The following is a 72,089-nucleotide window of genomic DNA, read 5'->3' on the forward strand; positions in this document are numbered from 1 at the left end:
CCTTTGATGGTTTGCTTCTGGATGATGCAGTCCTGTATTTGACAAAATGCTGGTAGGCATATAGAATGGATATAATTAACATTTTAATGAGATAAATGCCTATGTGAACAAGTTCTGCTTGGTAACAGTGGAGGAGAGATGGTAGGTTTGATAAACAGGTGCCTACCAAAGCATTTCTCCGTGTCATTGTTCCCAATGTAAAATACTTCAAGTTTAGCTGAGTACAGGAAAACATCAGCATACCTGAGCCTACGGGTTTTGTCCAAAGGGTCTCGTCATGCTTGAATCATTGAGGCAAATGTTTCTGGCACAGAGTGCCCTTTTTCTTCCTCTGCCTGCTTATGGAAGGATAGCAACCTGAGAATGATGTGAGCTTGTGCTGGCTCATCCCATTCCCACCCCTTTGGCACCCTGTTTGAAAAATGATGTAAAACCCTTTTGCTGCCCGAGGAAAAGGCTGTATTTAGTGATACAAGACATTACATTTGGTTTTTATGTGATGAATGCACAGTAAATACCTATGAATTGTCAGGCTGAGGAGACTGTGCATTGCTCTAAAATAAATGGAGGAAAAAATTCAAAATGTTTATTAGTGTATATATATATTTTTACCTACAACAGATACGTGCAAACCCAGTTAACGCTAACGTATGCAGTGAAGGGAAAATAAAATACCTCTGTGTGTGGACAGAGGGAACTAGAGGGGTTTCTTGAAAGTATTGCAAATCTTCTAAAAGATCTTATCTCCACAATGACTTATTTCATCCTTTGTTGTTCTTTGATTCCCTCCCTCCTCAGAAGATATTTTTTTGGGAAATGAACAAATCAGATAATTAATAAGAGTTGGGAGGATTAAACAGTCTGATAATCCAAAGCAAGAGGAGCTTTCTCGTTCTGTCTAATCTTTTGAGGGTAGAAAAGGTCTTCAAGCAAAGTCCGTAGCTCTGAGCACTTTCAAATCTTACTAGGAGCCGAACATATTCATATTGCTGACCCACATACAGATATTTGTTCTCAAATTCAGAGTTTTCCACTTCTTACTAAGATTCCTCCTTCCAGTTAAATGAACAACAAATCTATCTGCAGATTATTTTTTTAATTTATGATTATTTAAGGCACAGCAACAGCCCCGGTTGGATTGTTATGAATGATTGATCCTGTCTTCAAGGGCTCTAATCCATGGAGTAGGTGTGGAAGATATCTAGAAAAATTCAGTTGGAACATTAGCTATAATTGTATAACTATTTTAACCGTACAGTATGTGAACGTGTTTCCTGTAATGACTATACTAAAATGTGCCCTAATGGCATTGGGCTGTCAAATCAGTCTCTAAATAAAATAACAAACAATTCTTGTTAACTAAGCACAAGAGTGGACGTGGCAAGAGTAAAGTATGTTACTCTTTTTTTCCAAAAGGAGTAGAATGAATGTTAGTTGTATGGTCATTCTCACACCCTGCATTGGTGTTGCACTCAGTTTCCTAATAGGCCATCGGTAAAGGAAGATGACATTTCCTTAGCCTTACGCGGAAACAATAACCGTTAAGTTACACCGGACTTTATGAATGGATCTCCAAAAACTTACAAGCTTTCTGTGAGGATGCAAAGGAGTCTACGCAGCAAGAACAGTCCGGTGTCTGTTTGGGGCTCCAGAACTGTTGGTACAGAACTCTTGGCAACTCCTTCCCCCAAGGTACGTCCTCAGTATGTTCTACATATGTGCGCTAAAGAGTTAATTTCCACACCCAAGATTAAGACCAAACAATGAAAGAAAAACACAGTAAGAAGTGTCTGAGAGGAAAAAAAAAAAGACTGCATTAAATCTCAGCTTCTGCAAAGTCTAAGAAAATGAGCTTTGTTTCATGAAAATTTGAGTTTATAATGAATAGCGGAGCACTTATTTGCCAGCTGAATGGCTGCTAAATATAGCCATTCCATCAGAAGTGTCTCAGATAGTGGATCTCTAGATAAATGAACAACCTGCCTCTGCCCTGAAGATGCCTTTATCTTTAAAATTCTATTCTTTAAAAGATTCTTTTTATTCTTTAAAATAACTCCTAACAGAGCTCACTGGCAGGCCAGGCAAGGCCAAATGAAAGTCCCTTCTGGGATGGCTCTCACAGCTTAGACTTTTTACTGCAAATTGTTGTTCTAGCCGTGCTGGTTTCATTCTCTTTCAGCCATGAATTGCTGTAGAACTGGAAAGATAGAGCTTAGGACTTGAAATTACAAATGTTTGCCCCCTTCCTAAAGTCACCAAGTCTGGTATTAAAGATCAGAGCAAACTTTTGTAATGATTCATGAGATACAACTGCCCTCCCTCTCTCTCGAGCTCCCTGGTTGCCCGATTCCTTATACACATCAATGTGGTCTTTTATTGCCGTTGAATAATAAATGGTATTTTGTTTGCCTACCTGACACTTTTATTAACTTAACTTTTGTGTGTATGTGCACATGTTTCTCCAGGCATGATTTCTCCCCAACACCCCCCAAATAAAAGGGGGGGGGGGAGAGAAAGCACAGCATTATTTGAAGAGAATTTGTCCCTAATCTGTTGCAGCTGTAGGGGACCATTTGGCCAATTAAAGAGAACAGGCTTTGGCTCCTTCCCAAATGAGGTGACCACATGTTACACTTGGATTGGTCACCTCGGGGGAACGGTGGGTCACAGGGGCATCTGGTTGTCATTTCCTCTGCGGTCAGCATGAGGCAAGCATACAGCAGCAAGGGGGGGGGGGGGGGGGAAGTACATTTTCTTTCTCTCATGTCTTGTCCCGCAGCATCAAAAGGTCTAGCAGCATCCAGCCAGAGTAGGACAGTTTCCTGCAATGTGGTGCAGCCTGGGATTTGGGAATGAAAGCTGCACGTTTGATTTGCTTAGTTTTGAGGTGTCGTTAACGTATTTCTGTCTCTCTGCCACAATAGTGTAAATGTGAAGGTTCAATTAATGTAAAAGAATTATGGTAGATTTATGCTGGTTTAACTGACCTGAGAGTTTCTCTCACAGGTAGGAAACGTGCCCCCTCTACAAGGCAACAGCCCCTCCCGCTACAGACAAGCGAAAAGGTCAAGAGCTGTTAGGTAATAGAGGTTTGATATAAATGTAAGAAGACATTGTGATCTTCAGTGTCTCAAATGAGTGATGTAATCTTATGCTCAGCAAATAGTGTAGATCATGAATTATGAACAATTTTACTAGCTGATCCGTAGCCTAATTGACTCCCAAACTGCACATACACCTAGGGCTGAAGGGAAATACAGGCTGCCAGAGCCATCACAGTAAGGTTGTCTTCAAAAAATCAGAAACATCTGGTTTCAACTAAACTCAGGCACTAATAAACTACTACTCATCATGAAGCGGGAAATGCTTCAATGAACTAGCCAGGTCAGTGAACTCATTTTCCTCTGAATGTGGCTGGCCCCCAGTTTTCAAACTGTTATGGTTAACATAGTCTGGTTATTTAGCTTAGTTAATGAGGTAGTGTCAATGGTGAAAAGGTTTTCTTGGTCCGAAACTTTCATCTTTTCAGTACAATGAATTTAGAGTTGTAACATTTCCATTCCAGGGTACTGAGCATCGCGGTAGTTAAGGATTCACGAACAAGTTTCTGCATGGCAGCTGAGTTGATAAATGTGTTTTCTTAGCCAGGGTGAGCGAGGCTGTTGCGGTTAAAGGGGCTGTGAGGCCCACTCAAAATTGTTTGAGAGAAGGCAAGTGCACATGGAGCCGCTGATGAACCATGGCAACCTCCTTGTAAGCCTCAGCCTTGATCAGAGGCTAGAGAGGAAGCAATGGGTTGTTCCCCACATGGTGGAACGCAGCAGATCGTGCCATGGCCTGGGGGCACAGACCAGTATCAGACCTGGCAAAAGCTTTGTGTGGAGAGAATTCAAAACTGAGGGACAAGTTAAGTTATGGGGAGCATGCTTTCAAAGCAGGGATGCTGGTCAGAAATAGTTACTCTAGTCCAAATATCAACTTCCTAATTTTCTTCGTAGAGGAAGAAGAAAGACCAAGTTTTAATTTCTCTCTGGCTTTATCAACTCCTTTCTTTGTCTTCCCCCCGACAGAATTTTGTTTTATTTTTCTGGAAGCTGCCCTTGTCTGAAGCCTAACACCCAGGGCCAGCCTGCCATCTCCATAGCGATGCAATGCTGCTTCAGCTTCATCCATCCGTCCATCCCGCTCCGTTACGTGTTCTAGTTTTCTCACACACTTAACTTTCCAAACTGTGCTGTGTACGACACATTTGCCTGAAGAATCCTGATTTTAGTTCTGTTTGCTTTTTGAAAGATTTGCTATTTTTCTTTAAAATTTGTTCTAAACATTGTGAAACACCTGTACAGCAAAACTGAAAGTTATATACAGTTACTAGTTAATACTTAATTATCAAATGGCTCTGAATCTGAAAGGAACAAGGAGGGAAATTTAGCTTTAGCTTTTGTCAATAACTTCTGCTTTTTCATTTGGACCCCAAATCCCTTATCGGATATCAATAAAATAACAGCTACTGCATAAAATCCTATGTGGACACTTTTCAACAAGACCTAGACAGCTGAGTTGTCAGGGGTTTTAAAATATGGTAGCTGCCTTCTCCCCCCCTCTCCCCCTCCCCAAAGCTGAAGCTATGGAAATATCAGATGCTTTCCTTTAAAGGCATTCAGATTTTGAGATTATGTTAAGACTGAGAAGAAGCTTCAGAAACTCTGATTAGGTTTCAAACAGATTCAACACACAACTTGATCAAACCCTCTAGAAAGCAGATCACTTAGGAAAGGTATGACTGAATGGCAAATTTTGCTCTTTTATAAAGCTTAATCTGAGATTTTCACCCAAACCTGCAGAAGTGCTTGGTGAACTTTACCAAACACCTTGGTCACCCTCTAAAGCAACAAGACATCTAGCAAACCTTGAAGTTGTCTTGTGCTTTGAAAAGGATGATCTCGGTCATTACAGGAATGAGGTTCTTGGTAAGACAGTTACTGGACCAGCTCTGTGCTCAGTGCCCAGCAGCGTAGCTCTTGATTGCTGGAATGTAGCCAAAGGTTCTTGTTGTTTTAATGGTTTACTGCAATGTTTTCAACCAATTGCGCATCCATAATTTTTGCTCCATGACCTAGACGCCTGTATAGCAAATATAAATTTACTGATTGTGAGGGGTTTGAGGACTGTAAATAGAAAACTGTTCTGAAGGAGGATGTAGGCTGTGTCTATGTTGTTGAGTGGTGAAGTACAAGGAGGGGCCAGGGTTTCGTTGTCCACAAGCTGTTCCGGTTCCAGGACCATTCATACACATTGTGTCCTTACCATCGGTGGAGTTCCTGCCAGTGTCTGGTCCTAGGCACACACCTTACATACGTAGAGAGTTGTCTATGGGTAAACCTTGGGGTGATGTGGCAAGTGGAGCGCTCCAGATAGTGCCCTTACAGGTGATTTCAACTTTGGTTCCACCAGGAAGGAAGCTGATATAAATTTACCGTTGGCAGGCTTGAATGCAGACTGCTTGACACCCAGGTATAGACAACAGCAAATTTGCAGCTGGAGAAATCAGCCCTATGCACCAAATCACTAAGAGAGCCATACCCCTAGCTGCTCCTGACAAGTCTCAACAGGTCAGTCTCTGAAGCAATTTAGGAGACTTGGAAGATTAGGGTGGGAATTCTGAAGCTGGCCGTGAATCATTACACCAGCTGCTTATTGTAACTTGCATAAAAAGCATTGACATTTTCATTTACAAATAGTCAGGATAAGTGCTGTATTTTGAGTCAAATGGGACACTTTTTAAAAATTCAAGAGGATACCCTCAACTATACTGTATTGCAATCATCACACTTGCCATGACGATGTCCTTTTAAAATCTGAAGCTCTGTCTACAGCACTGTAAATAGGTTCTTACATAACGAAATAATTATCTCCTCTGATATATATTTAATTCTCCAATGACTGCAGTTTGTTAGCAAAGGTAGAGGCCATTTTATAATTGTGGTTAAATACACTTAGTACAGTATTCTTCCAGTTTGGGAGCTGAGACAAACTAGGAGAACTCAGTGTATAGGTGCCATCCTTTTGATACCTGAAAAAGAAACCTGTCTTAATATTAATTTGGCTCTAGAAAATGTAAATGGCTTCTGTGGAGATCTGATTATTTACATCCACAGCGGACTGGGCCCTAGGTATGTGATCGAAGATGGTAATTATGCACCATATACTCCGGTATAATTTTGTCTTTAACCTATCTCTGAGTCCTTTGAAGTTGGTGACGTGGCTGAGGCACTAGTTAATTGTACCTAGTCAGTTTGGCAGTGTAATCTTGATTAAAACCAAGATGGGATTTCACCTAGAACTCTGGAACAGGAGTTCATAAATCCTATTTAACTTCACAAAGGAAAAAAAAAGACCCAACACAAAACCAACCTAAAGCTTCCTGAGTAACTATTAGAAGAAATGGCAAACTCAGCATAAGTATTTTATTTCATTTTTTTCCCTGCACATGCTTTTGATCTAAAGAGGGGGTGGAAGTTAGCCCCCAGTATTTCTAAAACATAGTAATTTATGAATGCACTGTTTGTCTAGAATGGATGGTCTAATAAAAACAAGTGACAAAATACTGATCCTTTGCAGATCAGATTCAGATTTTTCTTGCATAGCCTACAATTTTCCTACTGTATTTTGTGGTTAGCAGTGCCAGTTCCAATGAATTCTCAAATTAGAAAATTAGAAAGGACTGGAGCTAAAACTTTCTGCTTTAAGATATGGACTTCTGAATCTTTAAATTTTAGGATCATTTATTAGATGCCTTTAATCCATTTGCAATTTAACAATATTGTCAAAATAAATGGCAGATAATAAATAATTGAGGGCATGTGTTTTAGTTTTCCAAACGTTGCATTTGTTATATCTCAAATACTGTTCCTGAAGTCCAGATAGCTGCTTTTCAATCTCTTTACTGGTTAATATCAGAACTGAAGATAAACAAACTATGGCCTTTTAACCTGTAGAGTTTGATTGACATCATGTTAAACTAACATACTTCTACCCTAAGAAAACATAAAGGCAGCTTTTTCCAAGGTAGAAGGAAAACTGCAGGGCTTTTTGGCTAAGGTCATGTTCATCCCCCTTTCCTTCCTTGTAGAAACCCTGATTTGTAACGTCTTCCAGAAGCACGGAGAAATGGCAGTTTTGTTTTGCATTATTAAAGAACTGCATAGTTTGACTCAGATTAAATAGAAACACTACTAAACGTGACTGGCAGAAGTAGGTGTATTTGAAACCACTGGAGTGAAGGTAGCTTGCACGGGGAGGACGCAGGGTTTTAGCTGTGTAGATTAATCGTAGAGAACAGTTGACTCATCTTCTGTCTCCTTTTTATTGCCTCAGATCAGGTGAGTGTTATACCATGCAAACTGAAGTATTTGTTACCTGTCTTTCAAAGTTCAGGTAAGGCCCAATTCTGACATTCATCACAACAATGTCTTTGTTTTTTATGAAAATAGACTTGAATCCTTAAAATTAACTTTCCTCTTAAATTTCTCTTGAGAGCAGCAGTGTGGTGCTAAAGTCCCCGCTGAAATCGGCATCTGGCAGGGTTAGCCCTTCAGGTCCTTATCCCACGCTCATTTATATACATGAATTTAACTTTTTGCAGGGAAAGACTTTTATTGAAAATTCTTATGTTTTTAAAATTGCCACAGATATGTTTATAGGATGTTAGACTCTTGTGCGTAAGAAAAGATTACAATTTAGCCATATGGAAAACTTATTAGAATAAAATAAAAATATTACCAAAAAAGTTATAATAGCTCTATAGTCATTGTGCACAATTAGGTGGAATTTATGAGGTACCTTGTAGAGACTTCTACAACTTACATGGAAACAAAGGAAACGATATTATTGCTACAGTAGTTCTATGATTTTAGGAAAATTTCTGCATCCATTAGTATGGAGTAAAATACCGTTCTTGGTCCAATTGATCACATCTCTGTAAATGAAAATCCCTGATCCAATACCTCAGGAGGTAATTATGACCTAACTCTGAGTTTCCAGCCTGGTGCCTGCTCTATGGTGGACCAAACTGGGGCCTGAGTGATGGCAGACACTGAGGAGGAGAACTTGTTTTGCCAGGGTCTGTTCAGGTTCATCTCCAATGCCTAAGAAGCCCTAAGACAGAAAAGTAAGTACGTGGGACGTAGGGCTTTTTTTCAGACACTAAATACATGGAAACAAGGAAAACAAAACCACAAAAACCGAAACGTTACCATGAAGCTATGTTGACAAAATTGGTAGGTAGTTCAGGAAAGTGAAATTGTTTTAGTGATCTGGAGTGCTTTTGTCCTCTCTTTGAAGAAAAATAAGTTCTATCTTGTATTAATATTATTGATTCAGTAAGTGATGTTGTGATATTTTATCCCACGAAACTACAAACTGTGATGGAAGTTTGCAATATGGCTGAAAGCTGACTCAGTTCAAATATGTATCTTAAGCTTGTTTAAGTAGATGAGCAAATGAGAAATCTGTAACATGGGTGTAATATTTATAGTTTGTTTGCACAAGAGCTCTAGTGAGCATGCACTGTTTGTTTGGACAAGTGCTACTGGATTTCAGAACTGGCCCCCAGGTCAGTGTCAACACTTCACAACCACGGATGGAAAATGTTTCAGGAATTTTCTACCCAGGACCGCGAATCAGGTTTTCCCATATTTGCCTCAGAGTTGATAGATGTAACCCAGTAAAACAAAGATGTCACTGTTGTCATACTTTTCATGTTTTGTACTTGAAATATAATGGCAATAACTTCCCAACATGTCTGTCTGTCACTGCTTTCGCAAAGTAAGGTGCATCCGTCTTCCCTACATTCCATATGAAAATGAATAAGCAGTCCTAAACTCACAAGTTAATAGGATCAGCAACAAAGATCGGCACTTAGGGACATGGTTTAGTGGGCATGGTGGTGTTGGGTTGACAGTTGGACTCGATGATCTTAGAGATCTTTTCCAACCTTAATGATTCTATGATTCTGTGATTCTATGATAAAGTCTCACAATCTTTTTGAATATTTTCTCTAAGTGGTTTTGACAAGGGATAGAAGAGGAATGCTGATATTAACGACATCTCTAGTGAGCTGTGCATGAAATCAATGTTTTTTTGGGTCTTTGTTTTATGGCTTTTAAAAACTGAGATGTAAAGAAACTCTTAAGGGCATTTAAGAAATAGGTGAATTGTATGCCGGTCCTTTTGTTGGATTCAGGCCTGTGACCTCCCTTTTTCGATATGTATATTCATGATGTTTAAGACAAGCTAACAGAGAGCAATCATGGGGTAAAGAACCATTTAGCTAGGAGACACATGAACAATATCGGAAGTAATTCAGAAAATAAAGGACTTTTAAAATCTAGAAACTACCCATAAAGATATTTGAAATTAGTTTAGAGAAGGGTATCTGAGATGATAGTGTGGGAATAAACCAGAAGGAAATAAGAAAATGGGTTTGGTGACATCAGTGGACGGTTTCCAGTCCTGCTTGGCTTTCATGTGCAGGACACGGGCCTTGGATTATTTCGGCAAGAATTGGGTGTGCATGCCTATAAGGAATGATAAAGTCATTTAGCTTGCACTAAAATGTGAGGAAGTTTGTCTCAAGTTTTGATTTCACCATAAACTTCCATTCTGGCTGTGATCAAGGCATTCAGAGCAGATTTCTGGAGATACATGAACGTAACAGGCACCTAAGATATGCAATCAAAAAAACCAAAACACAAAAATGGACCGTAAGAAAGATCTACTGTTTTCTAATGCTACTTATTGTGATTATATTCAAATGATACTTAACATCAATTACACAATTAATCCCTGACCTTGTAAATTCAGATTATTTCCAGAAATAGGTAAGGTCTGTCTTTGTTATGTAGAACCTGAATTTCACAGCTGTTGATGTTCTGAAATGTGCAGCTGTATAAAATCAAGAGAATGAGGTAAAACAGGGTATATCTGTGCTTTTGCTAGTGAAAAGATTAGGAGGCTGGGGATGTATGCTGTGTGAACTCAGCAAATTGATCGATGATGTATTTACAAATGCAAAGCCACATGCTTAAAATCTACCAGAGAAAAATACTTCTACTGATTTGGGGTGGGTGGTGGGGTGGGTTCTGGGGCGGTGTGTTTTTTTTTTTAAAGTCTGTTTGAGTATCTAGAGCAACATATTTAATTTCAGCATATTTTAGATTCAGTAATTCTCTTTTTTAATGGACACGTTCTCCCCTCAGGATGACATTTTCCTTTTATTGCATATTCCCTCTTATTTTCCGTGGGAGAAAGGAGCAGGAAAACGCCTAATGATCTGTATAGAAAGATGCACTTTGACTTCCATAGAGCCTGTAACAGCCTTTCTGGAAGGATTACTGCTTTTTTCTAGAGTAACAGTGCAAATTGCAAGGCCCTGAAAAAACCACTACCATCACACCTTGGAACTAACTGCAAGGAAACATAATCAGATGTGAATTTGTTTTGAGTTTCTCTGAAGGTTTTCCACCTCTCTGGGTATCCCAAAAATTGTGCTAGGCAAGGGATTTAGAACGGCAGCTGTAGTAACAAGGCTGCCGGCATAACCCACTGTACCACCTCTTCCAATTCCTTCTGGTTTGCGTGGTACCAGCACTGGATTACGAGAGCCCTCGTCTAAGCAAGGCTTTCCCTGACTGACATGCCTTTAAACTTTCTCCCAAACTCCCTGTGATAGAAACGTCCTGGTTTCCCTACCCGTATCTCACTACTTTTGCCATCAGAAAGTTGCTTTTTGCTTTTGTTTTCCCTGAAGATGAATCTTTATTTTCTGCATCTTAAGCCCTCAGCTCTGTGTACTTTGAAACAAAGACCGACTGTTCGTACCTCTGTGCACCAGACTTTCACATGCTTGATGACTTACATTCGCTGCCATTCTTCTTAGGCAAAATGAGCCTGTTTGCTCAATCTGTACTCAAATTTTCTTTGGGGTGTTGTTATATAACTCTGCTTTCTGTTATTGCACCCACTGAACTTGTATACGAATCATACACTTTTTTTCTGGAGATTTAGGTAGAAGAAACATCTTTGCAAAACTCCCAAGTCTTTAAATTATGAACGGAATCATCCCTTCTTCATTCAAACACATCATTTACAGATTTTACTGGGGGAAACTGAATGTCCTTGGGATGCTGTGTTGTACAGATCTGTTACAAACCCGTTAACACGGACATTTCATGTGATCTAATTTTAATTTACATAACCTTTTAAAATTGGTTTATTAAGGCTTAGGCGTTGTAACGCACGTGTGGAACAGGGTGCATCCCTGCTTAAAGCGCCAGAGTCGCTTGGCCACTAAAGAGAGCGCAACGTTTGATCTCGCACTGTGAGGATTTGTTGTGGATTTACGTTGTTTTATTTGGAAGCACAACCTGGATGTAAGAAACTGAAAAGCGTTCCAGGAAAGAGTTAATTTCTTAATAGAAATTATGTTTCCCAACTCCATGCTAGAAAGGATTAAGTAAGAACTTGCTAATTGGAGAAGGTGGGAGGGCCGTGGATTTGCAGGCAGAGCGGGTGATAATATAACTGGTAGAGATTACAGACTAATTATGTGAAACCAGCAACTGACTGCCAGGTGCGCAAGACACACAGCAGGGTGGAGCGAAGGGGTAGCTGGTGGGGAGTAAGCAAGGAAGAACTTTTAGGTGCGCTTTAAAGCACCGAGTGAACGTAGCTCTGATTAGTACTTTGGTCGAGAGGGTTTGTGTGTGTGAGAGGGAAGGACAAACTAGTAGTGAAAGAAGGTGGTTGTGATTTTACAGATTTCTTTTCAAGCGTGACTTCAAGCTTCTGTGTTACATTTGACCGTTGCCTAATCTTGTGTGCCCCGTTAATACTCAGCAGATGCCTGTATATCAGTATGAACGAACAAGAATTCCACTTTGTGGCATTGGCGAAATATCCTTGAAAAGAACGTAACAGTGGTTTTCTGCTGTATAAAGGTCAGGTTTCATTCCAATTTAGGCTGCCTTTTGAACAAATCCTCGGTATTAGCTACAGCTTTAGATGGTATGGGGATTGGTGGGAACAATTTGTTATTCTCAAGTACAGGCACTGAAGAGTAATTTAGTCATTACATATTTTAATACAAATTACAGCTTCCTGAGGAGCAACTATAAATAAGCCTCTGCTGCCGCGTGCGTAACAGGCAGATGAGTGTTGCGCTCTCTCAGAGCAGCCCCATAATTGAGAACCAGATGCTCCGAAGTTCTAGGCCTGATTCTGGTCTTCATGTGCGTGCTTGAGTGATTGCCTGCATCAGTGAGTTGTAATTAATTAGCTAGTGACTGGGAATGTGCAGAAGGTATAAAAGCATTGCAGAAAGTATTTAAGGAGGTGTATCATTGCTCTACTTTCTTCCCATCAGATGTAGGTAGGGTGACCTGTTGAAACGTACCTAGGTAAATATATGTTTCACAAAAAAGGGGTGTTAATACTTGGATGTCTGTTCTATTTTCGTATTAAGTGAAGTGTGAATGTTACAGTTTTCAATATTATACTGTAATGAAATTATATCTTTTACTTATTTCATAGGTAGGTAATGGTGATATGTTTAAAGCCTTAACCATCAGCTAGGGCTTTATGCTGATTTCAGCTGTTAGTGTGGATGCACTGATGGGGCTATTTTATTTTATGTCACTGTAATCTTTATGAACAACATGAATGCTACCAGCTATAGATGATGATGGCGTTGTAACAATAGAATGAAACTATAGTGCTTTCATAGTGGCACAAAGAAACGTAAACTGTGCATATCTATGGTTTTAAATGGATGACTCTGTGTGCTAGGAACAGGACCAATACAATCATATGCGCTTAACCACTGATTATTTCTAGGGTATGTTGTAGACATATCATATACTTCTAGAGATGTTAGGGACGGTAACTTCTTCATTTAATGGGGCTGTTTCTTGCATTTCTAGCAGTTATCAGGGCACTGAGTGAAATATGAATGCTGTAATTATGGTATATTTTAGGAAATATTAATTTTAGTATTATAACATTAATATTCCTTGGTAAGTTATTAATCACTTGACTACTGGGTGTTTCTTTAAAACAGGAGATGTACAAGGAAATGAATGTCGCTTCCATCTTCCTTTGGGCAAACAGACCACAGCCGTTCACCAAACCAAGCATAATGCAGGAACATCTGGTGGCTGAATGTCCTACGTGCGAGTAAATAACTCGATGGATAATGTCCCTGCCTAACTACTGGATAACAGCTAAGTAACCTGCCATCCAGCAAATACCTGGGACTTGGTTACCCCATGTAACATCTGGTGTGAATTTTAGACAAGAGAACCATCTCACGTGTTTAGGCTCATCTGCAAGAAGAGTAATGAGTTTTGCCATGTGCGTTCGGAGCTTGCTAAGGGTTTCAGAGACAGGGCAAGTTGATAAAGAAGTCTCAGCAGCTCTCCAGGTCTGCTGTAACACAAGCAGAAACACACAGCCTGGGAATGGCACCCCCCCAAATACGGTGATCAGGGTATCGACTTGCAGCTGCTAAAAGCATTTTTGCCTCAAAGAGAAAGAGTTGGCTGCAGGTGTTGCCCATATCCCAGGCTTGTGGTGCAGGTGTGAGTGAAGTGAAGCCTTTCTGCTCTGGTGCACCAGTGCTCTGTGACGTTTCCCCGCTTTCCTAGTGGCATTTCCATTATGGATGTGTAACCACGATTGCTTGGTTGCAATCTCTGAAGTTTAACTATTGAGATTTCTTGTTCCTCTGGGATATGCGTTGTGGACCTAACAAGAAACCTAAGATTTTATCTTGGAATGGGAGAGAGGTCAGGAAGAGAAGAGGAGGGCTGGGTGCAACTTGACTTTGCTGGTGGCATGGAGGTAGCAAGAGAGAAGTCTTCCCTCTTCTTAGCAGTTGAGAAAATTATATTAAAGACTTCACTTCTCGGGGAGAAAACTGTTGTTAAAGTTGTAATAATTTAGAATTAAAACTAGTCTAAACCTGGGCCATCAAGACTAATTAAACCATCTTTATTTATACAGCACAGTCTGCTGTCTTTGAAAACATAGGTGCCATCTGCCTGTTTGCCAAGGCAGAGGACCAGCACTGCTTTTTTGGAAATACTGGGGGTTTTTTTGCTTCCTCTTATTTTACCTTACAATAAAGTCACATTTTTTTAGAAATGAGGCATTGCCTGTACAAGTGGAACACCTTGGAGCAAAGATTTCAGCTCCCATTTGTGACTTTGCATCACTGTCTTTTCCCTCCCCTGTGGGGAAGATCCTAAAGCAACACTTCAAATTGTTGTAAAATGACAATGTGTCCCAGAAAACTCACCCTGCTTTTCCAAGCACTAGTTTCTTTGTGAAAAAGGCAGTCAAGACTCTATAACCTTGGGAAGATGTCACAACAAATGGGATCTTTGTGCCCATCCTTGACCTTTCTGCTGATTATTGTGAGTATAAATATGAATATAATGAAATATATTGCTGTACATTAAGATATTAAGAGAATCCAGAAATCCATACATCATGCTAAATCTTAATCATACAACTTAATATGACTTGAAACTTATTAAGGAAACAAGATGGTATATTCTTCCTTTTCCTTTAGTTTTGCAGAGCATATGCTAAGTCTATGAAACAAAGTCGATATGTGGGTTTTTTTGATTCGTTGTTTGGGGTTGTGTCGTGGTTTAACCCTAGCCATCAACTAAACACCACACAGCCACTTGCTCCCGCCCCTCCTCCCCCCCCACCCCCGCAGTGGGATGGGGGAGAGAATCGGGGAAAAAGGTAAAACTCATGGGTTGAGATAAAAACAATTTAATAGGACAGAAAAGGAAGAAAATAATAATAATAATAATAATAATAATAATAATAATAATGATGATAAAAGAATAATCAAAACAAGTGATGCACAATGCAATTGCTCACCACCTGCTGACTGATACCCAGACAGTTCCCGAGCTGCGGCCACGCGCCCCTGGCCAACTCTCCTCAGTTTCTGTACTGAGCGTGACGTCCCATGGTATGGAATGTCCCTCTGGCCAGTTGGGGTCAGCTGTCCTGGCTGTGCCCCCTCCCAGCTTCTTGTGCACCCCCAGCCTTCTCAGTCGGTAGAGCATGGGAAGCTGAGAAGTCCTTGACTAGTGTAAGCACTGCTCAGCAACAACTAAAACATCGGTGTGTTATCAACATTGTTCTCATCCTAAATCCAAACCACAGCACTGTACCAGCTACTAGGAAGGAAATTAACTCTATCCCTGCCAAAACCAGGACAGGTTGCTAGTGGTGTTTTGGGGGGGATGAGTAATGTTTGGGTCATCAGTTCTTGAGTGCACAGGAATACTGGTACATGAGATTAGAACACTTAATAGAAAATAATTATGAATAGAAAATAATACTGCATTGTTATAAAACTTAAATTAAAAGATTGCAATGTTATCAAACTAAGTCTGCCTAACACTTATATAGTATACAATTTAAATGGATTGTGAGTCCAAAGCCTGTGAATTCAGAAAAAAAAATGTAAGTTTACCATTTTCAGTCCTCTACATCTCTGGTTTCTGTCCTGTGTGCACAGTACTCTTATGAGGTTTTGATTTTTTGTTTTGTTTGTTTTTTCCTGTTGAATCTTATCCAGAATTCTTGAATGTGTTAATGAGTCATGGAGTACAGACCTTTTCTTTCAAATGAGTTCTATTTTGTGGGCTGGTGAATTCCCAGCAGAGCATATCTTCTTGATTCATTTGAAAATGAAACTTAGCTTCTTTTATAAATCAAATCAGTTTCATAAAAAGATATACACCACTGAGAATTATAGATAAGACCAGAACTCGAGATTATTTTTTTTCAAGTTAAAACTCCACTCAAAACTTTCTTGAAGTTGTGAGGGGGGAAAAAAAATTAGCATTTTCTATTTGATTACATTTTCTATTTGAGTCTGTTATTCTGAAATTATTTTTAACTAACCTTATCCTCAGTAGCTAGGTATTACTTTTATTTTTTTTTTCCTTCTTTTTGGAGCTGAATACTGTTCTTCTGGTCATTTGTGGTGGTTTTTTTTTTTGTTAAATTCTTGTGATACTAGTCCTATGTCAGTTAATCTTCATATTGTCTGTAAGGAAAAATGTTTCTCTATAAATCTTGCATGCATCCCTACCTTAAAAATATAAAATGAGCTCTATTTGTAGATTAATTGGTACCCTTTCTCATACAAATGACAAAAGAAACCTGAAGTATATTAGTAATGTGATTGCAGTACTACTTCAAGCACAATTACCTTGTCTTAAACTGAAGATAAACAGAACTGCAGAATTCTCTCTAGCAATAAAGTCTACTCCTTCATGAGGAATTAGGAAGAAATTGAAGGAATGTCTGTGAAAATGTGTTCTTGTGTGTCTTTGCATGCTTTTTTGCCTCGGGTGATGGCATGTGGAAATAACAGGTTGAAAAATGGAGTGAATTTTTTCCAGAAGTATTTTACTACAGTTTCGACTGCTTGTGGCTGTGGTAGTTCGGTCTCTGTTACGGACATGTTACCACAATTATCTCTGGCAGCCTGTTAACAAGTCAAGACCGAATCTTGAGGCTTGAGACAAGAGGCATCAAATCTGGTTATCAGACTTTAATTGTGTATTAGTTTTTTCTGCTTGGATGTATACAAGACTGATGTCAATCAGCACATCCACCAAACTGCCTCTTGGACATCAATTTTTCAGAGACTTTGTACCAGCCATTTTAACAAATGGCTGACAATAGATTTACTAAAATGTAAGTTATAAACCTCTATCAGAGTCAATGGATTAAAACTCAACTGCGGGACATCTATGTGAAGCTGAAGCTGTCAGGTGCTAAATAATGTATATTTAAACTTAGTGTTTGAGTCATTCTGCCACATAAACAGCATGGGCCTGCTTGGGTTTCACGTTAGAATTTTGTTGGTGTTTATATCGGCAAATAGAAATTCTAATGGAGCATAATGAGAAATTAATCTGTACTGATAGGTGGAGTTCAAATACAGTTTAAAAATACTAGCTGAGCTACAAAAATGTGAAATAATCCCTTTGTGTAAGGATGTGTCTCTTGAACTAATCCAGCGAATCTCCCCAACAGTAGTCTTATCCAAGGGGTCAGTGAGCTTCTAACAGCTGTGTGTCACACTATTTTTCTTTCCTAAATCAGAAGCTCTGCAGGATCGGGTAGATATTGCCTATCTCAAGACAAAAAGCTGATGGTCAGCCATTATGCAAGGTCTTGAGCCCTGCAATATGCAGGGCTCAGTGGGAGTGAGACTCCGGAGTCTCTTGCCTCTGTCTGCTTTGCTGTTGGAGGTAACTGGCTCTCGGTCTACAATAAACTGGGGGTTACTAGATCACACAGATCAGGTTCTGATTTTGGACCCGGCTGATCTTTGCTGCTTTAAAAACCCGTCACAGCTGAGGTTAGGCATTTGTGCCAGGGTCTGCAACTGGAGGTGGCAAGAGGGAATTCTTCTCATGCAGCATTAGTACTTTGGGCTGTAAGCTGGTCATTTTGGAGGTTTTTGTTAAAGAAGGACTTCAAAGAGTTTGAGAAGCATTTTCATTGCATGATCTGAATCATAATATACAGATACTGTGACTACTTAAGTAGACTGCTGTTGTGGTATTGTTATGTACTACTTTTCACGTTCCAAAAATTGTTTTGTTCAATTAACTGCTTATTTTTAGCATAAAGAGCCCCCTTTGACTCAAAGTGACTCGTCAGAAAAACTAGTGTTGGGGGGGTATTTTAAGTTTTTTAAAGTGTAAGAGGAGATACCTGTCACTTCAATTGGAGAAGACAGTGTGCTCCTGCTGCCCTACTCTTCTCATCAGTACAGCTTTGAGTGTTAACAGCCCTTTTTTTTGGCAGTGGTAAGATTTCTTGGGAGGAAGGTGTGGGGGGACATTGAGGAGAAACCTCTATTTGGCATGATTCATAAAGAAACACTGGGAGGCGTTTGCTGTATCAGGAGAGTTCAGCTTCTGAGAGCAAAAGTCTGCCTGTGCAGAGCTCACTGCAAAATCAGGGTTAGGTGCAGAACCTGAAGGGCTTTTCTCCCCAAACTTTCATCTTCGTCCCTGCCTACTGTAGGTACAACCTTTGGAGCTGATGGGAATCTGAATAGTTGAAGAAGTGCTAATAACTCTGGAAGATGTTAGGCATAAAAGCAACAGGGACCACTGGATGTGAGAGGGGTGGTTTTTGAAACGCATTGGGAGCAAACCACTTAAGGCATATGAGGAAAGAGAGAGAACTATCAGAGAGAGGAGTCGCAACATCTGCGAGTCCTCTGACGACAAGTGTGTAAATTCCTTTTGAGTCTCTTGAATCCCTGCACCAGAAGAAAGCTGCTGAAGCTTTTTTTTGGGAAGGGAAAGCTCTTTGGACCTGGTATCCTATCTAATTACCCATTGGACTCCTCAAATACCTAGGAGGAAGGAAAGGACTTGACATCTAAAGAAGCTAAAATTTAAATGTGTTTAGATTGGAGATGCAATGACCTACCCAACAGTTTGAAAAAGTACCAGGGGCCTGATCCAAAATCCATTAAGTTTAAAAGAAGTCTTTAATGGGCTCTGGATTATGCCTTAAAAGAGTAGACCTACCTTGGCCTGCCCATTCCCTTTTTCTCTCAATTTCCTGATTTGGAAAACTTAACACTTTACTTTGCCCCTGCCATTTGAAGTAAGAGTGAATTCCTTTATAATAAAAACACTGGAGAGGACCATAAAGATTTAGGTGAATTAAGAGGTGTTGTATTCATAAAGTTACTTCCAGTAGCCAGCGGCTGGGTGGTCGTCCTCTGGCTTGTAAAAGTAAGTTTCTGCCTAGTGCCACCATATTCTCACACTTGTAGATGGAAGACTGGGCAGTAAATGAGGGTATTTGTTGTTTTTACATCTACTTGCTATCTTTGTAGAGATGGTTTTCTCTTTGAATTTTTTTTTTCCCCCTGCAGTCAGACGTTGCCAACCACTTTTGGCTATGGCATCATCCTTTCAGTCTGGCATATCATTTTTTGTTAAGAAAACTTTTTATGGCTTTGGAATTATTTTCTCTCTTGATGAACAATAACATTGTTTGAGGACAAATATATCTGTCTCTGTATTCCTCCTGCCTTTGAATGGAAGTCTGTGGAGAAACACTGATTTACAGGCTGAGAGACTGGGAGCGTTTCTACTGTATATGATATAATTGAACAGGAGGTGTACTCCCATCTTCCCAAATATGAAAGGCTGATTCATTTTCAAAGCGTAGCCTTCTCTGTCTTTGTTGCAGATGGTACCCTTTGTCTGATATTGTGTCTTGTTGACTCTCCTCCCGCTTGATGTGAAAAAGTTTCTATACTGAGCCGGTTTGCAAGGATTGCATTGTCAAAATCCTATGGTTCACTCCATCTTTTTAAGATGTAGACATTGTAGTTCTGAAGAGGAGAATGAATATTCTACACGTAGGTGATTTTTTGGCAGGATCCAAATGCAAAAAGGTCAGATATAACAATCATGATTATTCTAGCACAGTTCCATGTATTCCTAGAAATAGTCTTATATCATGGCCTTTATTCTTCAACCTTGTGGGTTTTTTGGTTTTGGGTGGTTTTGGGTTTTTTTTAAATTAGGTTATATGATTGGAGGGAAACAAACAAAAAACAACAACCCAATCCCGAATGCTTTTGTTGTTAGTGGTAACGATGAGCCAGTGCTATTGGCGAATAGTGGTACCTCTCTGACTGGAGCTTCCTGTTAGTAAAATACACATCAGTTCTCTCCTATCCTGGAAGATTCGGCTTCTGGAGACACTCAGACATATGAGATTTGTTTGTGTTTGTTTCGTTTGCTTTCATAAAGCAGTTTGGAGTTGTAAACCCAAGTGTAATCAATGTTGCATGACTTTTCTTTGAATGGCATAATTACATTCAGATGCCAAGTGTGAAGTGCTTTGACAGTCTCGCAACAACTTTTATTCAAAGCTTTGAAGCAAAAGAAAGAAATGAAAAATCAACTATTGTCTTTTGGTGAGAATAATAACATTTGAGACTCCATCAAGCTTATCCACCAAATGCTATGTGGAATGCTGTTTATATGCAATAGGCTGCTTACGATGAGCCATTTGAAATAGTAGCTCACGAGACCGTTCCCTGATGCACACCGCTGTACCTGGAGAACTTGCCAGTAAAATGGACCGTAAGAGCAATCCGAAACCTACATTCTTAGTCAAATTTCTGATAAATACCTTGCTAAATCCTAAGTGTTTCATTCATCTTTTTAAAGTGTGATACACTGATCTGCTTATCTGTTTAGCCTCACTGGCGGTATTCTCTCTAGAGGTTAAAACATATAAGGCAAGATACATCCATTCACTTTAATAGAGTTATCTCAGGAAGAATGAGACCTGCAGAATCATTAATTAAACATGATCTTACTGGGGAAGGTCTCATGAGGAAGATGTATGCATGACTCCGTGTTGGTAAACTCTATTTCAAATACAGTTTTTCAAGTTTGACTATTTCCAGTGTCAGGTAAAACTTCTCAACAAAAGAGCCCATGTATCTAGAAAACATAATTTTTAATAGCCATATAACCAATCCCTTTCACCCGCTTCTGCCATCTGTAATATGCAATAATGGAAAGATGACAGATGCATAATCGTATCATGTTGTCATAGGACTAGAAACCAGGAACTATTTTGCCATCAAAGCTCTGTGGAGGATAGAAATTGTTTAAGATAAAATTTCTGTTTAATCGCACTATTGTGTGATTTCAAATTTGATTTTCCTCCCACTTCAGAAGAAAATCACAACAATTCTAAGGTCTTCTCAAAGACATTCCAAGAAAATTTTGTTTAGCAAAAAAATATTCCAGTCAAAATGAAAATATTTCTATGTCAAGTGCAAAATAAATCCCAGTGCTTTACTTGAAGTATCCAAATCTTCCATGTTGATGTTTTTTTCTGATGAAGCTACATTTCTGTGAAGTATATTTGCAGTCAGAAGAGGTTTCATCTTCCTTTTTTCCTCACCTTCTATGCTTATACCCTTGTTTCTTTCTTATATAGATGTCCACCTTCTGTTTCTTCATAATTTCAAACACCTCTGCCTTTTCTTTGATGTGGTTTTTTTCCCATCTGTAAGATATTTCTCACAAACTTAATTAAGTAGACCTCTACCTTCAGACTGGATGAATGGGAGATACCAGAAGCTACTGGAATAGAAGCATAATAAAACAGAGGCACGGAGTTTTTGGCTGTCCTCAAAAGCGGAAGAGCAGCCATGCACTCCATGGACCTGAACAGCAGGGTCAATTTTCAGTTCTGCCTCTATCCAGTTTTAATTAATATATTCCAATATAACTGGTAAGCTGAAGGCCTCCTTTTGTTCAAAACCAGTAGTAACTAGTAAAACACCCAGATCAAAGTGAGTAACTTTATAAATTCCCTTTCTCCACAACTCGGTGGATGGTGGATCCCTTAAAACTTGGGAAACACAAAGGTACCATCCGTTAATCAATATAGTTCTGAGAGTTTGCTTTTACAAGGTGAGCAGAGGGTGGTATGTTTTGTACTGCATTCAAGGTATCCTTTAGGATACCCACCTGGAAAGCGTAACAAGAGTTTGATGTGTACATGAACACAAAGTTATGAATGGTTTATAGGGTAAAAATCATTAATTTTGGCCAAGAACACAAACGTCTGCCATCTATTCCATGAGCAAATTTTGGCAGTAGCTCCACCACTGGATAGATGGATCAATAGACCCTGTCTGTTCCTGTCCACGGGGCCACGTATATTTGTAGGAGTTAGGTCTGGTTGCCTTCTCCTCTTTGTATTCCACCAAAACCAGAGAAGTGATATGTGGTATCTTGTTTGCTCGTCACGAAGTACACTCCCTAGATTCTTTTTCAGATACATTCTGTTCTTTAACAGTACTGGACAGTGTGAATTTCTTGTGGTCACCTCTCTGCTGCAATTACATCAGCCCGAGCCGAGGAAGTGGTTTCCAAGCAGAACTGCGGTATGCAATCCGGCACTTCTGATCAATCTTTTATCAGGGCAGGTGCTTCTTATGCAAAGTGGAAAAAGGTGGTCAAAATGGAGAAAGGTAAAAGAAATACCCTAAAATAGCTGAGGAGCTAAACATCAGCTGGGCTGATGGGCTCTGATGTGGGGCTTAGGCTCCGAATTATCAGCCAAAGATTCGAACCTCTCGCTTTGCAAGGGAGTGACCTAAATTTGGGATAATGACTTTTTGGGGGATGACTCTCGTACTTTGTCTGGGGAAAATCCTCCAGAGGTCTTGGTTTCACTCTCACATAGGACGTGAATCGTATGGAAAATCTACCAGAGCTTTGTGGGAGCGGTTCTTTCCTACTCAGCTGTGACGCTGAGAATGAGCCCTTTCCTTTGGGATCAGATGCTAGGTCTGGGTTCTGAATGACGATAGTCGTACAGACTGTATGTAGCCTGTACATATGTGAATCTCTAAAAGGGTTCGTATATAAGTGGAGTAGAACATCTGAACTGAGATCAGTCATGCAGATCTAAGGGAAGAATTTGGCCTCGAGTGTGAATTAGTCTCAAAGACAAAATTCATAGCAGCCTACTTGTTAATGAATTACAACGTCTTTATTTTTAAACATTTTAAGTCTGCTTAAGTTCCCACGAGGAATTCATTATGCTTTGCACTTGGGAGAAAATGGAGAAAATGTAAGTGGTACTTTGGAGGGTGGGGAGTCTGGTTCCAGTACAGATTAAGTTGGTGCAATTTTACACGTGTAATGTAACTAAAGGTACTGATAAATAGAACATGCATCGTAGGTAGCTGCGTGCTCTAATCTGTGATACGATGCGTATTCACGAATGTGAATAGAATTAAAAGCTGGTGCTCTAAGTGTCAATCAGCACAGCTTATACACAGATAGATCATTAGAGGAAATGCATTTCCTGAAATGGCAGCGCACGTGCAGTGTGGACCTGCTGCATCTGTGGCTGCAGATTATATGATTTCCCATTTCTTCACTTCATTTAGAGCTTCCTTTTATGGCCAGAGACCTGGAAAGTCCTTGAGAAGATATTAAGAAGATAGATATTTCTCTAATTAATTTCTCTTGAATGTGTGTGGGATTTTTCAGGTTTCTCTTTCTTTTTTGTTCTTAATGTGAACTGCAAAACAACAGAGGCATAATTAATTGAATTTGGAAGACGTGTGTACAAACTTTTGAAATAAATGTTAAAAATATGCACGTTTTTCAGTATCAGTAGAAATTTAGGAGAATGTCTAGGCATCCAAGGTTTGCTGAAAATACTCTGGAAAATTATAATTTCAGTGTGGTAATGTTCTACCATGTGATAGCAGTTATTTCAATGAGATTGAGGGCCATAGTCAGTGAAGGGGCACATCATTACCAAAGCCCATATCACAGGCCCTCTGGATTATTAGGGCCTTGACGGGAAGAGGTGTGGACTGGAAGCCACTTGAAGCTTGATGTGGACAACGTGCCCGGCTTAGTCAATAGCTACACTTCTGAGGGGGGAGGTACGCTAATTCGCCGTACACTGGGAAATAGAGAGACCGGAGTGCATGTGCAGCTGGTACCTCGGCTGTATGAGGCTGGCAGAAAAGCATTCCTCTGGTTATGGGGGCGGAGGGAGTTTGGCTCACACATCTAAAATGAGCTTGATTTTCATTTGAGCTTTGTAGCTCACCTTTAAGAGAAAGCAGAACACGAGCGGCTGTCCAGTGAGTGATTCTGTGCCAGCTGATGTGGAATGTGAAGTCTTTTATGTAATTAAAAGCAGTGATTTAAAACATCTGCCCATATCCCTGTTTTTCCTATTTGACTATTGTTCCATAGTGGATACTACTTAACTTGATGGAGACTTTTTACCACAAAGTATCATATTTCCGGAGTTATCTTTTCCTTCATTTTTAGAAGTAACTATGTCTTATCTTGTGAATGATGGTTTATATCTCTGATAATTTTGGGAGGCTTTCTATAAGACTCTTTTCCCCATTGTGGCTATTTAAAACTTCTTGCATTTGTGTTTTAGGTTATTTTGGTTAATTTTTTTCTATGGGGAAAAGAAAAGAAGTATTAGATGCCATAAAAGAAAAAAACCTCAAGGATAAAAGATGTGAGGAAGTGCACGCAAGCAATAAGTTTGCTGAAAAATAAGTAATTTGTAAATGCACTAACACAGATGACTATGAACAGAGCAATAGATTTACCTGTAGAAGTAAAGCACGTGTGGCTTACAAGCATAATTTTTGGTTGGTTTGTTTTTTTTTTTCTTCTATGAACGACTGCAATTCCGATATGCTATATGACTGTCTTGGCTGTTAAAAGAAAAAAAAAAAATAAATTGCTAATCCTGCTGTAGGATACATGCTCCATTGGTATGACTGTGCGGATCTGCTCTCTGTTTATACTGGCTGAGGGTCTGACCACTTTTGTTTGCTCAGTCAAAGAATGAGGGCTAATGCCAGAAGTTTGGGGAAACTGTTCACTCTCCCTCAAGAAGCAAAGGACTGTGTTAACTTCTGACCATAAGGACAGTCTGGAAAATTAAGCTAGGCATAGGTTCAGGTAAATTCAACTTAATATAGTAAGGACTTCTATATATTGAGGGTTTGCAGCTTTTTTGATGAGCAATTGTGTGTATTTCATTTTGACCATGAGCTTAGTGTTATGCAGACCTTGTGCTGGTGCATCATTTAAGTCCAACCCAACCCCTGTTCTGTATATTGGGATCTAATATGGGGATCTCTTGTAAGGTGTCTAAACCCAAGTGTTCTCTCTGTCAAATGTTGTTACTAAATAACAACATTTTCAATTAACCTAATGCTAACCTTGATCATGTCCAGCCTTGCTGTTGCTCATAGCATAAACTGCACCACCTTAATTTGCTCATTTTTCAGGGAAATAGGAGCTTCGAATCAATCAAACTTGCATAAAATGCTTTGAGATGGTTGATTCTTGTTGAAAATTATCCAGTCTGGCAAATTAAAAGGAGGAGGAAAACAGTCAACTTTGGTTTTTATTGCTTTTTTTAATTTTAGGGAATTATTTTTTAAAATTTCTTTAGAATTGTTTTGTTAGAAGCTACACATTTGGAGTTAATATCTAATTATTTTATAGGACCAATGAGTTATGAAAATATTTATATGGTTAATCAGACAGATATATTATTAATGGATAATGGTTAAAAATATAGTAAGTAACTTTATACTTATTTATGGCTTATAATCTTTAGAGGGTTATAGGTCTTTAACTACCCAGTAAAACTATAGAGAATTTACTGATCGCTGTTTTATTGGTGTTATAGCTTAACCACTTCTTTGAAGTTTCATTACTGACCATTGAGCCTGTTAGGGATGACAATGTCTATTTTACGTTTTGGTTATTACTTTTAAGAAATCTGTGAGATGAAAGCAATATATAAAGGTATTTTAGGTAACAGATTGAGAAATTGAAATAAACCAGAACAATGGTAACTGAAATTGTGAGATGTTGATTGATAACCAAATAACTTTGTACTATAATAACAGATTAACAGAAGATACCCCTATTGTGTCAGTGTTAGCAGTCACAGAAGGATGGTAAATAGGAAAGCTGTGAAAAATGACTCCTGGATTTTTCAAATAAGAGAGAAGAAAAATCTAGTGTATATCTAAAAGAAGTCATGTCAGTGTGAGATTATTCCCCTGATTCTTTGGGATTCAGAAATCTCCAAATATATGAATACTGTGCTGTTACTAACTTGGGAGTAAATATATTTTATAGTATTCTGTCTAGTATCATGAAAAGTGAGGAAAGAATGAATGCTGAGGGTTAAACTTCTTTCAGTCCTAGGTATAATTTCTGGCTGGGTTTACCACCAAACGGGTGTAAATTATTGAAGTCGTTGTGATCACAGAGCAGCGTAAACAGGAAAAGACTTGCATTTAAGTAGTGGGTATAGCCGCTAATAATCCCAATTAGAGTTAGAGTAATTAGGACTACCCTCATAATTAGTTGGACATGTTCTTGCATATCTTGCTAGGTTAGACCAGTTGTCCCAAAAACTTGCAAATTCAAATTTAGTACATTGACTTCTTCGTTAAGCAGAAGCAGCTCGTGCTGTGCAGGGCCTTGGGCTCGGCGGGCAGAGCCCCGGGGCCAGGGTCGGATGGCCCTGAACCCGTCGTGCTGTGGGGCTGGAGGAGCTTCAGTTGCCCAGTGCATAAAATGGAGGTAGAGGTCCCTGAGGTGGAATGAGAAAAAGCCACCTATATGTGCAAAGTACTATGAGAAACGTTTCTCCTTCCTCCCACTCGTCCTAAATCCAGCTCTAAGGTGTTTTGTTAAATAAAATTGCAGGGGTCAGGAAGGACTGTTTTCTCTTGAAAGGTCACCTAGGATTTTACTGTTTGTTCAGTTCGAAGTGTCTTATGAAATTAACTCTGTTCTGTCTGAGAACAAAATTATGAATATGAAGCCTTCCATAAAACATGGTTTTCAGCTCAGAACAACGGCACAAAAATTTACTCGATATAATTGTGTGGACTGTCGTCTTCAATTACTTTCAATAAAACTGAATATTTGCAGCTCATGTTATACCCACACAGTCCCAACCTGCTGGGCCAGATTTGGTCTGTAAAATGGTCTGTGCCTTCCCTTAGGTCAACAAACTTCTCTTAATACTATTTTTTGCCCAATACCTTTACTCTAGCTTTTAAACTCTAGCTCAGAAAATAGGCAGCCATAGATATATGTAATTTTTCTAAGTACTAAACCACACTGAGCTTTCTAAGTACTAAACCACACGTTTCATCTGAACTCATCAAGTAGGTACAATGTTTATGTGAGTTTGCAACAAATTCCATGTGTAAAGTCTTTCATTTACTGAAAATCCTTCATTTACTGAAGCCAATAGCATATGTGCCAAAACTTTGCGGTATGTTAGATGTGCAGATTGGTTTCAGTGCATTAGGAATTTGCTATTGTGTCCATTTGCCAGGTGGAGGCATAGTTTCATTAATGAATAGTAGTGAGGGAGAGGGGCGGGAAGCCAAGTTACTCAAAGGCTTTGTTCTTTTTCATTAATAAGCTAGTTTACACCTAGGCTATTAAACAGTTGAAGGCTTTTTTTGCTCTGAAGGCTGTAGCTAACATGAAAAGGACCTAAATTTGGAATAACACAAGCTAAGCCAAGTAACTTTTTTATTCCACCTTCAAGTAATAGATTCTATTGCTCCATAAACTCAAACGATTATTGTTGCTCATTTTTTTCCTCCTGCTTCTTCCTGCCATTCATTCTTTTTCTTCCTCTTAATATCCTTGGAATATGGAAAGCATTTGGATTTAGTAGAGCTGCTTTTGTTCTCAGTCTTAAAACACAACTTCTCTCTCTGCCACCCATATGCTAACTGGATCAGTTTGTGGGTTTTTTAACCTTTTCCAAACACAGACAGAGAAATCCTGCCTGTTTCCCTTTATTTTTGGTAGGCGGCGGACATGTATAGGTAATCTCAAATTACTGAATATAATTCCTGTATTGATACTGGATTCTCTGGATTAACCATTGTGTGGTAGGTTGAGGGAAACAAATTCAGATTCTGCCTTGGTTCTGTTGTCTTACTGACCCCGGGGCAAAGAGGAGGGCCAGGGAAAAAGCCCCTCGTTACCTCTGCTATCCTCTCCTCCAGTCTTATTTCAGAAACTCATCGAAGGATGTTGGTATGTACTAGGGAAACTTTTTATGCCTCATTCTGGGTAAGCCTTTTCCTGAGTAATTTGGCCAGTGGTTTTTGTTTCTACGAAAAATGGAAATTTGTCAAAAGTAGAATGTTTTGCGGAGAATGTTGATGATGTGTGTGTTACCCGCTCATCTGTGCGGCAGTTTGACAGGTTGTCTTATTGACCCAAGGAAGATTTGCACTCTGGATTTTTTGTAGTTAAAGGCTTCCACACTCTTTATTGTGGTCTTGGAGCCCCAGGTCTGCAGGGGAGAGGCTTGAAGCTCTGACTATGTCAGCTTTAAAGTTTAGCTCCCTGCTGCACATCCAGGATCTCTGAACAGCTGCGTGTAGAAGACTGATTCAATAGCCCCGAAGGCGCCTTAGGTTGAGTTGACCAGAATAAATAGCATTACATAGGAAATAAAACTAGAATTAGGTCTCCTCTTTCACAGTCCTATCTCATATCATGAGGAAAAAGTTTGTTATCCAAGCTTTATATAACATTAAATTTAGCAGATCAAAGCAAACGTGTGAAAAGTTTCATATGGGACTGTTAGAACTTTTTTTTATTTTAAACTCAAATGGAGCTGGCGTGCATTCAGGTTTTTATGGGGTTGAGGGACAAGAGTTTGGTTTTTTTTCCTTTTTCACAGGTAAAGTTCAATACAAGCTGGAAACAAATTCAGTCATCTTCCCCTTATGAGGGTGAACAAAGCATCACTGATGTTGCACACAATACAGGTAGAGTGACTGAAGAACAAGCATGTTCTGCAAAAATTTAGCTTAATCCCAGCTCACCATATAACTAAATTGCTGAGATTAAGAGTTCAGTTAACCCTAGGTGTTTTCCCAGGGCCTGCTGTCCTCAGGACGGCCTCCCCATGCATTGACTGTGGAGGGAGCCTAGGGCAGCTGTCCTGGGAACAGGCACGCCAGTGCCAAATGCTTAGATTAGGTGGATCTAGTTCATCTGTGTCTAAAAACCGCAAAGCAGAGAGGGGACCAATGCTAAATGATTGGGAAAGGAGGGTACATCCACACTGACAAACCTCTGTTGGCAAAGAAGGTTGTTTCTCTCTCCGGCAATGTATTAAAAATGGGTTCATGCTTGCTTGGTTATATTCAGTGCAAAACAGTAGGTGTGGAAAAAAACCTGAAATATTGGAGACCGTAAATTAACAATCCAAATACTACTTTTTAATTATCAGAACAAAATTAAACAGCAAACATCACAGGAGGCAGTAATAGGCATCAGTATTTTTCCTTTAATTTTCCTAAAGTCTAATTTAGTATTGATATGCTTAGTATCATACTACTGATATTTTTTTTCCCTTTCTAGTGTCTTTAATTTTTAAAATGTGGATAACCTTTCACACGCTGAACTAAAGTCTATTAATTGCTGAAGCATTGTAATTGTCCTGCCCTTATGTCAGCTGGTGTGACAATAATGCTTCAAGTTCAGACAGTCAAATGGGAGTCTGGAAAAAAAAAAAAAATGGAGATTGTTCAGAACTCTTGTGATCCTCATTCTTAGTGTATATTTTAAGTTTGGAAAACATAATAGACAAATATTGGTAACTATGTATATTAAAATAATGTATCTTGCACTAGGAACAGGATATATACTAGGTCTAACAGTTTTATTTCTACTTCTTTCTCGTTCCCAAGTTTGTTTTTTCTCAGCAGCTATTTCTGCTCAATCAGGACTGTACTTTTCAGTTTGTGGTATTGATGGCTGGATGTATGGTCTCTGTGTTTTGGGGGAAAAATACCAAAATTTGGCAGTTGTTGGCGCAGAGACATTTAAGTTACAGGCACTTAAGAGCAAAGAAAACGAAATAACTTGCATCCACTGACCAACACGGTCTTTTAATAATAAGAACAATATACTACAGCGGTGATCAAATGAAAAAGGTATTAAGAAGGTGTAGCACTGTGAGACAGAAGCAAAGGTAATTAATTGTCACTCGGGTGCTTCACTTCCGAGCAAATCTCTTCCCGTGCAGCTCTTGCAGCCTTAGTGTAATAACAAGTGCCTGTTGAAACAACTGTATGGTGTCCTGAACGAACCTTTTGAGCTCTGACTGACCTGGGCAGGAAAAACTAGAAGTATGGAGACATTTAGGAGGTTAACAACCATATATTGTCATGAAATCCCTCTGAAAACAACAGTTTGGGCAAACAGCAAAGAAACGTGGGGGATGTTTTGTGGGTGTGCGTGTTAAGTTCTGACGGCTTTCCCTGCTAAAAGAGCTTCAAAACTTTTTGATTTTTGGAAGTATATCACCAAAACACAAATTTTGCCTAAACAGCAGAGACAGCCCAAACTGTCACGTTGACAGTCCTGGGGACAGCAGTAATAGTCAAAGCATGCAAAGGAGCAGGTCCCATGAGTAAGGTCTGTTGGCAATCACTGTTTATATCCCAGCGTTTATCTAGTGGAAGTGTCATGGGCCAGCCCGAGGTAACTTTCCTTGAGCTGTGTTAGTCCTGCTGTGCAGAGACGTCTCAGAGGAGGCAACAAGCCTGGCAGAGTCATCGTTCCCTGTCCTGAATCTGAATGGCCGGTGCTGTACACCATTGACTTGCGCAGTCCAGCGGCTTGGTGCAGCCAGCGGAGGGGGGAACTGCTGCTCCTCACGCGCGTCACAGGTCACTGTCAGCCGCTGCACCACCAGCAGATGTAACCTGAGCTTGTGTTGATAGTCCTAAGATTTTGTATGTCTAACACACATTCACACTCGCTACGCCTTATGAAATGAGCTTGAACTTCAACTTGATATACTGTCTTCAGCTCTGGGTTTGCTTAAACGGTTCCTGGTTTAAACTAGCTTATAGTCCACAGGGAGAAATATCCTTGGTGGTTCCTGGTTGTAGGCAGGGGGAAAAAAAGTCGGAGCAGTCCTGCTGTTTCTCTGATTTCCCTATGGCTCTCAGGCGACCGGCTCGGATACGGAGGTCTGAAGCCAGCGAAGAGGAACCCCAGGCCCCCAGCGCTCACTTGTCAACACCGTGGTTGCGATGCTATTCTTCATTCCTCCTGCTTATCCATCAGGCAGAGACAGCTATACCAGAACCAACAACATGGTGTCATTCGCCAAAATCTATTATCTCTTTTTACATTATAAATAACTAACCTCGTATTATACTCATATGGGAACCTCATACTGTACGATGTAGAAGTAAAGAATCCGATTCCTCCGAGCTGCCTCTCCTCCCGTGGGAGACCTGGAACAGCGAAGGGCACTTGGACCATTTCAGCATTCGTTATTCACCTGACATTCATTCATTCTTCGAATTTTTTTGTTCTACCCTCTCTTTTTCCCATCCCCTGTCACTTCAGGGAGAGGATTCGAAACCTTCACAACACAGTCCCCACTATTGGAGACTTCATATTTTCAGCACCCTGTCACCATAATCTTAATAGCTCGATGCTTATAACATGGCTGTAGAGGTGCTGTGTGCGGTATCACCCAAAAGAGCTCTCCGTGTAGGTGAAACAAAAGGAAAAACTTCTTTATTCTTCAGACCAAAAATAGTATTTCCATTTGCAGCCTAACTACCCTAAATGATCTCTCAGCATTCATCGTATATACATTATACACACTGCTAAGCTTGGGAGCACAGAAGAATGGCACACGGCAGAGGTGATCAGACTGGATTGCTCACCTTTTGTTCGACTGTCAAATCATCTGAATGAAGATGGCTTAGTGTCAGGCATCCTGTTACGGTTGCAGCTACTTCATGTTTATGCTTGTTTAATTTGTTCCCTGGGTGAAGTTGGCAAGACTCACCGCAACGTGAATGATCTTGCACCTGGAATCCTGAGCTTTTACCTAGGAAATCTGCACAAAATCCCTGTGTTACAAAAATGGCTTGCATCCTGCTTGTTTCATGCTAATATCGATATAATTAATATTGATCACAGATTAAGCTTCTGTCATCGAAGCCAGATAACTTCAATTATGGTTGAAGTCGTCCTCTGTGCTTTAATTTATAATATTTTACTTTGAAGTTGCAGCGTTTCTCTGGATGCCACTTTGACATCTAAATATATTGTCATGAAAAGCCCACTAAGCTGTTTCGTGCCCATTTATTGCGCTTAAGCATTAAGAATTGATTCCATCCCCTCAAGCATTTCCTTATTTTTTGAACGTGTGCCTTTGTAGACTTTACAAGATGTGTTACCACATTAATCACTATAAATTCCAATGTATGCTTAAGGTCTTTAATGTTTGGTCCCAAGAGCCTTCACATATAATACATGAGTTAGGAACTCGTTATCATTTGACAAATGTGCAGAATAAAGATGTTCTGTGAACTTGAAACACTTTGTGAAGTGGTTTGTCCTTTGCAAGCGTTGCTCTGCCTCGCATTCCTCTACCTGTAGCAGTGCTTTTGACAGACTTTTGGTGCATTGGGCCTCTGCGCTGTGTAATTAATTTCAACGTTTATCTATGCCTGACTGAAAACCTTTGATGGTTTCATCTTTTAATAAATAAATCTGATTGTCCTAAACTCCAAAGCAAGTAAAAATATATTCATATTTGGAGACAAATGCAGCTCAGACCTTCAACAAGTTCTGCACGCTGTGGTGCTCTGCTTAAAAAAAGAGCAGGACATATTAATCAGAAATGTAGATACGGATTTGCAGGGGTATTAAATTAGAGACCTGTTTTAGAGAGGAGAAATGAACTGAGCATTCAGCTGACCACAGTGTGTTCTCTGAGAATTCATTACTTGCTGTGTTGGAAAACTAACTGGTCAAGGAAACTTACAGTACCTGTCACGGTTGCTGTTTCAGAAAAAACAATCACCCCCATCAGCACGGCTATTTAGATAAACCGATCACTTCTTTAATCGATTCTGAGTGGTGAAAAGTTGCCATGGATACAAGATCCTGCAGCAATCAAAACAGAAAGTAAGTTTAGAATTGGAAGTGACAGATTTATTCATCACATACTTAACAAGCCTTTGAAGGGAAAGAGAGAGTTTGTCGGAGTCCTTAGGCTGTGTATAAAAAGATTGTGGAGAAATACTCACAGAATTGCCAATAGGCGCTTCGGTTGGAGAGGACGGGGTAATATTTGCATTAGAACTATTGCACAGATGTGTTTGCTTGAAACTTTTGCTCTGGATGACAAAACCGTCGAAGTCTGCAAGCCTGTTGTCATTTATCTTCAGTCTCGGCGATAAACGGTCAGCTGAAAATTGCTCTGTCTGGTCGGTGGAAGGTTTCAAACTGTTCCAGGCTGAGCTTAGGAGGCAATGAATACAGGGCAACCGCTTTGGAAATCAAACCATTGGATCCTTCTTTTGTTCTAAACAAATTTCAGAAAGTGAGTTTTCAGTGTCCCTTGCTAAAAATTGCTAGAATCCTGCAGAAACGTTTTTTGGATTTCCATGGGATCCCGCTGAGCTGTTTTCCACTCTACTTTTTACCGGTGTGTGAGTTTAGTAAATTTTTCAGCTTGGCGTGGTAGGGATGTTACCCCGTCATTTGCTGGTGATGCCACGTAGCGGTTTGGTACGCAGGACTCAGTCCTCACAAATTCACTCACTTGCGTGTGTGAGATGGGAAACAAAACAACAACAACAAAGACTTCTCTTAATAACTGTGGAAGGTCATGAAAGACAAAACAAAATAAAATAACCATTAGAAACAACCCGAGGAAAGTGTTGCAGTCATCTCATTCTCTTGGGTATGCTCCTTGCAGTCTTAGAGCTGTGCCGAAGTTAATTTTCGCTCCTACTTAGTCCTTTCAAACTCCTCAGAAATCACCTCTCCCCCCCGCTTTCTAAACTGAATGTATATTTAATAAGAGGACATGCAAAAACAAACTCATTTCCTGATTTCTCCTACGTATAAACATACAATGCTAATTGGATTTTTTTGTAAATCAATGTTCACAAAAAAATAAAGCATGTTTCCTCAGTTCAAAGCATGACTGGGTTGAAGGGAATGTCAAGAAACCTCTGTGACATTATATAAACATGCAAAGAAAGTCAGCTTAATTAACGGGATTTCTTTTTTAAATTTTTTGTTTATTTTAACCTGAGGCTTTCTAGTAAAACTTGGAGATGCAAATTCACTTGCAAAAATCCAAAAGAAAATATTCAGTGAGCCTACGTGCAACAAACCAGCTACGTTTAACTGACCTCTCGTCCTAGCGAGGTGATCTGCCATATAGGTGTTTGTACAGCATTTAGTGGACATGGGGCAAGACGTTAAAACACGCAGTTGATGTTTAGGCACCTGATCGAACTGACTTTCTCTGAATCAATATAGTATGGTGCTCAGTCACATGTTCCTTTGAGATGCTCTCCAATACGAAGAGGTTCTTGTTTCTCTGTGTTCAGTAGTACTCTTGCCTCTGCTTAGCCGTTTAACTCTTGTACACGCTGTGTTTACTGTCACAAAACCAAATCGGGTTTCTATAGAATCTTCAATTTGTAGATCTTGGTATACGTGAGTCAATGCTTATGTATTTAAGTTCACATACACATTGTAAACTCAAACGTTGCATTCCATTACTAGAAACAATTAAATAATATTTGGTTTCAACTGAAATAATCCCATGGAGCTGGCTTAATTAGTATACTATGATATATCTTCCTCTTCGGTATTCTGAGGGTTCCAAATGAATGAAGTCCATCTGATGACAAAAAGAAGCGTTCATAAACAATTCAAGCTTTTGTTTGCTACTCTTTCTGAAGCTAGTGCTGTTCACTATTCATGAAAATTTGGGTGGCCGCCCAATGTTCTTTTGCAAATCCTCAATGCTTCAAAGATATGCACAGGAGTGTGATTTATGGTGCTTTCCGGTATCCCGTGTGTCTTTCTCCTTTTTCTCAGTCATTCAGTCACAGAGGAAGAACACCACCTTATGGCCTATAGAATCATGAAACAATGAACATCAAGTATTTGGGAAAAAAAGAAAAAAAAAAACCAAACACAAAACCAAAAAAACCCACCTGGAATGAATTTGTCCAAAATATCGGGGGTAATCTTATGAGTAACTTCTAAAAATTTCAGGAAGGATAAAAGAAACGTAATGCTCACAAGACTGTTACATGGGTGTCTCTTAAATTATTATTATTTTTTTTTCTCTGTAACCGCAAAGAATTATTATTGTGGTTGTTCGTTGTCGCACTGCAAACATACATCAGCTCCTCTGTGAGCACTCCTGGTCCCTCTCGGCACTCAGCCAGCTTTGTTAGCGTAAACTGATTTTATCTGGAATGTCAGAGCTATGCAGACGGACGTGGCTTTAAAAGGTTATTTGGGCAGCGAGGTATGATAAGTCTTTTTCCTCTCATTAGAAGAGGTTTAAGCTGATGTTCTGTCTGAAGCAAGCTCACAGAGTCTTCCACAGCACTTCATTTCTGGGGCTGCAATATCTTAGGCTACCTTGCAAGACCAAATATGTCTAAATCCTTCATGTACAAGGGAAGATGGACAAATATAAGAGTTGATCTTAATCTTATGTCTCAGCTCTCTCAGTAGTTTATAAATAATCACATCACATATTTATAAATAGAATTTGTTATCTTTCCACTTATTATATAATTAACTCTCTAAAATCTAATACCTACTTAAGGGATGATGTACTTAAGAAAAAAAGTCTCATGCAACATGGAAATACTTTGTCTGAATGTCAGTTTTCTTGGATAACTAGAAGATGAGAGAGAATGTTACAAACGTGTCACTGTGCATGGTGTGTAAGGAATATATTTTTGTAGTATTTGTTCCAGGTTAATCGTTACATTATAAAATTAAGTCACTTTGTCTCACAGCTTAGATCTACAGTAATTTTTCCTTAGTTATTGCGTTAGCAAGTACAGCGTGACCTTATTAAAATGGAAATCCTGTTAGTCCTTTGTATCAAAGACACAAATCGCAGAGAGAGTTGCACTTGAATACACCATGGTAGACAATCAATCAGGTTTGAAAACTCTGAACTGAACTAACTTTGGCTATCCTACAGGTATGACAGTTTCTCAATGTATGTAACTTTTTCTGTATGTATCCTCGGTGGACTTTATAAAATATCTGAAATAAGAGGTCAGAGATCAAAATTAATTTTATTCTCTTTATGCAGCATAGAATAAATCCTTTTCAACAAACACCAAAACTGAACTGATCCTATTCTGAGGATATGTAGTTGTATATATTACCTAATAGACCAATTACTTCTCTACTTTCCTCCATGAAAGCTCCTGATAAATTTAGATGTAGGAGAACGGTTGTAGTATAACGTTTATAAAGATAGGAAGGAAATTATTTTATACTAAAGCAATGGACTGTAATTCCCGAGAAGGTCATGGAATTGTTGTCCCTTGAAAACCTCAAGCTGAGATGTAACGACTTGCTTCTTGCCTTGGAAGGTTGTACCAAGGGCAGGCAGGCTGGAATCGCCGCTGGTTTGAACTGCACGCACCTGATCGTAGGTTCAAAATCTTGGCAAATGTTGATTTATAGCCATGCAGGTTTAGCAATTAGGAATAGCTGCACAGTTGTGATACTCCATTAAACCCCATTGTATCTGATTAAGTACTTCACCCTCTGAAGAAGGATGCTGCAAAATAGTGTTGGGAGTTATATATATACGTGCTGGTCTTTTTGTGGTGCTGTTGCAATAGAATCATATTGAAATGGAAAATTTGTCCTGACAAACGAGTGAGCCGTCTATTAATTCTGCCAGGATTGAAATATATTGCTTTAAAACTAGAACCTCTAAAGGAATGAAACCAAACTCGTTTCCTCTTCAAGCTGTCAAGTACGACTAGAATCTAAATTTTTAAAAACTTTTTTCCTGACGCTGATTCCCTTTTTGGGGTGAACTAATTTAATGTTTCCTGAAAGGCGCTGAACTGAGATCTGGATTTCTAGAGAGATTCTCAGAGTTGCACATCCTGGTTAACAGCAGGGTGATGTTCATTAGTATGACTGAGCAGATAATTAGGCTGATAATGCTAATTCAAGTCTTGATCACTTTGATAATGGCAAAGAATGACGCTGATAATTAGGAACTGTAATTTGTTAAGTGGATATTTGTTCACAGAGCCTAGATCAACTACCAAAAAAGATTTAAAAAATAGTTTTTTACTTTCACTCTCTTATCTTTTTGGTGGTTTAAAAACATTTGGACGGGGAGGGGATTACCATAAATTATTACTAAATTTTGGGAGAGTCAAAAATGGTTGGTGTATGGAGTCACTAAATAATTCATTACCTATTGAATTAACAATGATTAATTTTATATTTTTAAGATAATATTGATGAGATCTTTAACAAAATAAATCAAAAAGTATTTAATTCCAGGAAAAAGAAAGTCACTAACACTGAAATATACTATGACGTAAATGTAAAGATGAAGTTTAGATAAAGTTACCAATGAATGGTTCAGTACGCCAAGCTAACTATATACTTTAAAAAAATGTTTTGCCCAGAACTTTTTAATCTATCTAATGAGAAATATCTGCTTTGCCTCTTTGAATGCCTAATGGGGGCATGTGAATTACTTCAATTGAAGATATTGTAGTCTCCAAAAGTTCCAAGTTGGTTTGTATCAGGACATCCGACAAAGGCTACGCTAGCCACTTTCCTGGACCTCCCTCCAGTCTATGTGGATTTCCCTCTTCACTGACTTTTCCCAGAGCGCAAAATCTATGCCTTCAAAATGGTGTGTTAGAATTTTATTTATTCATAGTTATGTAAGGAATGGCACATACTCATAACACTTTAATTTCCTCCTGTTAGGTGAGGACCATAAGAATTCCTCCTGATGCTAATTTAAAAAATTAGTTCATTATAGATCAATTGTTTGGTGTTTATTCTTTGAATATTTAGCAGCAGAAAATTGCTGGCAGGAATTGTTACTGACACAGCAAATTCTAAATTGACACTAGAGAGCATTTGCGGGAAATATGTTTCACAGTTGGAGTACGAACGTTCAGTAGAAAGTCATCACCTTAATGCTCTGTGATCTGCATGGTTAAAGAAATCAGCATGTTTTGAATGTTTACAAAAATTAGTGAAAAACAGGCAGCAGAACAAGCATTTTTAGGACTTACCTGTAAGATAGCTTTTAAGCAGCATAAAATCGCAAGTAATGCAATCATGTGATAGGGAAGTCCTAAAGAGAACCCTTTTGCTCTAAAATTTGCCATTAAAAAAAGTAGGTGACAATTCCACAGCTGTATGTGGAGGGTGGTTGTTGGTTGGTTGTCTGTAAGTCAAGAGAAATAAAAAATTTTCAGTGGTAATGGACATATAGCTGAGGCCAAAAATGTATGCTTGTGTAACATGAAATACAGACGCATGAATGCAAGTATACGAATTTGAGTTTATAGATTTCCATATACGCTTTCTGTAATTTTTGCACTAAAGACATCATTAAATCACAAGTGTAACGGAGCATGCTGATGCCTGCTTTCCATATGAAAGAAAGTTTGCTTTTCCTTTCTTTTGCTCCCTTTAACAATTGGTAAATGTAAATAATAAAACAAAAAGAAAAATTATCCCAAGAGTTAATGGAATTACAGAAATATTGGACCAGGATAATTGGAAAAAAGTGGAAATATATTGGGTAGTTTCAATATGTCCGTGGTATAGGAAACCATTCTTTTTTTTTTTTTTTCTGATGCAATACTTTTGAAATCTGCTAAAAGGTGACACAGAGCAGGGATGCTCCTTCGTGCGCTAGCTTCTCTTTCGGATGCTTTCATGAATGCACTGTTGTTCTCTGAATCGCCTTTCAACAAATTATTTTATGTCAATTTTTATATTCAATTAATTACAAAGCAACTTTAGAAAATATTTTTCCCAGCTTAATGTCAAGGGAATACCAGGCCTTTGAGTCTCTGGACAAACGTGTGTGGGCAAAGGACCACAAGCAGTTGTCTGATGACATCTTCAACAGCTAGCACCCCTCGGCTGTGCTCGGGTAACGGCAGGCACCGTGGATTGTTGCTAGTCCTTAACCCTCTGCGGTGGTGGTTTGATCCAGCTCTGCTTTGCATTTGCATCGGTGGCTGGTCCAGCTAACTTGTCTCAGCTGAGGCTTAGCAACTTCTTAAGATGTGCTGAATCTTTTGCTTGTGCTTGCCTGATGGTCATTATCTTTATGTCCTTCTGGCAATATAAAGAGACTCTAAGGCAGGTTTAAAGCAATTTGCTCTTGAGTAAGTTGCACCAGACTAAAATAAAAGGACCTTGGTAAAGAGTTAATAGGTGTTTCATGTCTTCTAGAAAGCCATACTTTACTTTAAATATTGAAGATGATGCTTTGGATGCACTTATCCAGTGCTTTTGGGTGATATTTCAGATAGCAGCGTGGTGAACTGGAGTTAATGGGGAAAAACAGAAAATAGCCATCGGTGATCTTCAAAGCTTTAGGTATCGTTCTAAAACAAACTGTACTATCTTGGATGTGAATTGTCCCACTGAACTGAACACACTTCTGTTCCTGAGGGAACATAGTCCCTGTCAAAATGCAACACAGTCTGAGCTGGCTGAGGCCAGCTAAGATCAGGATGTGTTGCTTGCTGCTACTGATACAGGATAGCTTATTTATAATGAGAAGTCCAAGTCCAACGCCTTGTTGTTCAACTAGAAAACGAAACAATTCTTGTTTTGTTTCTTTCAGTTGTGCAATGTGAGGTTTAATTCCTCTTCTCTTGTTACCTGCAAATGCAAAGGTTTTCAGGAATATGCCCCATGACTTGGTGAGGTTGTCATAAATCTACTTTCAGTGCAAAGTACATCTAGTTATTATTAAGGCTGGTGGTGGCTGTGTTTACATTGGAAGCACAGACCTTCATAAGTATTTCAAGAAAATATTGCAATGCTATGTGCACTTCCGTTTGCAGAGCTTGATTTGTTTTCACTAGGCCCTAGATTTTTTCTCCAGATTTGCTATACAGGCTCTGAAATTCATTAATCACATGTTAGCTCTGGGGTACTAACCCCAGCTTCACAAGGGGGTGGAGGGTGCAGAGTGAGAGAGGGGTTGATTTTACTCTTGGAAATAGCTCTTAGGCAAAGCACTTCTTAAAGCAATAGATTTTTTTTGCTACTAAGTTTCCTAGTCCCTTGTTGCTCCCCACTATTCTGAACAAAAGGTTAGTTCTTGGTTCCAACTCAGAGTTAAACTGAGCTGGGTGCCAGAGGAGTTTAAAGTTTTCTGTGTACCAAAATTGAATGATACGCATTAATTTTCTTTGCTAAGTAATATGTGTTCTGCTATATGTTTCAATCTGTCTTTCATCCGATTTATTAGGCACACATTATCAGTGTATAATGAATGTACGAAGATATTTCTCTTAGAAATGACAACTATATAAATAATTCAAGTAGTCAGAAATCAAAATTACTGTGGCTTGCCTTGTGGTTCCTACCCAAGCAATCTGACACCACAGAAATATACGGGTAGGGAATGCTGCTTTTGAATGATCAACAAAGGATTTCACTTCCTCTACATGAGAAGCTAAGTATTGTCAAAATATGAAAGAAAAAGCTAATATACTGTGATTGACCAATAGACCCCTAAAATGGAAGAAGGCTCAGAGGAGGTGGGCCAGGGCGATGTGCCTGTGAAGCTCAGGGAATAATGCAGGATACGACTGACCACAGCTGTTGCAATGAGCTGACTTTATCTCAGCACTAAAGGGGTCCGGAGGGTGGCCTTTGTTTTAGAGAAACTCCCCGAGTTCATTAAAAGAGTGTGAATGTCTCCCTGAGTTAGCCAGACCAGCATGGGGGGAGCCAATATGTGGCTCAGCCCAACATACAGTATAAAAACTGAAGAGAGCAATGGGCTTGAGCTGGCTTCAACCCATGTATTCGTTCCTGGGGACTGGGGACGCCCAGCACCCTGACGGTGGGTGTATTCTAGAGACTGGAAATGGCAATCACATTGGGATTGGGATTGAACTGGGTATTGCAATTGCTGTATATATATTGCCAAGTATAACTTACATTTATATTGTGTTACACAATATATTTTGTATCACTCCACTAAATCAGAAACCCGGTGTAACATCAGCCATCTTCTAATATGTAAACCTGATATTAAACATTACACCCTCCACGTGTGGCATATCTAAAAGAACCTGGTCAGCGAGTATTGGACTCTGACAAATACTGCTAATAGGGATGGTCTTGCTAGAATGATTTTTCTAAGGAAAGCAAGATCTAGGCATAAAATAAATGTTCATTCTATATAATTGTTTAATGTCCAAACCGGTACTAAAAAAACCTATTACTTGAAAGCTGATGGTCAGGTGAAAGCAAATACGGTATGCTGAAGGACAGAGGACGTGAAATTGGCCGTTGCGGAATGAAAGGGCTGACTTGAGAAGCAGAGCATTTCAGTGCAGATGTAAGAAACACATGTAATGACTTTCGAGGCAAATGAATCTAACAAATAAGCCTAGAACTGCTGCCAGATTTAACATTTCTGATGGTTTTATAAGAACGGTCCTGCCGAAACCAGGACAACAATAAAAAACAAGCAAAGCAAATGAACCTTTTCTGACAATACTCAGATCAGTATTATGATTCTTTGTACCTATTTGTGTAGCTTTTGTTGTTAAATTTCAACAAGATTAAATCAATTGGAAAAGTTGGTTAATATTTTCTGGTAATTTTCTACATTTCTAGGCTTTTTCATAAAAAAAGGAGGAAAACGTCGTATTACTCCTCTTGAAATCTTTTCTGCTCCAGATTTATCCTTTTACTGCCTTGTAATTAGGGTGGAAGAATGTTGGTTGGGACATAAGTTAAATTAGATACTGAAATATTACTGTTAATAGTGTGTAAGACTAGATATGTATATAATATCTCTCCTACACATTGCTGATAAAAAATATTAGCCTTTTGTTTTCTGTAGCCTGAGAAGATACTGTAAAGAGACTGGTACTTCTTAGTCTACTTCAGTGAAAGAGTCTCATTTTCTTCAAATTAAATTACCTTGTGAGGAAATGAAATGCAACAGATCCTGATGCTTTACCTAGCAACAAATAATTTATATAAAATGAATGGGAAATAAAATGCCATATTTACAAGTGAAAATATAAACAACTTTTTCCCCTTTGAAAAAAGTAGGTAACTACAGAACTTGGAAAACTATTTGAAATATATCAAATACTATATAACAAATAATAGTTTTGTTTTGGGTTTTGTTTTTATTTCACCATCCCTGTTGGTTACTTTTATGATGTTCACATAAGCTAGCTAGAATTATAATGTAATTTTACCACAGCTCACGTTGGTTTTTTTATTTCAACAAAAGCCCTGTGCATGCGAAAAACACTTGTTGATACTGGTGTGTAAGGGGTTGAAGGGCAACACAGATTTCAAAGGGTTAAAATGCCATTTATCTGCATCATGATGTTATTTATACACGTTTTTTTGAAAATGCCCTTTCCCTACTTGCTGATTATGATATGATTCACATTATGATAAAATTGTATCCTTACCTCTCTCTACTAAACAAGCTTTTAGAAAAGTTAGTTTGGTGTGATTGCTGATGTCCTCTGTTGCTGGGAAATGAAGTAATTTCACGTCTTATGAATACTTCATATAAGATACGCTATGAAAAATATCCTTAAAAAATCTGCTGAAAATATTTATGAAGTATTTGAAGACCCATAACTCTATAACTGACTACCACAAATTATATTAAAGAAGGAGAATGAAAAAAGTAATTCTTTTGCTGATGGAAGTTGGCAGCTGTATCACTCATTTTCTTAGTGAAATGGATTCAGTGGAATTAATGTTGGACATAAAACTTCCTTCCAGAGGCAAAACTGCTTAAATTACAACCTTATAAATATGATAGGTCTTCCACAGGAATAAGAATGAAGATTTCTAATAAACTAGAGACTTAACTGGAAAAGTGGTTTAAAAGCGTGGAGGAGAGAGCATGCCCATTTCCAAGAACCAAACCTGGGACTCCTGCTGAGCCGCGAACCCCTGCTCACGCAGGCAGGCACGGTAGTTCGGGTTTGTGCCTGGCCAGCTTGCAGTGCAAGCACAGCCTTTGATGCTGGAAGCCTTTCCCATGTTTTCAATGTGCGGAATTGTGGGCTTTGTTTGGGAGGCTTCGTTTTTTTTAATTTTTATTTTTTTTTAGCTTCAGCTGTTGTAATTCTTCCTTTCAATCTAGGGTTAAATTTTCAGACTCTTAACCGACACGGTAGCCATCCCGCGAACCACAGCGCATGCATTTTTCTCAAGCTCATTGTTCTGTTCTTCTTCAGTCTAAACAACTGCTTCTCTTACTTGAAGCAGCTACTTGCATTTTAAGGGTGCTTCTGACCAGGTACTGAGCAGTTGCCTTGCTATTAATATTATAATTTATTTTAATAGGGAAGGGACTACTATCTTGTATTTTGGCCCAATGTCTTATTTATTCTTCATTTCTTTGTGGAATGACTTTGTCTCTTTGGAAACAGGCATTCATAGGAGGGCAAGTGTGTTTTACACAGATCATACAATACAATCTTTGGGTCAGTAATGATGCCTTTGTTGAAATAATTGTTCTAAGGACACTGCCTGTACGCATAGAGAATTGCATTCATTTAGGTGAGATTGGTAGCATTTACATGGTAGCAATTGGTAGCATTTACATCTCATGTGCCCATGAGAGTATGGGCACATTTTTTCTATCAAAGCTTTCTTTTTTCCAAGATAGTTTTGTATGGTGTTGTTCAATTAAACACACTTTTTATGGGCGTTGTTAGACATCACAAAATTGTCTTCCTCAAATGGCCCTTTTTTGAGTTGGTTAAGTTGCTATTTTATTTTTTTCAATTTGTTCTGACAAATGGTGTGGGAGGCAGGGACTTAAACAGCCAAGCAATAATTTTTATGCAGGTAATTTAAATATAACTAAAATAAAATTGAAGTTCTCTACCAGCTTTCAAAGGCCCATGTCATTATGTCCAAATTTGGATTCAGTTTTCCAAAATTCAGACTTGCTTGGAATTTAATTTCCTAGTTTAGTCCTTGACCAGTCTGGCCCATATAAAACTTTCCTCCTCCAGGTTGCCTCCCCACTCATCCCCTTGTTCTGTTACTGCACTAACATGGTAGCTGCTGTGCTCACTCTGGATTTTTGAAACCTAATGGGCCCTTCCTAAATTCAGTGAATCCGACAGCTGGAGAGACATATGTGATGAGTTTGTTGGCACTTTTTTAACCCTTTGTTGCTGGAGTACCTTTTTAACCGCTGCAACGTGAATTCATCGATGAAGTAACGAATACAAAAGCCAGGTGACAGTTCCCTTGCTCAGGTCACCGTCTTTGCCTTCGCTGGGACTTATCCGCACGCAGTACTTGAGAAAAGCGAAGTCAGTCCCCCAAGTGGAGCCACATCAATGTGCTCGAAAGCAGAAAATATTAGAATCTGTTTGTGGATGCTCTCATACAGAAGCCAAGTCGCCTTAGACTGCTGCAGCTTAATCTTCTGAGCCACAGGTGGTGTCGTGTTTTCTGAAGAGGGTTAGCTTACAGCAGAACGGTAAACCTGCATGGCAGCTTCTCGTACTGGATTTTCTAACATGCTTTACTGCACTGCGTTCCCAGTTTTAGCTGATTTGCTCTTATTTATAGAGAGTATAGACAAATGCTACATGATAGAGATTACAGAGAGTACAGATAAGTGATACTATTTTTTTTTTTTTTTAATTCAATCTGTGATTCAATGCTTAAATCTCTGATTGGCTTTTTATTTGTAGACCGGACTAAATATATGGCAAGTGCCTATACCAGCCTTTTAAAACACAAATTAGTTATCTCAATCGGTCACTGCTTTGTTTAAAAAACCAAACATCTTAGTGTGCCCTTGGATGTTTAAAACGGTAACGTGTCCTTAGCACTTCAGCTAAAATACGTTTAGTTTAGTCTTCTTTCATAATTCACCAAGTGACTTTGAGCACGAGCTATCGAAATGATGAGGCTAGCAAGGTAAGAGGTCTGCAGCTGGCAAGGGTGGGTACACTAAATGCATCTCACTTGGCTTGGGAGTTAGCAGAAATCTCAGATTTGGGAAATGAGCCAGTACCTCGCCCGGGAAATCAACATAGGTATGACAACTGCAAGTAAGACACCCAAAAGTCTTTTTTCTTTCTTTCCTTCCTTCTTTTTTCAATATAAAATGCGACCCAAGCCACTCTCAGTCTCTGTTCCCTCAAGGACGTACTCATTATTATTCTATGCAGGGTCAGGACAGGAGGGCGGTGGGTTACGCTGTGCTTAGCAATAGGCCTGAAGAGCTTAACCAAATCAGACTAAGGATAAAGGAATCGATAGTCAGAGACAAACAAAATAAACAGTGCTGCTCTCTGAATATCACATTCGTGTCGCATGTTTTCCTTTCTGTTTTGTGAAAGATCTGGTCACATATGAATGTCTGTTTGTTTGCCAGGTGAGGTGGGGTTAAGGAGGCCCCCCCCTCTTTAATGACAGAAAAACGAAGACAAAGATGGATAGGGGGAACAGGTAGAATACAAAAATGAGTGGGATGAAGTTAAGAACCCAGGGTTTGGTAGTACCTACAAGGGAGAAAAAAGGGGATCGCCGAAATGAAAAGACACTCCCTCCCACCCCCAACCAAACAAAATGCCACCAATACCAAGTAAAAACCCTACCGCCCCACACATTCTAGCAGTTTTAGGGTAGGATTAATCTATCCCAATTTAGGTGTCTAAAGTGTAGATTTTTATGTTTGACAATTTATATTTTATAATAAAAGAAAATAAATAGGTGCTGTCAAGGAATAATTAACCCCATTACAAAGATAGAGATTGAGAGAGCATGTAAATCCTAGTGCATCAGTAATATTGTAGTATCATGGCCTAAATGTAAGTGTAGTTGTATCTTTCTGTATAAGTATATACGCATATGCCTATTTTTCCTGCTTTTTCTTTTTCTGTGTTTAGGAAAGTGAAAGGTTTGTGGCTGTTTTGTTTGTTCCTCTGGTGATTTTACTAGTTAAAACACTACTCCTTTCCTTGGCTTTTTAATCCAATCATCTAGATCTGTCTGCAGATCGGTGGTTATAGTCAGCATCATGGAAAATTTCAGTTAAAATTAACCCGCGCTGTGAATTGTTACTGTTTTCATTGAATCGTCAAACTCTGTGAATTCTTGGTTGCTGATTATGAATGTTCTCGACTGTATTGCTGAAATTGTCTGATTTTTGCCATTCTGCTGCATTTATTTGGCTGTATGAATTACAGCTTCCAAATCGTTGGTGGATCAACAAGCGACATTCTGAGAAAACTTATAGAAATGTTTGTTTTCAAATTTGTGGAGAAAAGGGATAGAGATGCCAATTATTGTTGTATTTTTGCCTACATTGCCATACTGAAAAGTTTCCATACCCCCTAAAAATCATATTCTATTAGAGTAAGTCTAGATTTCCAGGAACAGGAGTAATTTCTGGGTAAACATGTAAAAGGAGGGCGAGATTCTTTTCTTCCAGAGTTCAGAAGTATAGTTCTCTCTCCCTGACAGCATCCACTTTTAATTACAGAGCTATCCATTTGACGTTGTGTTCCTGACACTGAACACTGCACGAGGCCATTGCATTTTTGTTGCTGACTTCATGGAAATGAGTTTCACACTGTTGACTTGGCAGGCATCATTGAACTTTGCTGTGACAGACTAAAAAAGTAGTACTGGAAAACAGATAAATATGCAATAGATTAAAAGGGTCCAGGCTCTATCATGAAGGGAAAAGAACCCCAAACTGCTCATGACCAGTGGGAAAGAGATGAAATTACTGAAGGAAACATAATTATCTGGCTTTATGAGGAAGGACGCTCTGCCAGCTATATGGTGCAGAAGAGACTGAATTGAGGGTTGTCTGCCAAAGAAGCAGGAAAGAAATGAAGGGAAACTTCATGCCTACACAGAGTCCAGCAAAACTGCAAATGAATGAGAACGTAGAGTGGAGTGCCATCTGCTCATCTGGAAATGCCTTTCGAGAGTCCTGTAGAACGGATGCACTTGGGAGAACATTTACCTGAACAACAGCAAGTAATCCCTAATTGAACTTCCAGAGTCTGTTTCTTGATGATGCAAAGCAGTTGCACTCATCCTAAAATTTTTACTTTTATCCTCCTCTTTTCTGGTGCTAACTGATAGATAGATCGATTCTGCAGTTGCCACTGTAATAGAAATCATCACAATACAACCAAGTACAGCTTGGTGGGGTTTTTTTGTGGCATTCTCTTTCTTTTCAGTAAATTTATCAAGAGCAAAACCAACCAATTGGATTATAAACACTTAAGCTATTTTGAAACAAATCCATGTGTACACTGTTTTGATTTAAGTAAGTCAGCCAAAAATTAAAAAAAGTAATAACTCCTAAAACAAAAGTTAAGTTTTATTTTGAAGTAAAAACATCCATATACCAGTATGCATTGAAAAGTCACTTAGAATTAAGTACTTATCGTGGGTCTAGATTGTATGTGTATATATAATTTAATTAATTTCTTGCTATCCCTAAACTTCTATTTAAAAAAAAGTAGTATGTTGTAGTCACTACTGTGGCTAAAACCAGGAGTTTTTAAGGACTCTCAAACAGGACAATATTTCTTCTTTCATGCCTGGGTCTCGAGTATTGTTGTCATTAAAACAGCAAGTTGGGAAAAGAAAATATGTTCATGAAACAAGAACCATCCACATGCCACGCACTTAGAGTCTACATCAATTTGCGCAGCCTGCTTTCACTGAGCCCAGCCTTGTTCACGTGTGCTGCATCTGGTGTCAGTTGATATATTGTATATAAATATGTTGTATTTTTCAATTCTTTGTCAGACATCTACAAGTTTATTTTAGTAATTTTAATTTTATTACGAGAATATCGTACCTGGACCCTTTGTTGACTTTGTGCATCGCTTTCACAGCAAGACTCTGCTTGAAAATCATTAAAGACTCAATGAGTCTTACAGATACCATAATGTGAGTATGTTCTCATCTTTCTTCCCATAGGTGGTGGCCCCTGCAGAGTACATAAACAGAAATGCAACCGAGTGTTGGCTGCAAGAAACGGTGAAATAAATTGTTTAAACAACGCCAGGAGTTTGGGTGAACCAGACCATGTTGTGGCACCGATGTCCTTTCTGAGTTCTGTAAAAGGGAAACCCAACAGCATTCAGAACAAGAAACCTCTTCTCCCTTCCCCTTTTAATAACTAATAATTTATATCTTTTATTACATTTTTTATTGTTTTTCTACTTTGTGCTGGAGGGCACAGAACAGGTAGTGACATGGTCATGTACATGGTACTGAGGAATCCCACCATTATGTTCACTTCAATCAGTCATGTGTGACAAAAATATATAACTGCAGCTGAAAATGCTGGAATTACTGTTACTCTGATGCCTACTTCTCATCGATAAGTACCGGAGGAGGAGTTACATTTCATCTATCATCTGTGAAACTTATAGGGAAACCAAAGTGAGAGAAATTCAGCAGCTTGTCCAAGTACAGAAACTCATGGGCAGAACCCGTGATAGATTTGAGGCTTTTAATGTCCTTTATTCTCACGCTGCTCTTGGTGCCCTTGCCGTTGTTCCCAGGGAGAGCAAGTCGGGGCATTTCTCTCTATCATTTGAAGAACTTTCCTCTAAAGTACAAAGATGTCTTCAAGCAATTATTGCAGGGGAAAAAAACCCTACATTGTTTTTCTATTTATTTTTTATTTATTTTATTATTTATTTTTAAAGAAAACCTTGAAAGATCTCACCTGGAATTTTTCAAAATGCTGATCTACTGCGCCCCTAAGAAAGGGGAATTTGTTGGTATTTTAGGTCGTCTCTCTCTGCAGTTTGGCTGGTGATATCTGATTTATTTATTTATAAATCACACTCACACACACATATACACACACACACCATTTAAGAAGGGATCTATCTCATCCCGAAGTTTGACACAATTCTGGCAATAATTGAGGTGATTGGTACTAGCCATCAGTTTTACCCTTCAGAATAAAATGTGGCAAGTGAATAAAGCCTGATGGCATGGCTGTGCAAAATTTCATTTAACAGCTCATTGCAGGGAGGCCAAGTTGGATTGCCAAATACATCAAATCACTTTTATAGATCTAAGCTGTCTACCTCCTGATTTTCTTAATCGTAAATGGTATAACAGATATTGCTATAGTTTTCCCATGCATTGTAAAAGGAAAGTGTTTTAAATAAGGAGCAGAGCAAGCTGATTTGTTTGGTTAAGTTTACAGGTATAGGTTGTATGTACTCCAGATGTTTGCACACATTCCTAGAGTCCTAGGGCCCTTTATTTCTCCTGCATCCAGTCCGAATACTCCAAACACGTCCAGTCAGTAGGCGGTTGCTGTCAGTGAGTTCCTAAAAGGGCTCATCTGTTATATTTATGTACTTTTCATCCAAGAATGAATAGTTCTTGGTGTGCTGTTTCCAGTTCCAGATATGAGGAAATATGCCAGAATACAAGCTGCTTGCTTTGTTTGCAGCTACTTTGTTGGTTCTGACTGTTGTACATGGGATAAAAGGAAAGGGGAATAATGGAAATAAATGCCAAAATGTATCTATTCCTCTCTTCTTGGTGTTGAAATTTTATCTAGATTCTTATCGCAGATCTAACCTGTGTATCTATAACAATATTATGTAGGTATTTCAGCCTCATCTGTCTAGTATATATGATCTCTAAGACACTTAGCGTGCATGTCCTGGGAGGTAAGGAAGTGCTGTTATCCCTGTTTGAAAGATGAGGAGATGAAGCACAGAGAAGGCAAGTGACTTGTTCAAGATCATAGACGAAGCTCATGGTGAACTGGGGATAGAAGACAGACAGATCTGTTGGGCTGATACCTTAAGCGAATCCAGTTTGATTCTGCTTTGGATAGTTCTCAAGCTCCAGAGCCCAAAACCACTGCTCAACACCTACCGATGGCAGTAGCGGTTTTATCATCAGTCTTGGGGAGGGAATGGTAGGCTCATGAAAATTTTGAAAGCATACTTATGGCATACTTACAGCTACCCATAGATTTTTGGCTTCTGTTTAGGAGTGTTTGCTTTAATGTCTGGTTTTGGGTGTTGAGGAGAAAGGTGGTGTTTATTTCATCGAAATTGTTGTCAAAATTGAAATTTTTGAGGACAGGAACAGTTTTCAAGGACTCTATACTTGTGGGAGTCCTTAAAAATAGTAGGTTCTTAATTAAGCTCTTTCACTTCTTGAGTGCAGACTATTCAAAATGCAAGGAAGACCTTTCTCAAACTGTCAATTTTTATTCAGTAGTTGGATGACAACAAGTCTGAATGACTGCTTTTCTGTTCATCAAATTTCATCACGAAGTGTATATTTACAGTTAAATTTATTACATGAAGAATTATTCCCTTTAGAATGAAATCTGATAATTGGTGTATGTTATGTATTTGAGAAACCAAAACAAAGACTGTAGATTCATCAAGTGCTACCAAAAAAAGAGTTCCAATGACTGTGTCATTCCTCCAGTGAGCAAAGTCAAAGCAATGTTTATGTTAATTTCTGTGGGCATAAGATATATGTATACCTCCTCATTTATACACTTGTTTTGAGTGAATATGAAGGATGATCAAGCTGTCTGTGGAAATCCTTTCAGGTTGGAAGAGCTGGTATTGTTTATTGTGCTTTGGAGGCCTTCTGCTGCTTTTCCATTTCTACCCTTGTGTGGAGGCAGCTTGATCTATGCGCTCATCTAGGAGAAAGACATTTGTTATGGCCGATTTGCAGCTTGGTATCCTGGAATACTGGTTGCCTTGAAAGCAGAAGTATTTACTGAGAATCCAAATGGATTTTCCCTAGATGAGAACAACTCTTCATGTCTTCTGTCCTGAATTAGGCAAAGCTTCTCTGACTGCCCTTGAATGTCCCATATGTCACTTGCTAATATCGGACGTGGCTCTGCTGTCAGAGTCTGATCTTCAAATGGTTGCAGCCAGAACTTAGTGCTGGCTGTCCTGAACAGGCACTGGGAAGCCTCCTACCCTTTGGTACCTACTTCCTATCCACTGTAGTCACAAGGAGAGTAAACAGCATTACCTGGTTTCCCCTTCAGCTAGGTTGAATGGGTACCACTCAGATACACTGAAAGATAATTACCTGGCAGATACCTTCTGGATACCTGATAGGCAGTTTCTAGATGATACTTGTCTAGTATCTCACTATTCTCTGCCTTGGGTCTTGACTAATGCCAGTTTTGGGGTTTTGAAACTGAGAGATAATACACATCTCACTGTACAGAGTGAGCACTTGGCTGTGGAGTAAGTCATGGGCTATTTTTCATCACGGCGGTGTGACTGTGTAATATATGGAGACACTGATAGTGGTGCTGACAGGTCTGCTGTTCTTTTGCGCTTGCTGATCTGTTAAAGTTTTATATATGGCACTTGAATTTATTGTATATGTCAAATATCATGGAAAGTTCTTTTGTTTTCACCTGAATCTAGAGATTTCAGGTGTCTAAATGGTGAGGGGTTCTTTCTAGATATCAGAGATTATTTGCTATATCAACTCACGCTGCAGTTAGTATTTGAATCCATGGTGCCTTGTACCTTAATGAAGAACACTTTGTAGTTCTTCAGTGGTGCTTTAGCCCCATGAGCAGATCAATGCAACCTCTAACAGATGCCAGAAGGATGCTACAACTACATATGCTTGCACTGGTACACTCAGCTACATCATTTTGGGCTTCTAACTAAATCAGAAGGTTATTTTTTTCCCCCAGTATAGTTAAATGGGCAGATCCAGTAAGTCATTCTCTGTGGAGGCTTAGGTTTCAAAGTTGACTATGTCACAGTCCTAGAGAGGTAAATCTCGTCCTGTACATCAGGTGCCTAAATGTATGCCCTGTGGCGTTATTCCTAACAGTGTTCCTTTCTGATTATTTTAGCATAGGTGGATTAAGGATCTGGCCCTGCAGAATTGAGTGTTTTCTTCATGGTACCCCGATACATTTAGGAATATCAGCACCACAGTGGAGGGCAGTGGTGTGTATCACAGTATTCATTTTGACACTGTCATACCCTTGAATAAAAAATTTATTCATAGGGGCTTCTTTAACTGGCTATATAAATGTAACAGGCTGAATGTTGTGGTATACCTGTGTACTAATATAACATCTGAGTTCCTCAAATATTGGATCATTTCTCTTCACAATATATGAAATCTCAGCTGGTTAATATATTAATTCAGGTCTGATTAAGATTGACATGGACAGCTTTTGCAGAGTATGAACACAAAAAAACCCAATAGGAGCAGTGCCACTAATTTATTAACGCAAAGCAATAGCTAACTCTGTAGATGTTCAGGATTTTCATTTACACCTCTGTGAACAAAAGGTACCACTACTTCTAATATATAAGATTCTGAGTAATCACCAGAAATGTCACTTCATAGTGACGAGCCCCCAGTTCTGCTTTTCTAGACCCAGTTAATCCTGGATGAAATGTCAATAGTTTGGATGAGTATCATTTATTGAAATGCCCTTCGTCGCTTAGTAGCAGCATGATTTGTCAGCTAGATTAGAAAATTATAGTTAGTATGAGTTTATTTTCTGGTGTTAGAAACATTAAATCTCACTATGGGAATGTAAATTAATATGTGAAGGTTCACATGGGGGTCAGTACAATTGTCATATAACGCTTAACCAAGTCAAATTAACTTAGAATCATAGAATCATAGAATCATTGAGGTTGGAAAAGACCTCTAAGATCATCGAGTCCAACCATCGACCCAACACCACCATGCCCACTAAACCATGTCCCTAAGCACCTCATCTACACGTCTTTTAAATACCTCCAGGGATGGGGACTCCACCACTTCCCTGGGCAGCCTGTTCCAATGATTCACCACTCTTTCAGTAAAGAAATTTTTCCTCACATCCAATCTAAACCTCCCCTGGCACAACTTGAGGCCATTTCCTCTTGTTCTATTGCTAGTTACTTGGGAGAAGAGACCGACCCCCACCTCGCTACAACCTCCTTTCAGGTAGTGGTAGAGAGCGATGAGGTCTCCCCTCAGCCTCCTGAAAGCATGTTCAAAGAAGATCAATAGTAGTCAGGCGTTTTGGCTACATTGTTTTACTCATATTTTTAAATATACACAAGATACTTCTTTTGTTTTAGCCTTTTCTTAACAGAGAAGAAATATTTTGTTGAACCAAGTCTTCTTTGAGAGACAGAATTGTTCCACCATAGAAAATGTGCAGAACACTTAGAGTTTTCATACTGCAAACAATAGGTCATCTCTTCTCTGAAAATATCATGTGGTTTACTAATCATTGGTTTTCAATTATTTTGGATACTTTAGCTCTTTATAGGTTTTAAACTGGAAGCTTTGATACATATGAGAGTATTTGTACTAGATAGGATGAGTATAGCCTGAGATAAGTGTGTAAGGTGATTTAAAAATGTTTCAATATTCACTTCATGACCACTGGCCTTTGCTCTGTTGATGTGTGGCTTATTTCCTAATTTTTTTTTCAAATTCGAGCTCTTGGAATGGGTAGAGTATCTTAAACATGAATAAAACTGCATATCAGAAGAGTTCAACTCTGGCAGTACGTGCTGTTCAACAAGAGGAATGTAGTGTTACTTTTCACTCAGGTTGGTACTTAGAGGCCTAAAAATGAACTGTAGTTTACATACGTGACACACTTTTACAAATTATAAATATAAGCAAATCATCAGCCTTGTTGCAATTTTTCCAGAGAAATGAAGATTTATGAGATTGTGCTATTTATGAATGTATATGGGTAGAGATGTCTTTCCTTAAAAACTATTGCCCCTCTTCAGTTGAACCCAGACAATTTGGTCTCAGAAACTCAATAAATGTCATGGAATGAAGACATTTGGTACAGAGTGATATCCTGCTAGTGTATTCTGTTTAGGAACCTGTGAGAGTATGAGTTCAGTCCTTACTGGGCTTGAGACAACCTATATTGATGTCTAAACAATGGGAAAACATCTGTTGGAGCTTTTACCAATTGGTTACACATTCTTCATAGTAAATTCAATCAACCTTCACTTGTTTTGTTTCTTATAAAGCTACTTATTTATCTTTGGATGTTATTTGTGCACAAATATTCCATGTTCATCTTAAATTCCAGGCAAAATTGTTGATACCAGCGTGTAGCTCATTCCGTGCATCGTGCTTTTAGAGGAAGAAAAATAGGAAGAAATAGTAAGAAAGGAGATTCGATCAATATAGATACCTTGGATATGAAGCAGCTGTTAAATAAGAGCTAACATAGGCCTTGTTTTTATAAAGAATCTTTAGCCTACAATGCTGATTGAATATCAACTCGTAGATGAATACGGAGAAGCATTGTGACTCTGATCTGAGCTGTAAATGAGATCCTCTGGATGCCGCCCAATTTTTCACCATCTATCCAGTCAATAGTAAATGAGGTTATATGAGTCAGGTGATAATTAGGAACGGACATATTCATTTTTCCTTATTTAAAATTTGCTTGAACTTTGTGTGATTTATGGTTGGTTCAGTTGTTACCAGATTTACATTCTCCTTAGGAGAGACTGTAAGATATAGGAAGGAATGAATAACGGGGGGTGGGAACCATAAATTCTTATTTATTTGTTATTTACAAATAAGCAAAACAAAGTAAGAAAACATTCTCCTATTCCCTAAATTGTTTTGGGACATCTTCTTGAAGTACACTTTATTCTTTTGAATGTAGGTCTGCATTATAGGATTTTATGCCTACTTCCTGCTCTGTGCCTTGCAAATCATTCCTAAGACCAATTATTCCTAAATATACCCCAAAAAAGACACCTCCAGGAGAGAGCTACACCTCACATTATTTTTGACTATACCTGTTAGTATTTTAGAAGCTCTGTTTGCTCAAATAGAAGGGCATCTATCAAAAATAACTTCAAAAAGAGCTTAAAGGATTTTTCTTCCTGCCTTATTAAAATTGTAGTCTGCAACCATGTAGAAAATGTCACTTGAAGTGTAAAAGCAGAAAATATTGTCTTGAACTGTGCATGATGCATCGGGCTGGTTCTCAAAGCCAGTTAACACGGGTTATCTCCTCCTTAAAGCTCGAATAATCTGACTGAGGAGGTTTAGGTTTGATTTTCTCTCTTTTTCTTCCCCTCTCCAACTTTAATTTGCAGTGTTCACAGAGTGCATTCATGTTCCTCTAAATGGCACAGCAGTCTTGGGCTATATTCTTTTGTGCCTTAGACAGTTGCTAGTAAAACAGGTACTTTTTTTGTTAATGGGTCTGCTGAGCTAATCCCTGAATCGATCGGTGGGAGATAGAATGTGGGTGCCTCAGAGGAAAGGCTGAAGATGTGGAAGGTACAAAGTAAGGAGGAGTTTGTCGAGACAAGGAAGAGGGAAACGTTTCCAGCTGTTTCTGTTGCTAAAGGAGGGAGGATCTGTGATAGGTGATCTTAGAACCAATTGCTTAGAGGACACTAAAAATTGTGTCTTACTTTAGTAGCCTAAGTAGCTGTGGGTGGCAAGGAAGGGTGGTAGTGGTCCCGTAGACTTCTTCTTCTTTGCTGCACAACAGAGGGCAGTTTGGCAGCGTTAAGACTGGCAGCAGTCATTGATCTGTCGGAGAACAGCAAATAATATATTACCATAAATATCTATTGAAAGGCAGCATTTATATCATTGGCAAATTTGTTCAAAGTCTGCAAATTGCAACTGGATCATAGAAAACATTGTATTGAGCGCATAACATCAGGATTAAAAAGTCTTAAATCTCTAGCTGCCTTGCTTAACAGAGGGGCATGTTAATGTAATTTAAGATTTCATAAAAATCATTAGATGTTTTCTATTTGCGGGGAGATTCAAAATACAGTTTGAATCTGGTTTCAAGTGTTTTAGACTAAAGAAAAATATTTGCATTTTATTTTAGTCTAGTTTTCCTAATGAAAGGAGATTGATATCATGAAATTATTTGTCCATCCTGTGCCCAATAACTTGTTTCACAGCAGAATAATATTTTAAAGTAATAGTTACATAGAGGAAAAAGAGGCAGTAAAGGCAATACTATGATATGAGTCATAGTATGAGTATGGCAATACTGTGATGTGGCCGGTGGGCACACGCGTACTCCCTGCCTGGGCCTGCATGGTGCAGAGCAGGCAAAGGGACAAGGAGAAAAGAAGCTGAGGCTACCGAGAGGCTTTGGAGGACGTGGAGGTATTGAGATGGGAAGCTGGTGAAGACCAGGAGAAAAATGCAGAAGTTGGATTCCTAGGTGTAAAACAGGGCATACTGTTGAAGTAGGGAAGTGTGGGGATTTCCGACACAAATCTACAGAAGTGAGGTTTCACAAGTTAAAGAGAAATAAATTGTTACATAAACACTGAGAAACAATACTCCCATGTTTGAATATAAACATGTTCAACTAGCCTTTAAGTCTTGAAACTAAAACTGACTGATTTGTTGTCCAAGGGAGTGAAAAATAAAAACACCCAAATAGTAAAATCTTCAAGGAAAAAAAAATTATGCATCAATAATCCAATGAGTTATAACTAGTAATGTAGCAAGGAAATCTGAACAAATCACTCCTTTCTTCATCCATATTTTTAGCCTGGCAGTGTTCCTTTAAAAAGTGGCTTTTTGTGCTGGTTTTGGCTGGGGTAGAGTTCATTTTCTTCATAGTAGCTGCTGTGGGGCTGTGTTTTGGATTTGTGCTGGAAAGAGTGTTGATAATACAGGGATGTGTTCGTTACTGCTGAGCAGTGCTGACACACAGTCAAGGCCTTTTCTGCTCCTCACCCCACCCCACCAGCGAGCAGGCTGGGGGAGCACAAGAAGTTGGGAGGGGACACAGCCGGGACAGCTGACCCCGACTGACCACAGGGATATCCCACACCATATGGCGTCATGCTCAGCATAGAAAGCTGGGGGGAAGGTTGGTGGGGGGGCCGCTGCTCGGGGACTGGCTGGACATCGGTCGGTTGGTGGTGAGCAACTGTCTTCATTTGCATCACTTGTCTTTCTTGAGTTTTATTTCTCTCTCTCTGTTATTTTCCTTTTAATTACAATTTATTATTATTATTACTATTTTATTTCAATTACTAAACTGTTCTTAGCTCAACCCACAAGTTTTCTCACTTTTACCCTTCCAATCCTCTTCCCCCCATCCCGCTGGGAGGGAGGGAGCGAGCGGCTGGGTGTTGCTTAGTTGCTGGCTGGGGTTAAACCATGACACTTCTCTAACAAGTCTGCAGAAAGCCTGCTGTGAGGAGAGGGTGAGCACAGAGGAAAAGTTAGGGCCAATGTATCCTTCTGTGTTACAGAAAGACAGATTTATGGTTTGGGGTCTGCCTTTATCAGGTTGATCTGTTTTGTAGATGGAGTGTTAAAATGACTAGCTCTGGACAAATCCTTACCCTGCTGAGAACATTAAAATGTCATAGAGTTTAATATAGAGTAATTGGAGAGAACTCTACTTGAGAAGGAGATAAAGTGAAATTCCTAAAACAGATTTTAAGACTGCTGTGAACCCTTTTTGTCTGTCTTGAATAAGTGTGTTCCACTTTAATGAGATTATTCTGAGGCTCCCATCAGGTTTTATGCACAATTTTCTGCTGGTTTTCCAACAAAGACTTCTTTCTGTTTTTCAATAGAATTTCCCTTCTATTGGGTTAACAGTAATGTCTTTATAGCTGATCAAATGCAGTCAAGTTAACTGACAGGCAAATTGTTGTAAACAATTATTGTCCTGATTTATATATTTCAATTATGTCGATATTTATTTTGTTGTTTGGCTGCCTGTTCAAATTTCTCCTTAGTAGCTCTCGCAATCCAGTTGCAAGAGCTTTTCCTTTCCCCATCCCAGGCTAGTTGCAGTTTTACATTTTAGGGGTATTATTTCCCTGCTGCGTCCTATCATTCTGTGTGAGGAAAAAGGAATTAGAAACTATTCAGGAGGAAGGCAAATAGGAGAAGAGTAAAGGCAACCCATAGCCTAGCATCATTTGCATACCCCATAAAACTCAATTCAACCAAGTCCACTCCCTGTTGTTATGAAAGAAAAATAACGCACATCTTAATTTTGTACTTTAGCCATTGTTTCTCCCGAGAGACAAGGGGTTATTATAATTCCAGCTTAGTGGAAATATGTAAGGCTTTTACTCATCTTGTGCATAAAACTGATAACCCATGCAGTTGGGAGTGCTTATTTATTTCTTATTAATTCATTTCAGTCTTTATAAGTCAACTGAGCATTCAGCATTTGTAAAGTGATTCTGGAAAATTATTTTGCATAAGTAATAGTAAACACTGGCGTTGCTTCCTGGCAGGGAATGAAAATGATTCATACAATTCCCAGTGGCCTAATGAGCAGAAACAGGGACTGGAGCCATGAATAGCTCGTTGGCTGAAGTTTGGCAGCAAAAAAAGCCATGTTGATCAGCTGTGCCTTCGCTAGCAGGCATCTTTTGAATCAGTTGGAATTACTTATCGTGAGGCGTCGAGGGGCACAGAGGGAAGATTTGGCAGACAAATTTGAAGCGGGGGGAGAGGGAGAAAGAAGAAAACCTCATACCTGGAAAACAAAATTAGCTGTAAACAGTGTTTTGCTTTCTCCTATTAATTTATCAAGATTTGTAACAATGCCAAGAAGTTTTATATTCTGTGAAGCAATCCAGCAAGCTTCCAAAGTACGCCTAAGATTTTACAGCCTATGCAAATTCAGTACGGCTAGGTCTGCCAAGTTCTTGGTATTTAAATGGGACCCCATTACTTCGAACAATTTCACTGTCAGCCATTACACAGGAAATTCTTCCTCTTTCTCTTGTTTGTTTTTAAGTAAATCCAGTTTCAACTTAATTGTAATTTGGATTTTTATCTTCAAAAATCAGCAAGTGAGCCAATGAAAGCACTCTAAAATCATAAATAACAGTGGTAATCAGATACCGAAAATAAAATACAGGAAAAAAATCTCATCAAGTAATGAACTGACACAATTTTCTCATTTCTCTTTTTGTTTCACAACAGCTAGATTGTCAGATGACTCATCTGCTTTGGTGTGACTGTAGATTATTTGTATCGCTGCCTTTTGTCAATGTGAATTAGGGAGGCTTTCAAAAAGCTGCACAACTTAGAACAGTTTACAGTTGCTGTTATATTGTTGGGATATTTTGTTTTCTTCACATCCGATGTTATTGTTTAAGTGTTTGTTTGTGCTATGATCCAAAGACCATCGCAGAGAATACTTGTCTTTCCATTGGCTGCGGGAAACTTTGTATCAGCCTTTCAGACAGCTTTGACTCATTCTGCTAACTTCAGACCCAGAATACGGCTCTTTCAGCCCTTCTATATATCCTGTTTGTTGTGTCTACAGAACGCTCTTACTCCAGATCCTAAAGAAAATAAATGAATGCTTAAGTTTAAGCACTTGAGTAAGTGCCTCCGAGTCGATGCTCTCAATCGAGCTCAAAGGAATCAGATACTTCCACACGAAGGAGGATTACTGGGAGCTCACTACTGTGAGCCAGGTTGACGGGGGAGGGCTGTGGGTACGGGATGTATTTCCAACAACCCGAAGCGTATTCAGTTGCCTCTAATGCTCTGTTCAAACCACTAAAATAACAATGTGGAAAAATAATTTCTGTATAAATTCTTGCATGATTTCAGAGGGAAATATCAGTGAAATTTTGGGTAATTTCAAGCGCATTTGTCTAAGGAGTATTAATGAAATAAGGAATGGAAACAAATAAACTGAGCCCGGTATTGTTAAGATAAAAATATTGAATAGAATGGAGAATGGGAATAAACAGTGAATAAAAAAGAGTAAGGAGAAATGAAACTGTAATGTAGAGGTTTTTACATTACCTTGCAACCCAGGTGGTGGTTTCATGTAACTCTGTAGTTCTTTTTACCAGTAATAATGAACAACTGTACTATAAATATATGGCTGTGCACATAACTACCACGAAAGCTACAGGAAAGCCCATTAGTAATTATTATGAACATTAAAAAAAAAAAAAGCTACTCTTTTGCTATCTGCACGTGGTAGTCATCCTGGCTCAGTGAGCTCATTAGAAAAACAAAATGGTTTTGTTTGATCGTGATGTAAATGGTACTCTACAGGGACTTCAGCACGTGTTCCCTAAAGCAAAGCCAGTGTATGAAGCCCGTGTTCTTCTCATGGGGTGGGGGGAAAAAATAAAAATCACAGCACTCTACATACCACACTAGCACTTCTTAATATCACAGTATGTGGAAATGACTACTAAATGCAAATACAAGATAACAGCAAATGTGTTCATAGATTGATTTTTACAATAACGTTATCTTGATTTATTGGGAAGACAGTTATGTTTAGCTGGGTCAATTAATAATTACACCCTCCCACTGGTTTTCCAAATCATTGCCAAACAAATGTGGAGGCTTTTAATTTTCTTACCTCAAAGGATTGTTTTGTTGCTCCCAAAGGAGATCTTTGCAGCTTTCTCGGACTCCTCAGGATTTTTTTTCCCCTGAGCTGCTCTGTAAGCCTGCCCATTAGTTTATGACCAATAGAAGTTGAAGATGTTGCAGGTAACCAAACAAAACATTTGAGACCACAAAGAGATCAGTAACATTTGAAGCAAGTTTGGGCAAATTATCAAGATTAAACCAGTATAGGGCCATGCAAAATTGCTTAGAACATCATAATTTATCAATGTTAAAACAGAAGGAGGTGCTGAGAGGCATTTCCATGGGGAGCTATTCTGCATACAGTATTATTTGATAATTGTGGTAAAGATGTGGATCAAATAGAGATATATGGAGTATGTTTCCTAAATCTGTAAAGACACCAAGCAGGCAGGGAGTGCAGTTTGCTGGGTTGGTGTGGGGAAAATGGACCGTGGATTGTTTAGGTCCCTTTTGATTCTCTGATTACCTTTCGAGGGGAAAAGGTATGGATGTAATTTTAGGTCATGTCCTACAGTGAGCTTTGTATTGAATAGTGTCTGTGTAAAAATGAAGTAAAACCCAGCAATGAACCATGGTTACCAAATATAAAGCACAATATCTTCTCTCTTTTGTGAAGTAAAGCTGCTCAGGTGAGCAAGAAAGGTGTGTTCCTTCCCTTTAGAGGAATATTGAAAATCTGGGTGATTTTTATTGATTGCTAAGACTGCAAAAAGTTATAGCTAGCAGCTAGCCAGAGACCACAAATGAGGTCAGGGACATTTATTTTAACTTTAACTTGTGGGGTCACTCGGTGCATCTTTAAAATAACAGCTACGCTCCAGATCTTGTCTCTATTACAGCACAGAACTCTTGGTTGTTAAAAAGCAGTGTTGAACTGCATGAACCATATGGTAAATTCTAGCAAAAAAACCTTTAAATATTTGCATTGTGAAGCTAACCTGAGTCTCATTCAGTTTGTTGAATGCATTTAATCACAACAGCATAGAAATACCTTTAAGGATAAATACGGAGAGATCAAACATTGCTGTAATGTAAGCAGTGTCAGTACCTCACTAAGGAATTATTTTTCTCTTTCTTCGTTGGTGTCTCTAAATTCATCCTCAGGAGCATTTTGTGGGGAACAAGGATTATATACAAAAAACAAGTCTGAAATGCTTCTGCAAAATATAGCCAGCAAAACCTGTCTGAGATTCCCGCAGTATAATCATACATTTTGCAGCTACATTATTCAAAAACTAAATCTGTTATTTGTTTGTTTTGTTTTTGTTTAGGAAAGCACTGTCATGTAGCTCAGGCTTCCATTTGCTTCTTATTTTTATTTCCATCCTCAGAGTTCAGTGGAAATTAACTGTCCTCCTCTTCATTTGAATAACTTTGGGATTTTATTCCCTTTTACAAAATCTTCCTTTTTTATAAATATAATTTTGTTTATTCAATTGCTAAGCTGAGACAGCTCAAGAATTTCAAACACAGAATAATTAGGAGATCAATAAACAGTTCAGTAATTCTGAGATGACTTTGAGGTGACCTTCCAGAATAAAAAAGCCCAAAGCTGTGTAGGACATACAAATCTTAAATGATAGTTACTGTGCCAAGAGAATTTGAGTAGGTTGGTAATGTTGATTTAGCTGTCTTAATTGTGTTGAGCTCTGCAAGTCACAGCATAAAAGAGCAGTGGTGAGAACAAAAAAAGCACACACAGTAAAGAAATACTCATGAAAAAAATATACATGAAAGAAACAGTCAAAGTGAAATAATAAAATGAAGTACGGAGGTAAGGACTGAACACAATAAACTAACATTACGGCAACATTCAACCAAACCCTCCTCCATAATTCCAGGTAAAGCATAATTCCATTCTGAAGCACAGTATTTTAACTGCCTGTATCATGGGTAATGAGGCTGAAAGCCGGGACTCTTGCGTAACAATGTGAGAAATGATGCCTTCAGCCCCTCCAGTACAAGCTCTGATTATGAAGGTGTGCGCTTCTTTATTTATTTTATTGTGTTTTGAGGTCAGTTAGGTACAGAAAAAAATTCTTGTGCTTTCATGTAGTTTTCCTGTGACACAACGTTTCCCCAAGATGGATAACAATATTGTTTGATTTTCTTTAAATTTTAATTTTTCAAGTGACTCTGTCTTACATATGCAGAAAGGATTTTCACTCCATTTATGGTATTTCACATGTCGTGTTCCAAAAGGTCCTAATTTATGGGACATAAAAAATTGTGGGAGAAGATAGTAGAGTGATGCAAGATATGTGAAGGTGTGATTCCATGCAGCAATGTTCATGTCTCTTCTTGTTAATTTTTTTTAGTGCTATTTGAATGTCTAACTTTGTTCAGATACTACTGCTCACGCAGGTACATTTCCCTTTACCCTGGGGAGAAGTATTTTATGAGTGAATTACTATTCTATTTTTTGACAATTAAACAGTTGAGAAAGAGAGACAAAAGGTATTTTTTGATAAGTCCAACCTCTTCCAGTAAAACCTGTATAATCTTTTCTGTGTCCGTTGTTGGAATAGTGTATCGCCTGGGCCATCAGCAGTTTGTGTAGATGTGGCTTATGTATTTCACACCTTAGTTGGAGGAAGCTGGATACAAAACTGCAGCAGCATAAGCTTCCCCATGGGCTGTGCAAACCCAACAGGATACCCGTGCTGTGATAGACTGTCGTCATATCACATTTTTTCATGGGAAGGGGGGGGGGGAAGGAGGAAAATTGGAGGAGAAAGACCCTTCAGTTTGGGGGATGTCAGCATGCATGTCAAATCAGCTCTGGTTTGAACTTCCAGGCAGAGAGAGCCTTCAGAAGTCAGCTTAATTGCTGCTGTTCACAGTGCGTCGCTAGGAGTGGACAGTACTTGACTAGGTAAGCTGTATTAAAGGATTGCTTACAGCAGAGATATTTGGGAAAATTAGGAACTATTTGGCAATAGAATGTAAACAGAGAACAAGTTATTGAATTATGGGTTTATTCCAAGTTGTTTTCCATGATAAGTTTGAAGAAACCTTCTCAGCAGAAAACAAGGGAATAGGAAGATGATGTCAGCCTAGAAAAATAAAAAGAAATTAGTAAAGGTTCGCTTGTTTTTGCTTCTTGTCTCAGACAAATAATACCAGGCGACCACTACTCTGTTTCCAGCTTCACATTCTAGTGTAAAACAGCACAATTCTTTTCATTTCAGATGACATTTTATGTTAAGCCTATGACAGTTTAATTTCAGTTAACCACTGCTAACGGTGTGAACGTACAAAGAAAGCAGGCAGTCATGCAGCCATTGACTGTATATGTAAATGAAGTAATCCATTGTGTTGGGTCATTGTGGAGGACGCTGATTATTAAAAATTTAAAAAAAAAAGTTCTTCCCCCATCATTCCGAAAACCTTTCTGCCTGCCTGACACTTATAAAGTATTTTGTCTATAGTTATGCAAAACTACCTGAGGCTGTAATAAGTTGAAATGTTAGAAGACTGAAATATTAAGTCACAGTTTTGTTGTTGATTCAGTGTTCCAAGTATATGTCTGTTAACTGACTCTATTCTGAAGTTTAACTATCTTTTTAATGTTCCTTTCATTTTGTTCATTTCGGTTGTGTCACTGTTGTCTAAACACATCGCAGTTACCTTCTTGCTGTTTTCAGAGGTGGATGGGATGTTCTCTATGGTGCTGACTCAGTTAACTAGAGAACTGGAGATTCTGGAATGCAGTGTACTCCTGAAAATACTGTTGTGCTATAGGCATCATCCATTTTTACATCTTTTTAATTACTATCACTTTAAGTGCTTATAGAAATGCCAGTAACAGTCCCCTCTACTTATGTGATAGAGTCAAGCACAGTTTCTTCCTGAAATCATAGAATCATAGAATCATTTAGGTTGGAAAAGACCTTTAAGGTCAGTGTGAGATCCTTTGTAATTCTAAGAGACCTATTGATCACAAATGACTGCCAAGACCTGTAATGATTTAATGTCGGTTGTTTTCAACCACCAAAAAATACATACAGATAATTTCCCCAAATACCTAACGTGGAATTGCTCCACGGAGTGATGCTATATGTTGATTTGGCTTTGCTGGTCCAAATTGTATTCGTTATTCCATAAATACCCTTTAATTTGTCCTTAGGCAAAGAAATGGTAATATACAGTTTCTCAGTAGGTTAATGTAAGATTTTGACTTTCTGCTGGGAAACGTCATTACTTATAGAAAAGGAAAGAAAAAGTCTCCACGTGCAAAATTAAGAAAAAGGAGGGTGGGTGAAGGAAAGGAACAAAGAAGATAAATAAAAGGATATCTGAATACCCTCCACCTTTACTAGCACTTTTTTTCGCCATTGAGTTGGCCAGAGCAGAACTGCATTGATTCCATGAGCCTGCTTTTAGAAAAATTAGGAAGAGCAACAGAAGGGGGTCGCTTTGAGGAAAAACTTGATTTTTCTGCAAAATAAAATACCATTCTTAAAAACATGAAAAAAATCAAATGTGCCTCAAAGGAACCCCTTCTGTCACTCTTATTCATGCTTGGCATCCTGTGCTGAAATTAGTCCTGTGGAATCAGTTATTAAAATCTGTGTAAAGGCTCTCATTACTTTGTATTGTGCCCTACAAATGGGTCTCTTAAATGTATAGGCTATTCAGCAAATGCTTGGCATCTTAAAAATAATAGCCTAGTCATTAAAAACATGCAATAATATTGTTATAACAATATGATTGTTGTAATGCAGATCATTTACTGGGCACTCTATACATATGAGAATTACATTTGTGTGGCATAATCAAAGTCAATGAGAGTCTTTCCTTTGATTTCAATAGGCTTTGGATCAGGCTTTTTGAGAAGTACCATTAGCTGTCAGATGTGGTTTTGAGACTATATGTATCAATCTGATTAATTAGTAGCAATCTAAAATGTTTTCATGAATGGTTTCTTCAAATTCAGGCTCACATAAAGAACTCTGTAATATCTCATTGTTGTGGTTCCTCCTACAGCCCTTTTAAATTCCCGTTAATTCCCATTTGATAGTAAATTTAACCTCCCTACCAACATAATTGATTAAATAACAGGGATCATAATGAAATTCCAGTAATGCTTTCTGCATGCAAAGCTGAAAAGGGAATAATTACTGTCAAAGAAACTTCTGGATTCATCTTTCTCAGATTCTACTTCTTTCTTTATAAAGTAAGAGTTCTTTTAATCTTTTAAACCTCTCCAGTTTTGTTGTGCTGTGTAAAGAAAGATGCTCTTTTATTATTTCCTTTTTACAGTGAGGTAGCACGTAGAGGTGACCCTCGCATCAGTGCGTTCCTATGCAAGCCTTTCCAAAGACACAGTTTGTACCCACAGCAGGACTTGCTTTTTCTTCTGGCAGAGAATTTAGTATGTTGGAGCTGGACAACTGTGTTGTCCGATGTTAGGGCTGAGAAGCAAGCATAATTTAAGCTTACATAGGGCTGACATTAGTGTACACTGACATCAGCATTCGTTGTGTCAGTATTATTTAAGAGGAGCTAGAGCTCCGCAGATTTAAATAGTTCCACAATCTTCTGGTTCAATCAGTTATTTTATTGCAATCCCCCCTTTTGAAATGTGATCTGAAAATTATCCAACAAGCTAAGCAAAATATACGATTAAAAATAATTTCTGCAGAGTTTTGCTCTTAACTTATTGGTTATTAATTGGAGCAATGAATTCTGTAGCTTTCATCATCAGCCAATTCCAGCCTGCTAAGAAGCATGAAATTTTATCTTCATCAATAAGTTTTCCTTTAAAGAAGCTATATAAAAATTGATTACAATGAGTACTGTGTCTTTGCCATTAAGATAGGTTTGTTTTCATCATAAAAAAAATTAACTAGATTTTTATTAACTGTTTTCTTAAATCCCTGAGGCTGATCATATTTTCCCTTTGCTTATATTTCAGTGAAGTACAATCATACAGAAAATGAGCCTTTTATCTTTTAACTGCTGAGTTAGGCTAATAATCTTTGATTGTAAAGTCTGTCCTTGAATATTGAATATTATTTTTTTTACCTGTTGTTGGGTACACTTAATATCGTACTTATATTTACTTATTTCCATGAGTCTTTGACTGAATTATTTTTATATGAGTGAAGGTGTCACAATTAAAAGTTCTCAAAGGATCCATTTTTGTTCTAGTAAAGGTGTATCAGCATACTAAATTATGAAGGGTTTTGCAGAAGTTTATAGTAAAAACTTGACAAAAATAAACATTAAACTTGCCTGTATATAATGAGTCTGAGCTCAAGTTATTTCACGTGTCTTCAGAGGAACCAGAGGCACTGACGTGAACCATAAAATAAGACTAGGATGGGATTTTCCTAACCAAATTCTTCCGTGGAGAAAGTAAAATTTTGAAAGTGAAACAGCTTTGAAGATGGCCTTCACCCAGTCTTTCTACAATATAAACGTTACTTTTGGTGTATAACAAGGCCTCATTTTTTTACAAGTTCTTTGAAAGTATAGGAAAATCCTCCTATCCTTTACTGTTAGTGTTTACTCCTGGAAGGATGCGATTCCACACTGTGGTTTCTCTCTTGATTCTCCTTCCCTATCCCCATCTGACTTTGGGAGTTACTTGAGTTGTTTCTTTATCCCATCCACTGTCTTCTTCATCTCCATCCCCTCCCAATACTTGTACATAACAATGCTCTCGGAGCCAGAAAATGGCATAGAAACTATAGTAATATAACTTAACCTTCTGGCATCCTTGTCATGCCATCTCTGCAGGCTTGCTGGCTCCAGGCTTCCCAAAATTCTTCATGGAGAAGGAATAAGAGAGAGACTGTGTCTACTTAGCTAGGTTTCAGCAGGGAAGTTGCTTCTGTGTAATACCAAGGCACACTTCCATAGTCACACTCTGTTAAGGGGTATTTGGGCCATCAGGGAGGCAGACAGAGTTTTAAAAATGGATTTGCATCAGATTTTCTTTTACAGCTGTTCATACCTGCCATCACCTCAGAGAAACATGCCTTGATAACTGCCTTCCATGTGAATATCAAAGATCCTTATATTTGATAAGGGGGTTTATAAAATAGCTTGAATATTTTTGTTATTTGTGCCTCATCCTCTCACCTTCTTTTCATCATTCCTCCAGCTGATGGATAGATATCTGTATGCTTGGTAAATGTTCCAGGCCTTTTTTGCTGATTTTGAGCAGTTTTAAGTGTTGTACATATGTTCTCCACCTGCTCGATGAATGCAGACTACAGCATATCTTCACAAACCTTCCGTCTTCTCCTTCTTTCATAGTATCACAGGCAATAAATAGCTAGGCCTTGCAGTCTATTTATGGAAAGAAAAAAAGCCTCTCAGTGGGACGTCAGTGTCAGTTTTTCATGGAGTTTTCAGAATGTCATTTTCTTGGCATAAATGTTACTGTAATTAAGTATTCTCCATGCAGCAAAATTGATTCTCCATTCTGCAGTTTATAAACTTAAGCATTTCTTTGTGAATCCACAGCTCATCTGAAAGCGCTGTGCCTGTTTCACTCAGCATGCTCCATTTTCATGTAACTAATAGAAGCTGCTTGTTTAAGAGAAAAAAAAAGGCTATTGAAATATAATCACACACTATGTGGGTTGTTGTTGTATTAATTCTATTCTAATTATGTTGTTGGCATCCAGAGGACTCACATTGAATCTAAAAATAATGTTGATAGAAATAATTCTCTCATAGGTTAAAAATTTATCTACTGAGAAAGCATATGAATTATTATGCCACATACCTATCTGAGACTAAATAAAAATGTATTTTAGCTTGTATGATTTTTAGTCATACCAAATAAAGAAATGTAGATGATCCACATTTAAAAATTCTATTTAAACATACTATCTTGCTCCCTCCCCCAGGCACATATATGAAGAATGCAGGATTAGTCCCGCAAAACTTTGTTCATGTAGGTCTTCCATCTCTTGCATACGTTCATATGGACAGATTAAAAGGATACTATGAGGGCATGAATCTGTATATTTTATTTTGTCGGTAAAATCAATGACTCAGATTTGGCCTATAGCTCGCACTCATTGTGCGTGTTGTATCACTTGTACGTGTTTCTAAACAACTTCGTCTCACTACGGTTTTTGATATCATGTGATGTGACGGTTCTCCTGAGCTAAACGGTACTGGGCCAAGCCTCTTCTTAGAAGGTTCTTAAACCACTTCATAATAACTCATGAAATAAAGTCATCTTACAGGGTTAGGAGATGAAAAGATGATGGTTGCTGATTACTTGTAATAATTGGACTGGTTTTACGTTTTTGTAAGGGACTTGGAAAAGAGCAAGGAGGGGAGGGAGTATTTGTGTATGCACGTGTTCCCACATGTTTTGCACAGTTCTGTGTTTTCAGTGCATTTTAGTGGTGTAAGTAAAACATTTATGTATACATTGAGCCATTACTTGAAATCTCATATTTTGATTAGAAAGTAGAGTGTGATTTAAAGTGTTCTTATGTATAACTGGTGCACTGATCCTAGTTGGTTGAAATAATTTGACTCCCCTTTCTTCCCTTCTCTCCCCCTGACCCTGCAAATAATATATTGACAATAGTTTTAATTATTTCACACCTGAATAGGAAAAACAAGGGGAAACATAAGGGTTTTTTTGTTTGTCTGTTTTTGTTTGTTCATTTAATTATGGTTTTCTAGCTCACAATTGCCTAGGTACCTGAGTCCTAAAATTGTCGTTAATGCAAACTGTGGGAAGAGAAGAACCATTTAAATGCTACCCTGTTCTCCAGCTGAGTCAGGTGAAAGGGTTGTACGTACCAGCTGGCTGCCAATTTTTTAAACTGTTTCAATAGGTGAACTTTCCATTGTTGTTGGTCCTACTTGCTTTTATTATTTTTCCTGCTAGGAAAAAATACTTTTCTCCTGCTTGACGTTTTTATGATATATGGATACCCAATATTGATTAGTACCTTTCAAAGAAGAAATGTTTGCTGTCCTTTTTACTCTAAATGTAGCAGTTCAGTAAATGCATTTCTGCTCACTGCATCATCGTCCAGGCTGTATCCCTTGGACAGAGGAATACACGTCTTCATAGGCCATCAAGGAAAAATTACAGGTAAAATACCTGTTAATTTCTTATTTGCTGCAGGATCTTGTGAATGGCAATCCCCAAAGGAAAGTCTTTATCATGAATTTGTAATGTTCACTGTGCTGTTCATCTGCTGTAAGAAATGAAAGACCAATGTTCTTACCCTTTTAGTAGATGTAAAAATGAGAGCAGTTTCAAGTTCTCTTTGCTGGTTCAGACTGAACCAGATGGGACCTTGCAACAACTATCAACTTGTCTGGTTACAAAAAGTCAGAATGCCGGGATTAAAGGAAAGAAAAGTGAAGGAGGAGAAAGTATTCTTGTGACCTAATGAGACCCAAATGCAGAACAGCAAACAGAGAAGACAGCGGGGGGAAAATTCTACTCTCAGAGGGTAAGTTTGCAGTAAATGCAAACCATCCACCATTGTTTGGTCTTGCCTGCTTGCCAATCAGTCAGTAAAACCGTCTGCCAGTAAGGAATGATTATAGCTTTAGTTCCATGATTGCTCCTCTTTGCCGGAGAGTGTTCATTAGGAGGAACATTACTATTCCATTCTTTCTTTTAGCACTGTAGGATGCTACTTGATTTTTTTTAACTGTCGGGGAGGCAGAGGGAAATCTGAGAATTCATTCTAAGGGGGTCTGTGATAGTTGTTCTTTTTAATTAAATACTTTCAAAATGCCTTGAAGTCAACAAGATCCTTTTTCTCCAATCCCCCTAACTTTTCTAACGAACTATTAAAACTAATCTTGCTTCTAGGCTTGTGAAGCACCATGGGTGGGAAAGCCAATTACATCAATATTTTATTTTTACAAATAGCATGTATTTTTCCCCCTATCGAGACCTGTTACATTTCCAGCAGCATTTAATACAATAGAGTACTGTTAAATATACCATTGGCATACAATCAACAACCATTTATTTTACTGTTGAGTGATTTGTTACAGTAGATAGAAACCATTCAATAACATTGACAAACAACAGACAGTCCATAGCTCTGAATTACTCTTAGACTATTTTTGTAATGAATGGAGACTTAATTTCAGCTCTGTTTTCTTGTGGGTGCCAGACAGAATTGTGCAGAGTAGAACAACAGCTTTATTTATTAAGCCTTGCAATGCAGTTTTGTCTAATTACTGCTGACTTGTCAGACAATAGTCAATGACCTTCATCACGGAGGGTGAAACAACTCCTCTCACCTGATTCCTCCTGGCCAAACATCTTTCAAGAAACACACTGGCTTGTCTAATTGATTACCTAGAAATATTACAAACTAGTAGTGTTTTAGAGGCCTTTAGGGTCCAGCTGTGTTTTAGGTATCGAAATTTCCCTTTCTATCACAATATTCTGGCAAAAAATTAAAGGCATTGTGGAGTTTTTAGTCATGCCTGTGTTAGCAGACTCAAGGGTCCACTCTGAAGTGTTGATGTTGTGCAAAAAATTTATTCTCAGTAATGAATTTCTGAGATCAGACCAAGCGTTGTGTAATTTATTCCATCCATGCTCTGTAAAACAAAAGGTATGAAGCACACTCTGCAGGTAGGTTGCCCTGGCATACCATTGTTGGGTGCCTTTTTATTTGTTGGCTAACAACCAGTGTTTACCTGAAATAGATGAGGAAAAAAAGCAGGCAATAATACAGTTGGAGAGTTCTCATCTATGTACTGTAAGCTATACGCTAGACTCTCGTATACCGATAAACCTGTACAGAATAGCATCAGTGACTTCTCTGCAATTCTTGTTCCCATCTCCAGACTCAAGAACATTCCATAGCAACTCGAATTTACTAATGTACCCTCCATCCCAATTCATGCAGAGATACTCCAGCAAGTTCTGGACATTCTTGCAGAATTGACTTTATCAATAAGTGGCAGTATACCTTTGCAAAAGTCCTTAGGGAGTTTATAGAATAAGTAAGTTTATGACACTACCATTATCATTCAGCCTCAGTAATAAGAGTTTCTTTTGAGTTCATTCTTCTTGGGAAAACTATAGTCCTTCTCCTGTTAGGTTATGAGGAGAAGAAAGATCCAGATATTGTTGACAAAGACTAGCTCTGAAGCTATGGAGCCATGATTACCTTATTAAGAGACCTAAAGAGAATAGCGTGTGGCTGGGAATAAGACTGCTTCCCTTAACAAAAAGAAAAGGTATGCCAGCTGTTCAGAACGAAGACCTATATATGCATTCTCAGTTGAAAATAGTTTATTAATGCATAGCTATTGGAGATATTATGTTCTACAGATAATGACAAAATGGGATCCCCACCCACCCAGTGATTGTTTTCACGCTTTTTCAAGACAACAAATGCAACAAGCATCTCTACTTAAAGTTAAATGGAGAGACAAATGTGTTCTGATATACTGTAACAAGGAGAAGCAGGATAATACAGTCAAAAGCTGTAGAACAAATAGAAAACCTCAGAAATGCTGAACTAGCGTGTTACCACAAACACAAGCTATTAAAAAGAAACTAAAAATTTTAATAGTACTGCCTAAAGGAATATTTGATCAAATAAACAGCTTATTGAGCCTGCAACCGTAGCAATGTTAGAGTCCATTATAAACTAGAATCATTTTATTCTCTGGAAACATCAGTGTTATTTCAAATTCCTGTTATTTCAAAAAGTCCTGTTTTGTAACAAGAAACAGAAATTAACACACTATTAGAACGTGATCTGTTGACTTTTTTAACACCCGCTTCTTCAGGTTATTGAATGAATGACATTGACTGTTGAATGAATAACACTGATAAGGATTGAGCTAATTGGGATAACTGAGGTCCACTAATTTCTCACCAATAACATTTGCTCCCTGAAGAAA

Source organism: Aptenodytes patagonicus, chromosome 6, assembly GCF_965638725.1.
Source record: "Aptenodytes patagonicus chromosome 6, bAptPat1.pri.cur, whole genome shotgun sequence".
NCBI lineage: Eukaryota > Metazoa > Chordata > Aves > Sphenisciformes > Spheniscidae > Aptenodytes > Aptenodytes patagonicus.